Source organism: Ictalurus furcatus, chromosome 15, assembly GCF_023375685.1.
Source record: "Ictalurus furcatus strain D&B chromosome 15, Billie_1.0, whole genome shotgun sequence".
Lineage (NCBI taxonomy): Eukaryota > Metazoa > Chordata > Actinopteri > Siluriformes > Ictaluridae > Ictalurus > Ictalurus furcatus.
The window spans coordinates 18,181,537-18,253,309 of record NC_071269.1 but is presented as its reverse complement, the minus strand read 5'-3'; the positions used below and the strand labels follow the sequence as shown (position 1 = coordinate 18,253,309).

The following is a 71,773-nucleotide window of genomic DNA, read 5'->3' as shown; positions in this document are numbered from 1 at the left end:
AACTTCACCAGAGCAACATTTATACATTTTTCTTTGGTAAATATCAACACTTAAAAATCTGTTTATTGTTTAGATCTATTGTCAGTTATTGTCTCTGTGAATCAGTTACTATAGAGACAATATCATATAATGGATAACACTATAATATATAACTGTGATTTGCCTTGTAGCCGAAAGTACTTCATTGCTGTGTGGTTACAGAAATAAGCAAATCGTTCTGACTAATCAGATTCAGTAATTCAACAGTGTTGTGGTATAACTGTTATGACGATAGTTGCTGTAATACCAAGGTAATAAAACAGCCTTGTTTAATCAGCTACTTATTTGAGATTCATGTTGAAATGAGGGCAGTTTCACATCCTCAAGGTTAATTATGTCTAATACTGGTCTGAGAAGGACTTTCCTAGTGCCTGTGCTGGGTTTATCAGCTGCTCTTGAACGATCTTGGCGACAATGTCACTAATGCATTCTTCAGATAAAGTGGGAAATTCAAACGGGGGGAAAAGGTATGTAAATATTTGCATTCATGAATAAGATGGAAACTCTAGAAACTACTGCAAGGAAGTTAATCAGGTAGATGAAGGAACATGGGAACAAGACGCGTACTAGCCATTTCTCAGCCCATTATGTCTGCACGAGCATCTGTGGCTCTGTGACTGCTTTATCCATGTGCCCAATCTCAGGTCCCTAAAATGACTTGTCCTTTGAGTAGGAGACCCAAAACCAGAGCTATGTTGAGATTTTCCATCATCTGTTTTTCCATACTGTGTGTCTCATGTGGTTTGATGTGTTTCTGTTTGCCTATGGTTAGGAGGGGGAGAAAAGGGGGAGCTAGAAAAGCAGCCAGGAGCCTGATTTCCATGTATTAACCAATGAAAGCAATCAATGCATGTGTAACTACATGTAAACTAAAGTCTATGCCCTTGGCTAGAGTTTTATTGTTTGTGGGTTTAATGCTGCGTACTTTTCTATGACTGTGTGGGTGTGTGCTTGCGACTCCTCCAAGCTCAAACTGCTAGCCACAATAGCATGTGTGCCGACTGTGTCGAAGCCTGGGCTTGGGTGTCTCGAGTGTTGGACATATGGTTGTGCTTTCACTGTGGACTGGCTTGTGTGGGGCCTGCGGCTTTCATTTTTTTGGCTTTCCTTTCTTTCTTGTCATTTAGAAAATGGGCCTGCTATTGAACCTTGTTCCACTTTAAAATGTCTTCATGCTACTGTACAGAACTTTGTTTAGGTATGGTTTTGCCCTTTTACCTATTTTGCTCGGTTCTGTAGTACTCTTTTCTCACATAAGTATCCAAAGCCAGCGGGATTGTGGAATTTACATCCCAGCTAATTTTAGAGATGGCTTTCTGACCAAATACACATCCTCCAATTTGGGCCTATATTGGTCTTTCTTCTCCAAGCTCCCTCCATTTCTCACTCACTCTCTCCTTACAATTCTCTTTACCCTCCATTAATCTCCAGTTTTTACTCATTCTCTGTATGGAATCTCTGAAAAAACAGTGTAACTTATTTTAGTTAACTGACTTGTTAATTTAGTTTTATTTGTAAACAGACATATTTTCAAACACATATAAAACAGATTAAAACAGTCTAGCAATCAAAAAAGACTTTTCATATGTCAAAGTCATATGTTCATATGTATATAGGTATTATTTCAAAGAAACATAAAAAGAGTAAATATATCACCAGGTTTTAGTTAATAATCAATGTTATGTCTGTACAATAAAAGTAGGGCACTGATTATTTGTATATGGTGTATATGGTTACTTAGTACTGAAGAATAATAAGCATTATTACACCACACAATAGTTAGGTTGTTTTATGTGTGTATGTGTGTGGGTGTTTTAGTTCCTATGGAGATGTGCTCTTTTATTACACTGCTATTTCCATGTTAATGTGCTCTGCAGTCTGGTGAATGTGCCTTCGATAAGTTTATCTATTAACATGGCATATCTTATCTGCTCATTTTGCAACAGGGACGTTGGTTGGTACATTTCAGGTCTAGTCCTTTATTAAGTTTTTTTTTTACTAGCATGTAATTAGGAATATGTCAACATTTGCTCATACCCGAATTATATAGATGTATGGTTATGCTTAAAGTACCATCCTAAGAAAAATAAATCAGTTAATTAGCTCGATAGATACTGTATGTGTCATATTTTACTTGTCAGTTTCTGATCACACAATGTAAGCTGTGGATCTAGAAGGATTCAAAAAGAGAAAACATTCCAGAATGGTACTTGAGTGAGAAGGCTAACCAATTTTATCATTTAGACATAGTATGGCTCACTAGGCAGTGGAAACAACAGCAAAATGTAGGATCATGGTTAATTTACCAAACTTTACCACAAGCTATGCCTCAAGGGAAGAATAAAGCAATGTTGATCCAAGAGCACATTCGACTTGAAGAAATCAGGTTCACTGAAATGTTAATGGAGGATTTTCGATCTAATTTGTCTGAAAAGCAGCAGTGTACGGTTTGAGTAGAACATTCTGTTCATTTTATTTACAAATTAAAGGACCTGAGCCCAGGTGGGTGGTAGAATGAACTTCTTGTGGCTGACCAAAAACTTTGGCATTTTAAAACATTTTAAACATTTACTTAACATTAACTGAAGACCATGCACTAAGCACAGATAATTCATTCATCTTCAGTTACTGCTTTATCCTGATAAGGGTTGCGGTAGATCTGGAGCCTATCATGGTGATACTGGGCATGAGGTAGAGAAATTCACCCCAGATGGGACGCCTGTCCATCGCAAGGCACCATGTGCACACTCATTCACAACTTAGGGGCAAGCTAGCACAGCCAGTTGGACAGTGGGTGGAAACCCAAGAACCTGGAGGAAACCCACACGAACACGGATATAGAACACATGAAACTCGACACAGACAGTACCTTGAGCTTAGGATCGAACCAGGGAGCAGTGGAGTAGTGAGACAGCAATGCTATGCACTGCACCACTGTGCCACCATACTTATCACCGCTGTATATCCACACTGCATTTGGAGTCTTACAGTTCTTAGCTTATTCATATCTTGAAACTCCAATCTGTATTAACATAATGTACAGTCTTAATGCCAGAAATGTGTCATTTTAATCAATTTAAAATGTAAAAGATATTTTTTAAAATATTAAGACACTTAAAAGTGTGGTGATGAGGATGTTAATGGTGGCAACCCTTTGAATTTAAACATGCATCCGTAGTGTCAGGCATACTTCATACAATTTTCTGAGAATATTGCCCTGCTTGTTTTTCTAAGCATCTTGGAGAACCTGCCACAGATCTTCTAGAGACTATGACTCTCATAATTGCTTCTGTTTCTGCAGGTAAGCCCTCACAACCAGCATGCATTCATTTTTTGTCTGAGTCTATTACGTAATTTGCCTTTACTGACATACAAACATTTTTCTGTAACATTGAATTTTTGTTGGAAAAGTAGTTTTTGTGAAGCTAAAATGTTGAGACCCAGTAATACATGTTTATCCATTATTAAATATATGCATATATAAAAATATGTTTAAATCATAAAATAAACATATAAGATAAAATTTGTGTAGACGTTTGACTTATTACTGTATGTGAAAAATTATACCCATTTGGTACAAAAAAACAAAAAACAAAACAACAACTCTATTGTTTGGTGAGTATGATCTAAAATATTCCACTTAGTTAACAAACTGGGGGAAACAGAGCTCAGACCCACTCTTTACTCAGAAATAATAGAATACTAAATCAATGCTCCTCTGGTTTTAACTAGTGTGCACACAGGAGCAGAAAGGGAAGTAGGAGCAAAAATATATTAGTGTTTTTTTTTGTTTGTTTTTTTTTTTAACCTTAAAAATGGTTCGGCTCTGAGAGTTTGCCAGAGCACTATGCTGTAACTCATGTTGATATACTGAGAGCATGGCCCCTTGACAAAAAAGTCCTGACTTTATTTATATTTCTCTTAATGGTTTGGTTAAACAAAGCATACGCAAAGCCTGCAAGCCATTTTGGCTTTTAAAGTCATAAATTTACTTTTTTCCCCCAACAGTATCTTTCCCCGACTCGGTCTCGATCTGGTTTTGGTTTTCTCGTCCCTCAGAGTCTGTGACAGTCTTTTCAAACTTTATCACTTCTTTACCGGCAACCTGCAGTGGTTCCCCTTCCTTTTTTTCTTTTTTGCTGTCTACATGTGTTTCGGAGGCCATTAATCGTTCCTGCCTTTGCAATGTGAACCCCAGCAGATAATTATGGTAATTAAACCAATTAGGCAGCATATGGAAAGAGGGTTTTGTCTGCCCCTGAGGCTACTGAGGTCTGCTATTCATCCTGTGTATGGGCTGCAGCTGAGGTGGTCCCATCTCTGGTACTGCTTTAAAATTGGGCCAGGGAAGGCACCCCAGCCCTGTTTCAGATTAATGCAATTTCCTTTTAGTTGAGCCTTGAATAGCTATGCATCCTGCAGGCAACAAATAGCGGTCCAAGTTGTGTGGACAGCGATAATATGAGGTGCTTATGTCATCATATGGTGCTGGATGGCCAGAGGGTGTTCACCCTAGTGAACAAATAACCAAAAATAAGAGGAAATGAAATGAATGAGGGGGAAAGGGTGTAAAACACATGCAGGAGGACATGAACCACTGCACCGGCCTTTTTACTATTGCAGACTGTAACTTTTACCTCATGATGTGTCCACAAAAGTGCAGATGACATTCAGCAGTCCCTCATTACTGTCACTTTAAAGGTTTTGAAGCACTTCAAGTCTTAAATATATTGAGAAGACTTAAAATGTACTTAAGGTAATTAACAGTAAAAAGTAAATCATTTAAACTAAACAGTTCATGAAGTTACAAGGGTTAAGGTAAGGGTCGGGTGGGATTTCATACCTATTCTTACAACTGTATTTACATGAAATTGAAAGAAATTTGCTTCATTTGCTTCTTTAAATTTGTTAGAATCTGAGATTTTCAGATTCTTTTTTAAATAGGTTAAAATCTATTTTTTTAATAGATTAAATAGATTAATAGAAAAATATACCTTTATCAAAGATAATTGGCTGTGGCATCATTGCTGATAAGTATAAACTAGATGAGATGTTTCTAAAAAGCTATTATTCAACAGTCAGAGCTTCACAGTTTTAAAAAGACAGACCAGAAAAAAAAAAAAAGTCCAAAAGGCACTTTTGAGCTAAGAGGATTATGACAATTTTTAAACCTAACAATTAGCAGTAAAATTTTGCTTAGATATTTCTTGATTATTTCTTGATATTTACATAAATGTATTACATCCTCAGGACCAGAGGTAATAAATTTCACATATTGCATTTGAAATTCTGATTAAAAAAATTAATTGGTATATAAAATAGGATAGAAGTACTGCAACAACAAAATTTAGGCCTTAAGAATATTGTGTAATTAAGTCAGTTGAAAAAAAAGCCTCACTCCCAGGAGAGTTTCCAGTTTCCAGATCAGTTTCCAGATCAGCTGCGACCCTGACCAGTATAAAATTGTTACTGAAACAAATGAATGAATTAGTTTTTTGAGCATGTATTATTTGCAAGCACATTATTCTAATTCCAAACCCAAACCACAATCTAATTAAACTCAATGTAATGTCATTTTCAAGTGATATAATTGCTTCATTTGAATGGGTGTGACTTCAAGTGAGACATACTTTATATTGAGGTGTGTACAAAATTTTTTACTGGTAAAATGGGCCAAAAAAGAGATCTAATTGATACAGAAAAGAAAAAATTGTTAAATATTTATTGAAATTGAAATAACTGAAAATGATTTACATTGACAAGTTTTGGAGATGTGATCACTCCACAGTCAAATCATTTGTTAATAGTAGTCAGAAACGGTGAAAATTAACAGCCTTGAACAGAATTAAACATGAAGCCTCGACGAACCCTTGGAGCATGTGGGTGATCTCATGGCTGAGTCACTAATGGACACAAGCCCTCACTTTGAGTGAGGGGCCTAGAAGGTGGGGGGTGGGGGGGTGGTTATGAGCTGCTATGATTAACAATAAGCTAGCTGGACCTATTCAGGTTGCGGACGGATTGAAAATCAACTCTTGAATACTCTTCAAACAGTGATACAAGAAGAGGTCAGCAACATTCAAGAGGACCATTATATTTATGCAGAACAATGCTCCATTGCTTGGCTAGCCAGGAAAGGTTTCACTGATGACTGATTAAAGAACTGGCCCTGTTCCTCACCTGATTTAAACCTGACTGAGAACTGTTATCGAGCATGAGCTTTTCAGCTTTACAATATATCTCCATGAAGGTTTCAGCTAAAATTGTTTATAGAAAAATCAAGAAAATCACAGATTCTTTCATGAAAGTTATTGAAGGGTGAATACACAGACATTATTGAACACCCTATATTTTAGCATTTTTGTTTAAAATGACCTCATTTGAAAATCTAACTACGGGATAGGTACTATAAGTGAATCAAAAATTTTATTACTAAATTATTGGGTTTTAATTAAATGTTTAATGAATTGAGAAATGTAAGAAATTACTTTCTTTTATTTAAAGCTCATGAAAGAAAATGTTTTTTTAAATTTTATTTTATTATTAAATGTAAATTGAGAAATGATTAAAAATAAAAAAAGGCCAAAATTTTTACCATTCTAATTAGGCAGTTATTATAATTAGGCAGTTTTACAGTTTTATGTTTTACAGTTAATACTAGCATTGTCTGGGTGTTTTATATACAGGCTTATGTATCTCTCCAAGTGTGTTTGGATTCATTAAAACAGACTTATTTAGAGTCCTTTTAGGATCTGAGAGAGTGAGCAGTTAATAAGTTCCACAAAGATTTCATGTTTTCTTATTTAATTGCTATTCTTTATTATTTTGTTTGGTAACAATGATTAACTGTGACAATGCAAGAAACTCTAGGTGTTCAAAAACAAATTTCCTAATATGTAGTGTATGTTTATCACAAAAAAACATTCCTAAATATTAAGAATGTATTTTTTACCTCTGACAAAATGTCACTTTCTCTGTAATAATACATTTCCCCCCTTTTTTCAATCAACAGTTTTGATTAAAAAATTAAATAAATAAAGTTGTGCACTCTATAAAACAGCATTACAGCTGCTTGACATAAAAAGTGCCTAATACTTGTGCACACAGCTGCCATACCCAACATTTATCAATAAAAGGATTGAATTTAATTAATGTTTTTGCTCATACATGCATCTGCTTGCACTGACCCAGAGGTCTAAGTGGAAACTTTTTCTATCTGTAGTTACTTTTTGTTTCCTGGATGCCCAATGAATCTTTAAATCTGCCTCTACCAAAAAAAAGTGGCTTGTCTGAGGAGGTATGAAGGTGAAGTGAAGTAACCATTCTGGGGAATTATTGAGTTCAGTTCTGGGACCATGAATTTGTGGTGTGTCTGCGGTGTGTGAGTAAGCCAGAACAATAAAGGCACATCTCACATTGCTCATCAGTAAACCAGATCAGGCAGCACTGAAAGGAAATACAGTTACCAATTGAATAAATGAAGTCATGACAGATAAGGAAGCCGCAACGAAAGAAAAATGTGCTGTGAATCAATTATTATGAGTAATCTTTTTTTTTTTTTTTTTAGGGGGGGAGTGTATTAGCAGCCAGTTTGCAGGTTGAAAAATACCCTGAAGTTTCTCTTCAGAGTTGGAGATGGATTGGGTGTGATGTAAGAGACATGTTGGAACATGCTCATGAAGTGTATAAAATGGAGCTGACATAAAAGTGATTTTTCAGTTGGTTAGTATAGCCCACATCCACAACCCCCTTTTTTGGCACGACCTCAAACCACAATTTTCTTTTTCTGAATCACAAAAACAGAAGTGAACTAAACATATCACAATGCACAAAACCTGCAGTTATTAATTCGTCACCTGTTTCCCATTTTACAAGCTTATGGCTTCGGTTTTCTTTTCCCACCACTTCTAATTTGTCCCAGCTAGGTTAACTAATTTCACCAGACCCTTTGAAGTTTGATCCATTCTTCATGCATTCCTTCAGAAATATACATTGCGCCATCACCTCTAATCTTCTGAGACAGAAATGCAGCCATGAAACAGTAAGAGACTTTTCCAATGCTTAATGACAAAGAATTATTTTGACAGGGAACCATTACTTATACAAAAAGTTCTCTGTACAGATTTCATCTTATTCTGTGAGGGAGTTAACCTTCTGCTCTTTGGCTGCCGAGTTGTGTATATAACAGCCTCTCCGGTGTAATAACCACTGACACGGCCTTTAAAATGGATTATTGCTTCAGTTGTGTTATTTTTGGTGTCAGAGGTATGTAAACCAAGTGGAGACACAGACGAAAGGGACTCTCCAACCCAGAGGCGTCCAACGTGACTACAGAGCATATCCTAAAACGCAATCCCATTTTAGCTGTGTGGAAATGTTGATTAGGTATTGTGGGTTTAAAAGAGCTGGAAACCCAGCTGTGAAGCTTGATGGCTTCATGTCAGAGGGAAAAGTTATTTCTATAGAGCTATTTATTTGTTCTAATGATCCACAAACCAGGGAAAATGGCGGAACATGTGCTTGTAGGAACATGTGTGGAAGAGTTGTTTCTGTATAGTTGCCTGTAATAACAATCATGACTGGTCAGATTCTCCTATTCCGTCAGAAGAGAAGTGTTTCTCAGTCCCAGAACTGAACACATACAGAGTTGTGTGATTGAAATGTTTATCTAAATTAGATAGAACCCTAAACTATGGATTGCACGTGTAGTGAACATGTTCAGTCTAATGCCTGTGCACAGTCACAATCTCAGCAATATTTACTACACCTTAGATTTAGTTACATATCCCCCAATTATGTAAAGTCATCTACAGGAAACAGAAAATCTGCTTTATCCTCCAAATGAATACCTCGGTGGGTTTTGAGCGGCGCTCATTTGTAAGCCGAACCCTCATGGTTACCCACTAATTTTTTTTGAATGGCTCCCAAAAGACCAGCTATGTATATAATGTGGTTTTCTCATTTTCAGACCTCTGGAACAGAATTAACCACTTAATAAGCTGCTACTAAAGTTAAACAATAAAGAATGTACTATGTATTAATCATTCTGCTCATGGTATACTACTGTATCCTAACATAGGAAAACATAGGATTAATCACTATATACAACTGTAAGTCCATTGTAAAAATAAAAAAAAGAAAAAGAAAAAAAAGAAAAGAATAAAAAAAGAAAATGACGGTTTCTTTTATTATTTGAGTGTCAAAGATCTTTGATAATTGTGATCACTCATGTCAGCACAGATTATGTCAAAGCATTCATGCAAAAGTTACATTACAAAACTGCATCTGGTTATGAACTATGGTCTCTAGTTACCACACTGTTGCATCAAGTTACAGATTGAGTGAGATAAAGGTAGCAAATTCTCTACCTCCTTCCAAGCCTTTGTCCAATCATGCAAACAGCATTTCCCTTTTATCTCTATTTATCTGTATTTTATGCCAAGATGCCATGTGTAGGAGGTTTTAATTTAATTTTTTATTTTTTTTATGGTAGCAGATTACATGTATTCCGTGCCTGCTTGTGAGTTCTTGCATCGCCCTGGGGATTACTACTCATATTGATACTTGCTTTCAAAGTCAGAAATTCTTGTGGTGTTACTGTATCTGTTGAGGTGGATTACTTTTAATTTCTGTTTTGGCTCTGCCTTTTTAATGTTAGGTCTTTTCTGGGTGGAAAGATCCGATGTGTCATCCTGACAGATTCAGAAGAGTTAACTACAACGTTTAAATAGGTTCCTGATGTTCCAGATGCCTTTCTAAACTGTATTCCATCAGTATTTTATCTTCACTATATCATGCTATCAGGAGGATTCATGTTTTATTAGAAAACTGTAACATATAAATTCAAATTAAATTATGTGGGATGGACACAATAAAAGCATGCACAGGGACTGAAGACATCAGCAGAATCATAGACAAAAATACAAACAAACAAAAAAAAGATGAATTAATTATCTATGGTGCCGCAGTATTTGAGAAACCAACATTTCAGATTGCCCCTACAGAGCTGAATTGATTTCAGAGAACTCAATTTTTATTTTTTATTATTATTATTTTTTTTAATATTCAGCATTTGGACATAAGAATCAGGAGAAAGTTGTTAATACTGTTTAATACTGTTTAGCTTCTCTTTAACTGTACCACAGTTCTTTGTTAACATTCTTTTTTTTTTTTAATTAATTACTTGATTTCTGAGTGTGTATTATTGACTTGGTTTGTCATGTAGGCTGTATTTAACTTGATGTTATTACAGTTAAACTACAGCAGCTTCAAGCATCATTTACATTAGATTTAGATTGTGGTGATGTTTTTTCCCCATATTTTGTTTATTAATTGTCCCTGTTACATGAATAAAAATAACACTTGGAATAGGCAGCCTGATTTGATACTATTAGCTACTTATTATAATAGATTTAAAGTATCAATAGCAGCAATAGTTTCTCATAAATCAAGGTTAGAGCTTGAGTCTACTTGCATGCTTTCACTGCATTCACTGTAATAAAAAAGCTATAAATGTACAGTATTTATTTAAAAGAAAATTATTGTTTTATTATTTTACAGGATTAATTAGACCAGTTTGTTGGTTTACCTTAAAATACCAGAAAATGTAATGGATACAGGGATAACCTTTTATAGCCGAGGTGGGAATGATAAAAATTTTCTGCAAATAAGTGGATCATTTTTGTGCCCTTCGTTTTAGTGACTATATTAGGTGAATACAATCCCTATTTGAGTTTACCTTTCTAAGCTAGTAGAAAATTTGGTTATGTAAAGCACTGAAAATCATCTTTTAGTGCAATTTATCAGTGCAATTAGTGGTGGAGGTGAATTAATCAATGTATCAGTGAATTAATCAGTTAGTTACAACAGTTAGTTTAAAACAGTTGTGTTTTAAAATTCCAGCACCACCAAGCTGACATGGTTGGGTCCTTAAGAAAGACCCTTAACCTTCTGTTCAGTTGTAGCCTGCCTCAATTGTAAACTGCCTTTTTTTTTTTTTTAAAGCATCAGCCAAATAAGCAAATGTACTGGATTATGTGTTATTTTATACTATGTAAGCTATTACAGTACTTTACTGTAAATGTACTGCAGTGATTTGCTACAAATATAACATATATTGAATATAAATATAATTGTAATCTCTGCTGCCAGTAAATTACTGTAAATTAAACAGTGTTGACATAATAAGGATCTAAAATATCTAACACAATTCATAACACAAGCAGCATTATTAGCACTGTTAGTGCTGCAACAAGGGGCATTACTTACAGTGTGCTTTCATACAATGCACCTACAGTCAAACTGTGGGTTGTCTATCTAATAACTAACTGCTAAGCTAATGCCAGCTTAATGAGCTAGTTAACCACTAGCTAATCACCACCAGTGTTGCTGGGATACTCTGACCAGGATAAAGTGGTTTCTGAAGAATTAATAAAGTACAGTATACATTTTATTTTATGATATTTATGTAATCCTAATTATCAAACATTTTTTAATCAATCATCAGGACATTTCCACCCCTTCTCCATCATTCTGATCAATTTAAATTTGAATTTTTCCATTTACTCAGCTCAGTCCAAGTTTTCTCTCAGAGGACTTTCATCAACACTTCATGCTTGTATGCTAATCAGTATATTCTCTCTCACACACGTGTTCTAGGTCCTCTCTCGTCTCACGAATCAAGAAGAAGAGACATAAGGCTCAGGGTGGTTGCTATGACAATGCAGGGGAGGGGGATGATGAGCCTGTTATGCCAATAGATAGCAAATTCTTCATCTTTTTCTTATGATTGTTACTGTTGTTATATTCTGTAGAATAATATGAATAATTATTAAATATTAATTAAACCTTAGATTTAAACGCACCCATAATTGATCATATATGGTATGTAGGCGTGGCTTCAAAAGTTACCCCAAAAAGGACATATTTTCAATAGTGACAAACGCTCATGAGGAGATAACTTTTTAATCACGGAAATTTAAAGTCATCGAGCTGTGCTGTTTAATATGTTGTGTGTATGTGGAATTTCTAATGTAATATTTTAATGTTTAACAAATGCGCGTCGAAAATCAGCTGCACGTGCATGAAACGGAAACCCCGTACAATTAACATAATTCCTTTCCTGATAGAGCTTTAATTACAGCATTAGAGTAATCAGTGTCTCCTGTTTCACATGCACTGCCTGTTGCTCATCGCTGGAGGGGAACTGGATATGTTGGGCCAAGAGAAAGGTTGAAAATCTTTTCACTGATTGCCCCAGATTTCTTTCTGAGACTTGCCTGTAGGTAAAACACTATGATGAAAGGCCGGAACATACGCAGGTATTGCACAGGTATTAAATTTGTGCTTCTCGTTTCAGGGGCGCCGCTAGGGTTTCTGGGTAATTTGTACTCCAGGCCCCAAGCCCCCACCCCCGAAATATCTTTTCTTATTGCCAGGTGTAAAAACAATCATTATCAATAGGCATAACAAGTATTGCATATTCAGGAAGAGACTATAAAGAACTACATCTGAACAGTTTATTAAATTAACTGAAAGTATGCATTTAAAGCTATATACAAATAACTATATATACAGTACAAGTACCATTGTACTCTCTCTCTCTCTCTCTCTCTCTCTCTCTCTGTCTCTCTCATACACAGACACTAAAGAAACTCTGTCTGGATGCCTTTATAAACTGTCGACTTGCAATTTCTGTTTCCCCAAGTACCAAGAACACTGAACTTTATTATTATTATTATTATTATTATTATTATTCGTTGAGTGTATAATAAGTTTAACACACGAGCAGCTCCAGCAAGAAATGTGGAAATTAGCTAAAACAGTGACAGCATCATTGAATCAGTGAGTTGAACTCGAGAATCGAATCGGTTCTATTCGTGAATGAATCATTCAGACTGGTTTTATCAACGGGATTCTCCTATTCATTGAAATGAACCGACTCAAACAAACGATTCATTCACGAATCGGACATCATTACAACACTTCCCTCATAAACTTTTTATGATTACATTAAATTTCGATCGATTCCTAGTTTTATTGTCGCTTGGTGCTTTTCCGTACTCTTTGAAGCTCAATGCTGCATTATTGTTGCTCGATTGCGTGGAAAAACATGCATTCTTGGAAATATTGTGCTCCAACTTCCAAGGATAAACATCTGGGTGAGTAACTGATAGAATTTCTATTTTATATTAATTATAACAGCTTCATACGGGCTAGCTTCAGAATCATAGCACAAAACAGGGAACATAATTCACCTTAAAAAATAAATAAATAAATAAATAAATAAATGGGTGACTTGCTGTCTTCCCCGTCTTGCTCCCTCTTCTTTTTTCAGGGTTTTCTTTCCGTTTTTGGTATCCCGATGTTGTCTGCACCATCTCTTGCCATCTACCTGATGCACAACTGTGAAGTGCTGCATTTCTGAATAATCCGCTTAAGGGGACATACACATGCACTTGGCACAGTCTGAGGGCATTCATTATAGCCTGCTTCTTAATAGATTATTGTGCAAAGAGGCTATTTAAATACCAAAATCATACAGGAAAGTATGGGGTTCTGCTGGGCCCCCTGTCTGAGCAGGGCCCTTAGAATCATCCTAATCTTCCCTGACTCGTTTCCTTCTCCAACACGGAACCTTTTTTTAGACCAACCAAAGAGCCGTGCAGACACTAGAGGGCAGTAGAGAGCTGTAGATAATCTCGCCATCGTTCACTATTCTTAATGTTTTCCCACATAAAGATTTTTACTGAAGTGTCTTTATTTTGTTTATTCTATACTTTTATTTGTATTGTTAATATTATAATGTTATTGCTCCAAGTCAGGTTTTAAGAGTATGCTCTGTCTGACAGTACCTAAGATGTTTCATTTTCCAAGAGAATTTGCACTGAATTCATCTTTTTTTTTTCTTGCTTCAGTAAATGTGTGAGGGTTGTAATTTTCAGCATGTAAAGGGTGGAGGTGAGAGTGAGAGCACAGAGAGTGGGGAGGAGAAGGGGTTGAAGGGAGGGACACTGAACAAGCAGGCAGCGTGCACTCAGGTTTTCCCTGTTTCTCTCTCTCTCTGTTTCTCTCTCTCTCTCTCTCGCTCTCTCTCTCTTCCCCTGCTTTTTCAGCTCCACAGATGGCAGGAAGTGCTTTCCTCTATCGGACAGGCATCAAGTTCTTTTTTCCCCTTTGATATCTCCATCTGTGTAGCTTTGTGTCTTGGCCCTAATCTTCTCCTAGTCATCCTTCCTTCATTCAGCATGGTGAACAGATAATTACCTGACTGAGGGTCACCATGGGCGCCTGCCTTTGCAAAGGTCATCAAGGTCAGTTTCAGTCAATATGTATGTCTGTCTGTTTGCTGTCAATGTTTACTTTTTGCTTTATCTCAAAGGTATAAATTATATCCAGGATGTGTCTACTTATTGTTTTGATGAGTTAGTCTAACAGTCCTGTGCGTATCCCGAGAACTACAGACTATCACCATGGACACTTTTATACTACATTAGGATTAGAATTCATTATCAAAAATCTTTGAAAATCAGTATATATCATGTAAGATATATACATGTAACCACCACTGCAGCCAGCATCATTTACATCATCCTGTGTGAAAGTGAATGAAAAAGAGAGACAGCAGAAGTGAGAATATTGTCTCATGTTAGTGAGGAGTGTTGCAGCACTTTATTCTCTGACACTACAGTGTACCACCAGTGTGTGTATGTGTTTGTCTGATGAAGGATTATTGCTGGTAATTAAACTTGCAGTGCTGAGTACCTTGTTTTGTATGGGTAACAGCAGTGTGTGTTGTGACAGCAGAGCTCCCGGAGCAGCTACTCACTGGCTGAGATAAAGGTGAAGTCTCTTAGGGCTTCAGACTCTATCAGGATCATCAGAGGATGGAAGCCCTCTGTTCGACTCTGTTCATCAGTCTCTGTGCACTAGATGGAAATCCTTTGGAAAAAAAGAGGAGAGGATCAAAATGGCTATGCATCTCATCAGATGCAATATGACAGGGTCAGATGTCCTGATATTAAGTGTCTTCAAATTAAATTATACAGAACTAGCTTTTGTTCATTCGACTTGCAAAAGGTCTGCCTGCTTTTGTGTGTCTGCTTGTGCAATGGTTGAAGCAGAGTGCAGCATGCTAAATACCAGGGTCACCAGCGATGCATAATGCATGAAAAAGGTGGTCACGCTGACTGTGTACCACTGCACAGGCCACACGTTGTGTCTATCAAGGCATTTAACATATGAGTCCTCGGGTAGCTTCAGGAGCCATGGGAGACTCTCAGGAGTGAAATGAGATGTCCTCGATAAGGTCGTGAATGAATGAAGTAGGGCCAGAGATGAGAATCAACCCTACACACCAGGGGATCCCCGGGGATGGATTGTCAAGACACTTGCTTGTTGCCATGGCAACATGGAGGCAACAGGAATGATTCCCATCCATCCGCTTCAGTTTGAATTTCAACAGGCGAGGAGTTGGAAACAGATTAGAGGAAACTAACAACAACATGTTTGCTCTTCTGCAGAGATTCAAAATATCCAGCAGCATCCCATGGGAGAGCTTCAGTCTTGGACAGAAGGACAACCCATTGTCAAGGTCCGTCCATGTTTCAGCCTCAAAACCAGTCCCCATTGGTTAGGACATACATTTCTGAGAATTACCTAATATATATTATACAGTTATATATTTAATGTACAGCTTGGCTCATCTTATTAAAAAATCCTCCTTAAGATTTTATATAATTTCCTTGCATGCAAATACTTTCATTTGCACTCTAGAAAGAGTGTCTCATTAACACCTGTGATATGCTGCTTGCGTAGGTGTGTTGTTTTGTGTACTTTTGGCTTGATACCACTTTAGCATTTGTGCTTATGGCTGTGTGATTTAGAAAGACATGTACCCTCAGCTCCAGAATTATTGACACACTTCAAAAGAATGTCCAAAATTAATATAAAATAAAATTTATATTTTTAAAAATTAATATAAGTATTTAAAAAAAATCATGCATAATACATTTCCTCTAACAAATATTTTGTTTTTAAAAACCTTTCTTAAATAACAGTGTTCTCTTTTAAAACATCTGACAAAAATTATTGACACCCCTAAAAAATTCAATGTAAATGTAATGTTAGCAGCAATTTTATTTTTTTTATTACTCTTAATATCCAGGAACTTTTGCTGCCCTTGACCAAATGCAATGTTCTTCCATCTCAATATCTGGATTTAATAATTAACCTTGTTGAAACCCTGTGGTCTGAATTGAAGAGGGCACAAACCTAAGAATATAAAGGTGCTTTATATCTTCTGCATGAAGGTGTGCATAAGATCTCTCTACAAGGCACTGTTACAAACATAGGCTTCTTATGTTTGAAGAAACACGGTGTTAAAATAAAAAGTTATACATCGTCCTGATGTGTTAGTTATTACATATTGTACGTGTTATTGATCTTCTTTCTATAATACATCTTGTATGATGTATAATAAACAATATACATTCATCTGCTCTTTTTTTTTTTATTGATTTAGGGGAATCATCAGCCATACAATGGCTCAGTGACGGATAAGAAGAATGGCAATGGCTATAACATCGGGGAGCTGGCTACATCTTCCTTGATGGGTGAGAAAAACATGATGCATGGAGATTGAATGTGCTTGTGTCACTGCATCCCTGTTATTTTTGTTCATCGTACATTCATTTCATTCATATAAATTGGAAAACCAGTCAGTCTCGACCAAAGGCTGCTAACATAATCTTCCCACCAATTGCACATCTTATTCATGAGCATAGCTTTTCTTTTTGTTTTTTCTGTATCTTTCTCTTTGACTGCTGTTTTGCTTGATTTTTCTATATTGGAAGTTAATTACAGGAGCTAATAAATGTCTTGTGGGTATTTAAATGTTTTAAACTCTTAAAGGCTCTTTGACTGTTTAATTATGGAGTTAATCTGAAGCCAATCAATATTTCAGAGTAAAGCGCAGTAACTGAGAAAAGTGCTATCTGAATAATGGTAGAATAAATTACTATCATAAGAAATAATTGCTTACAAGAATTCTATTTAGAAATTACACATAAATAAAGGGAATCTCTTTCACTTGAATTGACAGTGAATTGAAAGGGATAATGACTCATTTTCTCTGCATTTATCCTATTTTCCACTTTCAATCTTCAATATTTCATTTTCCACATGACCTCTTCACATTTCATTTCACAATTCTCAATTTCTTTTCTTTGTTCTTTGTTTCCATTCCATTTCCTTATACTCTGCTCAGGTCTAGTTGCTACTATAAAGGAGCACATAACCAAGCCAACAGCGATGGCACAGGGACGGGTGGCCCACCTGATCGAGTGGAAAGGTTGGGGTGGGGAGACAGCGACTGGAGTGGGCTGGTGTGGCTGGAGCAGGGATGGAGGAGGCTGGGGAGGAGCAGGGTCCACACTGCAGGAGGACGAGCAGTTCTACTCCCATTTGACCGACGAGATCAAGGAGGCACGCTTTGCTGCAGGTTAACAAATCATACATCATATAGCTCTATTTATTTTGGAGAGCTCATCTTGTCTACCTTATTATCACCGTTATTATCTTAGCATATAGGTAAAGCACTTGTACTGCAGACCTCTATTTTTATTTGATATACTTATTTTCATTTTCTTTAACAATATTTATTGTATTTTTTGATGTTCATTGATACTTGTACTGCATTTTGTGTTTTTTGCTTTTACTGCCAGTTTTCCTTATGCCATCTATCAAAGTTATCCAGTGGCATAGGTTTGACTTTGGGAGGACACACTGTACATGGCACCTCACCCATCATACTTATTTATTTTTTAAAATATTGTTATTAAGTTTATTTTGCTTAACTTGTATTAAACAGAAACACTTTACTTAAGGTTCCTTTAATTAACATTATTTACTGTATTAGTTAAAATGAACAAACCATGAACTTCAAAGTAACAAAGTAAGGTAACACGTATTAAATGATGTTTGTTTAAATGTTATATGTTATGTGAAATACACCTGCATAAACTAATGTCTATCTATTAAAAAGTAAACATAAAATAGCAAAAATTTAATTACAGCTCGCTCCTGAATGTTGATAACTTCTGGACTCCAGTCTCCAGGTGTAAAAATTTTACCTTATCATAAAAAAATTTAATTCAGCCAAACGTAACAACCAAAATTCATTAAAACAATTTATTATTATAAGGGGTTATTAGGGGTATAACAAGGTGCCACTATCTATCTATCTATCTATCTATCTATCTATCTATCTATCTATCTATCTATCTATCTGTCTGTCTGTCTGTCTGTCTGTCTGACTGTCTGTCTGTCTATTCTGAATTTAGTACACATCTTAAGGCCATGTGTTCTTGTCTGCTATACTTGAAACAAAAATGGAGTTGAGGTCGATGTAATGTTCTAACCTGGTATTTGCACCTGGTTTTGGTCTATTTCCTTCTCGTAGGGGTAGCTGAGCAGTTTGCCCTGGCTGAAGCAACAATGAATGCATGGCCTTCACCTGAAGTCACAGATCGAGCCACAACTGGCACAGTCCAATTACAAGGTATGAATATACAACCCCAATTCCAAAAAAGTTGGGACGCTGTGTAAAATGTAAATAAAAACAGAATGCAATGATTTGCAAATCTCATAAACCCATATGTTATTCACAACAGAACATATTAAATGTTTAAACTGAGTAATTGTACAATTTTAAGAAAAAAATAAGGTCATTTTGAACATCTCAAAAAAAGTTGGGACAGGGGCAACAAAAGGCTGTTAAAGTAAGTGTTGCTAAAAACCAACAGCTGGAGGAACATTTTACAACTAAACATGCATTTTGCAAATCATGTTACTGACCTGTTGCTAATTAATCTCCAGCTGTTTCTTTTTAGTAATACTGTTTTTATTTACATTTATTTACATTTTACACAGTGTCCAAACTTTTTGGGAATCGGGGTTGTACTCCATAACACCATGTCATTGTTCTGTACTACAGACTGCATAGAGTACATCTTCAGAGCAGGGCAATACTGAAAAGCTGTCAGCACAATAATTAGCCTGCACTCAGCTCTTAGCATAAACATGTGTGCCATTTTTGTAATTAAACATTCACAGCAATTGAATGTTAAAGTTTGCAATTAAAATGCATAGAAACTGCTTTCTCTATGTAGATCTCAACTTCTTATGGCTGTGTGATGGATTTGTATTCTGTTCCTGTCTGAGACTGTAATACAATCATCCCATGATTATAATGATGGTCTGTGTGAGGTATTTCGATGGGTAATGATGAAATATGGCTTGTTGAAGCAGATAGGAACAGGTACATCATAACATCCTTTCCTGTTACTCATTAATCGGCTGCCTGAATGAAAGGAAGTATAGATGAGTAAAATCTCCCTGAAAAACTCATGCAAAAAGAAAATTCTAGAAGGGAGATGATTCACAGATGTAGCAGACTAATGACTTTGAGTGCAATTAGTGTCTTTATTCATACTTCCGCTTTTCCTTCTTCATGAAAAGAAGTGCTTTCGATGTGCATTATTTGCCATATTTTCAATTATCCAATTTGTAGTGTGCTATTTCTAATCTACTGCATTAAAATGCCACATATGTGGAAGGGTGAAGGCTTTTAAAACAACATTTGGTAAATGTGATTAGAGTGACTTACATGCTTTCTGGTCTACTTTTAAAATTTGCCCTTATGTGAATGCAGATTAGCCCAGGTCTGATAACATCAACAAGGGCAATGCCAGAAACAATTAGTGCTCGAAGGTGTTGATTAATATTTTCTATATTAACACAGCTCTGGCAGGAGTTTATATTAAAGCACTTGTTCTATTATGTTATTGTTTCTATGGTAACACCTTACACAGGGACTTACTACATATGGCAGATGCTCCACATAAACTGATTGATAAAATGTGTAATAAGTAACCAAGTAGATTTTCTGTGAGGAGACATTTATTAAGCATTATAAAAGGAGTCTGCAGTGTCAGAGGCTTTCTGGTTTCTTGGTAACATGACAAGTTGTGCTTTCTTGTCTTTTTAACTTAAAGGCGGTGAAAAACTGAGATGCTGGTGAAAGAATGACTGTTTGTAGCTGTTAATATCCTAAGAAACGTGTTTTGCGGATGTTCCACTGCATTAAATGGAACTATAAATAGATTTCTAAAGTACCTCAGTCTTTCACTGTTGGAACATTTTTGTGGTATAAGATGAATAAAACACTTTGGACTTTAGCTTGCTTCTTTTTGGACAGTCAGGGGAAGCTCTGTCTATCATATAGGCACCAGTACATAAAAGAGTCCTGATGATTGTTTTCTTTGTGTCTTGATAATCTGTTGTTTTTCCTTTCATGTCCATTTGCTTCTCTAAACTAAGGCCTATTTAAATGCTTGGTTCCATTCTGTTCATGCATTTCATTTCTTTGTTAAAAGTGACTTGGACATTGCTATAACCCTCTGGAAAAAAAACCCAAAACCTTTGAATTACATTTGACCCATCACTGACTTTCAAAGCGCTCATCAAATCTGTCAGCAAATCTGCCTTTTTTCACCTCAGACAAATTGCCAGATTGTGTCCCATTCCTAGCATGAAGGATGCTGAGTCACTGGTTCATGCATTCATAACATCACGACTTGATTACTGCAATTGTCTGTTTTTTGGCCTCCCATCTAAGTTGATTACTAAATTACAATACATTCAGAACTCTGCAGTACATGTTATTACCCATATAAAACCTTCGAACATATTACTCCCACTTTGACTGGTTGGCACTGGATGCCTGTCTCCTGTCACATTAAATTCAAACTTCTGCTCCTCACCTTCAAAGCCTTAAATGGTTTAGCACCCCAGTACCTTTGTGAGTTATTGCACATTTACACACCAACACGCTCCCTTCGCTCATCAAACCTAGGACTTCTCTGTGTCCCTAAATTCCGTCTCTCCATTGCTGGTGGCCGATCCTTCAGCGTAGCTGCCCCTAAGTTATGGAACTCACTCCCCCAAAATCTCCTGAACATATCCTCCATTTCCTTGTTTAAATCACAGTTAAAATCCTTTCTCTTTTTCCCAACACTACCTCTCTACTTCTGATGCCTGACTTTTTTGTTGTTGTCTATATGTTCAATTGTTCTTTGTTCCTGATTGTAAAGTGTCCTTGAGCTATGGAAAGGTGCTATATAAATAAAACTTCCCACTTAATTTTTTTCTCTTACTATTCATTGCAAAATCATATTGGGAGCTAAGCCAGTTTCCTTTAACTGTCACTCATAATACATAAAGGTCATACATTGTTAAATCTTTAGTTTGAAATTTTATCCTGCACTTATGATGATCTTTCCATAGGCCACGAGGGCATGTATCTCTCTCAGTTCGTCATGGATGGAGGAAGCTTGGGCGTTCCGCACCATCTGTACAGCATACACATGGAGGCCAATGCTGAAACCAGCTCTCTGAATACTACACAGCCACCTCAACCCTTCTTCTGTAGCTCTGTATCTCAGCCAGAAGCACAGTACTTCCTTCAGGAGCAGAGGACTTCACCGGCTGACGGTCCTGTACGACACGCAGACAGCAGCTCTGAGGATGAGGTCTTTTTTGACTGAAAATCTGAATGCCAACAGACATAGGATATGTGACTCTGAAAGCTGGAACAAAGTGGACATTTGTTTTACCTCATATGACCGAGTCACGGTTTATATATGGTGGTATGAGTTTATATATGGTGGTATGTGTTTGTCTGTGTGGCAGCACCAGTATTGATCTACCTCTAAAGAGGTAATTGCCTTACCCAGTAGATGTACACAGATCATATAAGTCTCCTTGCCATATCTTGAAGTGATATTTTTGATGCAAGCATCAGTTCATAAAGCTATAACATGGTGTCCTTTACCAAGACAAAATGTTATTAACAGTATGTACAGACAGATGTTTTAAAGGAACTGAATCACCTCAATGCCAGAAAAAAACACACATCCTCAAAACCAACTAATGTGTTTCAAAATTGCAGTGATTGAGATGGAAATGCCCGTGATATGCTTTCGGTTCGAAGGCAGCACCTGTAAATACCTGCTTATAAACCCCTTTCAGATGCTTCTCCATCTCATCTAAAAGCAGAAATCTGCCAGGGCTTTGCAGCTGGATATAATGTGGACATAAAAAGACATGTTCTCTTTAAGCCAGGCTTCATTCAGACTCAGAGAAACCCAGTAAAGAATGGCTCACAGAGAGTATGGCACAAAAAGGCTTTTTGTGAGTGTGGTGGCTGAAGGATGAATACGGTTTATGGCTTGTTGCAGAGATGAAACCCAGGACTTTAAAGCTTTTTGAGAACTCTAAGACCTGTGTCTATTATTCCTTCAAGAAAGCTTACCTGTGGAAAGCCTTGTTCACATATAGTCATTTCTATATTGTGATGTATACAAAGATTTCTGTATGTAAGAGAAAAGAGAGATAAACTTTTCTCAGACATCTTAAAAAAGAGATGTATTTTCTGTTCTGTCAAAGCAAAGAAAGAGAGAGAGAACTGGAATAACAATGACCTGCTTCCCCTTGTTGCCTAGTCGTTATTCACTCAACCGATAAAAGAGGTAGGGGAAGTAAGCAAGGGAAGGGAGGGGTGTAGAATGAGGGTGAGAGAAAAGTGAGAGATATACACAGAGAGAGCGAAAGAGAGAGGAAACAGGTGGGAGTGAGAAAGGGAGGTGTGTGCATGTAAGAAAACAGATAGCAAGAGAGAGTGAGAGAGAGTGATAACTGGAAAGATAAGTAGAGAGAGAGGTGATAGAATAACAGCGTTTTAGTCTTATCTGGTTCCACCGTCTTTTAATAGAAGTTTATGTAGCGTAAACCAATGCGTTGTGTTGTGGCAGCTTCTTTTGTGCTACAGGCAGGCTTCTGAATAGGATTTAATCGAGCTGCAGACTTCAAGGTATTGAGCTTAATTGAAATTGTGATAGCAAAAGGACTCTCATTTCATCCACCAACACATTTTAGAGACCAGAGCCCAGAGACATAATGAATCAGTAATAAAGGCACTAGACATTTGAACTATAAGAAATTATAGGCAAGAAAGAAGGTGTAAGGTCAGACAGGAAAGATAGCAGTGTTACATTGTTATATGTCACATTCAGGTTGCACAATTTTAACCGTGTTTATGAAGGAAAAAAGTTCCACAATATTATTGTGGTATCCACCACCTTTGATAGCTACAAGCTCACAAGTTGTGACACAATGCTAACAGTTATTAATATGGCAGAAAGCACATGAAAGTTCACAGTGCATTCCATGCTAAGTGTTGCTAATAGTAGCTGTATGTTGCTAATAATAGCTGTATGATGCCTCTTTTAGTAACTTACCAACAAATCTGAGGGAAATGGTGCTATTTAAATAGTTTCTGGTTTGGTCTGTCCATTTAAAAAATCAAACAGCTATGTGTTAGCTAGCTATATATAGCTTTATAGCTTATAGTTATATAGCTTTACTTAGCTCATGCTCAGCATGCATATTTCCTAGCTGCCCAGTAAATGACTTCACACTGGATATTGACACATCTGAGCAATACACTTAAGGAAAATTCCTGATAGTTTTGTCTTGTGTCCATTCTACAAAGTCCGTACATAAACCTTAACGGTTTTGTGATAGCTAGCAAAATCCATAGCCCCGGTTACTAACTAGCTGAATTTTGTTCATATTTCCCAGGTGTCTAGCAAGAATTGTTATATATAAATCGAGTTGTGTCCACTGTGAGAAGATTCTGGTATACTGATGGCCTAATCTTGTGTTTTTGACTTTCACAAATTGTGACACAGTGTTGATGTTTCCCAATATGATGAAACCTATGAAAGATTGGTTTGAATATGCCGTTAATTCTAATGCTATTTCTAAGGAATCTCTTCTTAGTGATTGAGGCACTTTGAGGTAAATAGTGATATTCCTGACAGATTCCTGACATTCTTGTCCTCATAAAAACTTAAGTGTTAGTTAAAGACCTTAGTCGTTACCTACATAGCTTATGGTTCATGTCCATGTTTCATATATACATCAGCACTGCATGAGCAATTTACATCCTCCTGTCATTAATGAATATAAACTGGGTGCGGCATTAAGCTGGGGAGTGACTGAATAAATATTTCAGCTTGTCTAATGTTATAAAAAGGCAAATATTAAGAACACCCATTAACTATTACCCAAAACATGTGTCATCCCAATTAGTAAACAAGCACCATGTGACACCACTGATACGTAATTTGCGCATGTCGTGCCGCCGTTGGCTAGATGCGTGCTATCTGGGAGTGATCTCACAACTTTCACCAGTGAGCATATAATGCTTTCTCTATCCAATGTTGAAAGCACAAGTTCTTGAATTTCATTTAAATGTATCAGAAGCTGACATGCTTTATTTCCTTTTGGTGTAGATTGAGCTATGATCTATCTGGGTTGTGTTCTTTGTAAATGTGTTTCCTACATTCTGTCTTCATTTTAGCATGAGCTGAAGGGCATACTCATTCAGCCATAAACAGAATCAGTGTTATCATTTGGTTTGTTAGGTTAGCCAGGAGTGCTCGTCCTATAAGAGCGATAGGTCGAATGGTGCTCAGCGGCTGCTTCATTTAATTACACCTCCCTCATCTCCTCCATTTGAACTGGGTACACATGGCTGATTTTAATAAATGTTTATCACTTGGCCTGCCCTCAGGCCTATAAACAGAACACAGGAGTGAGACTCCTTAGTCATGGCACCGAATAAAGAGCTCCTACTGTCTCAGTTCCAGGAAGCAGCCTGCTGGCCAACAGCAATCTCCACAGATAAGATTATTTGCATATGAGTAATTAGAGCTGTACATGAACATGATCGTCACAGCAAATCACCGCTTGATGAAATATTTTGAGGTTGTGATTAGCAAAAAATGATCCATTGAGTTATGAAGTGTGAGTGTATGATGACTAATAGTGCTCGTTTATCCAACTGGTTCATCAGATTTCCTCGGCCAGTTTTTCAATCATGTTCTTCATCTAAAAGAAATACGTAACAAACATTACTCAAAGACTTGTTTTCTCAATGAGCTGTGTTTTTGTTTGTGTTGTCAAGTATGGTCAGTGTAATTAGGTACTGTTTGTTCATGATGTAGCCTATTTGTACTGCTTGTCCATAATGTAGCCTGTTTGTGTGTATGTGTGTGCGCATGTGGTTATCAGGCTGAACTCGTCACCTCTTTCCATGTAATGACACCACACAGCTTTCCCTTCTCTGTGACAAACACACACTGCTCTCTCAAAACACTCATGATGCAGTGGGCCTGGCAAAACACATTCACAAATGTGCTTGATTATTGAATAAGAAACAGAAGGTCATGATTACATCATCGTACACACTGTGTAGGCTATATAAAATAATTACACCTAAAAAAATAAAAAAATAAATACCTGCTTTACAGTAGCATCAGTAGAAAGCTGCAGCTTTACAGGTTGAATAGAGCACTCATCCTCCAGGCTTTTGCACAAATCCTGTAGCATTAGAAATGTGAGAATTTCTTAGTAATTTATGGCTATTTCAGCACTTTACTGTATTTAAGCTTTTTGAGAGTTTTTTTCAGTTGACCACTAATCCCATGCCAATTTATAAGCCTCTGACTATGTGCAGCTTCCGTGGTGAATTTACAATCAACGGGGGAAAAAAGAGAACAATAATTTATTCATAAATAGATCGTAAGAGCGTTAGCTTGGACAAACATTTGTATTTTCCCGTTTGTGTAAATATATGCATAACAAGATTCACTAATGTGAACCTGGATTTATAGGTTTCAAATCATACAGTATAATAATCGTAGGTTACTGCAACTATACACTAGGTTAGCTATTCAATTAGGAAAAAAGTAATGTTGCTCTAGAAAAGAAGAAAGAGTGAGTCTGTTGTTTTAGGTTGTTGTTTTATGCTCTCTGTGAGCTTTGCCTTTTATGGAGTTTTGTAGGAATCATTAATGTAAATCAGGTGTGCCGTGAACACGCTTGCTAATTTACAGATGATTGGCATTTATCAACATACATGTGTGTACTATGAAAATCACTGAAACTTTTTTAGTTCTGTTTGCCCTACAAAAACCTTTACACTCAACTTTATTAAAAGATAAATACATTAGGCCCATAAATAAACATTTTCCCCTGATTAGTTTCATATTTTCCTATAAATTTTTCCAATCATCATGTAATTTGGATCACAGCATCAAGAGACCAACCGATAAGTTGCCAAACAGGAAGTGAGGCAGTTTCTCCGCATTGCTTTTATGTATTGACACCAAACTTGGCACACATGTTTCCCAGCATGACATGCTGCTAAAAACAAGCTTTGAAGCTGATGGTTCTAATAGCTTTATCACTAATGGGTGAGGCCGGAAGTGCTTGGCCCCTTAATTGCTGCTAACAGCTATATTACTTGAAATTGATGTCATAAGGTAATCTCATGTACAATGCATAATTAGGTATACATTTTTGCTGGGTACCTGCTTTACCCCATCTACAAAAACCTCTTTTGCTCTGACGTCAAACATTTGTAACATGTCCACACATTTTTTGTGCAATCCTGCAGAGTATTTATTTCTATTATATTTATTAAAGCCGCAAAAGCAAAAACAATTAGCAAAACGCCTAGCAGCATAACTATGATGATACAATAGCAATTCTCAGCATTCGCCCTAGATGTCTGCACCTATTGCTGTAAAAGGTCAGCTTTTGCCTTATTATACTGTTGCTGTCGCAATGCTGTCAGCATATCAGAAGGTAATTAAATATGAGGACACTGAAGCTCATTTTGTGCCAGAAGTGCTAAATGCTCTGCTTTTGCATCATTGCTCTGCCGCTTGCATATACATTCTGCTAGTAATCAGTGCAGCTTTTTAAACAAGCTGGATATGCAAAGCAGCAATCAAGAATGCAAAAGGAGCAATCTAACCCCACTTTTGTGAATATTTCTAGCACCATGCCTCTAAAAATATATATGTATGAATTATAAATTCCCAGGACCTTCTTGACTTGTGTATTCTATCGACATCCCTCTATTTCATGCCCCTTGGATTTCATTATATGATATCACTTATTGATAATCCTTAAAATGGGTTCTAAGGGTAAGGGTTGATAATTATGGGGATATTTATAATATATAATTATATAGCTATATCACATTAGATATATATATATATTTCATTGGTACCCTGCCAGGATAAAATAAACTTGAACTTTCCAGGGAATGTTTTCTTTACTTATTTGCTTGTATTAAGATTGATTAAACTTCAATATTTGGTAATACTTCAGTGAACATTATTCTTTTGGATTAATCTTGAAGAGAAGAAGAAAAAACCTTGAGATACAGCAGCCATCTCCATTTCATTATATTATATCACTGTGCCGAAGAAACTGTCAGGATAAAAATGAACTCTTAGGACAGTTTAAAGAAAATTTGGGAATATCTTCTTAGCTAAACTAGCAAGGTATTTTCCACTGCCAAAAATATATTTATAATAGTAGCAAAATGCAGCTTCCTATGAAATTTGAACCCATCATGCCCTCTGAATTTGAGCATTGTGGTTGAAATGTGTTACCAATGGGACATTATTGCCAATTATGATACAACACACTAACAGTTCTGATCAAGCAGCACTGTATTTTAGTGCTTATTGGGTTAATTAATGCTTATGTATATGAAAGAACTCTGATGATAGTCTTTGATTGCAGAGGTGTTACTGTTACCTCACTTTGGTTTGAGAGCAGGAAAGTCTGCAGCTGTGCTCTCGTGATGGTTCCTAGAAGTGTGAGAGAGTCTGGAAGACAGATGAGAGCAAGTGACTACCACAGACAGACTATTTGCCTGTTAGAGAGAACTCAGTTCTCTCTGAGCAAAATATAACTTTAATTGTGCTTCGAATGTGACATTATCTTGAGAGTGCTGTCTTGATTCTTGCTGTTTTCTGTCTCATCTGGCTTATTGGCCTTTCTACTTCTGCCCTGTATTGTGCTGTGACTGTCATTTCAAATTTGTATTAATCTTGATGAAAAAGGGATTTGTCCGACTCACCATGTGTGTCAACTACGGGGAACTCATTTTCTTTGCTGGAGTTCAGGATATGCTGTACTCCCGTCACTCCCTCGGCTCGCTGGAGTACAGCCCCTACTGGCACCACAAACTGCCTAATCTGGACTGAGGACAGTCTTCAAAGTAATGAAGCATCAAAAAAATTAGACTCTCTTTATTTCATCAGTATTTAATTTCTATAGGACTTTGTCCTTAACTTCTGATTAAACAAACAAAACAAAGAGAAGCAAAATTGCCCTTTGCGGGATGTGTGACTCACTTTGGACAGGCCCTGATAAGAGAGGGCAGGTGTGGCAGTTTCTTAATGAGCGATATACCATCATAGAAGGATGGCTGATGCCTAGAGCGTGCCAGAGCATTGGATATCAGTGTGGCTGTCAGAATAGGGACAACATGAGTGGACTGCCCAGTTAGCTCCAGAGCACAAAGAGCAGGTGACAACGTGTGTGTCACAGCCCCTGCAAACGCTGCTGCTCCTACAAACACACACACACACCTTCACACACAAGCACTACCTTCAGGCCACCCAATGCACCCCAGTACTGAGTCACGATCATCACACATTGGCACTCTGTCTCCAGGAAGATGGCAGGATAAAATGTTTGTTTACCCACTAAAGCGTAGCCCCCTGGGTTTATCACACTCAGCCTCTCCCCTGATGAGATTCCATCTGGGAAGAGATAGGCCAATCCCTCACCCAGCAAACGGCCTAAAGCAGCACCTTCAACAGACATGAACTTTTACAACAAATCTGAGCAAGACTTTGATATATCTGTTTACACACTGCCTTGGTTATAAACTGCATTCGTGATAAAAACGTTTTTGATTCAAGCAGAATGCTTATTTGACTCACCGTAAATGAAGACAGGCATGAAGTAGCCAGCAGGCAGTGGTAAGGTGCAGGCCAAGACCAACAGCCAAAGCTTAAGATAACAAAAAAAAAAGGAGAGAGTCTTGATGCAATTATGTGAATATTACATTTGGTACGCTCTGATTATAATCAGCATTGGGGTGAATTGCAAATGATCAAATAACAAAGGCCCTTCATCTGATGAATGCAGTGAAGTGATTGCTTATGGAAATTGACGTATAGGCTCTGCAACTTTATAGCCTAGTTATTTAATTAATAGCAATAATGAAATAAGCCTATATTTTGTTCATCAGTAACTGCTTTATTCTGGATAGGGTCATGGTGATCTGGAGCCTATCCCAGGAACACTGAGGGAACACAAGGCAGGAATATAAGCTGGATGGGATGCCAGTCACGGGGTACCATCACAAACTCTTTCACACCTTTGGTAGCCTATTCAGTGGCATGTTTTTGAGAGCTTTTGAGAGGTGGGAGGAAACCTTGTGTGCCAGATGCTCCACTTTGACTGTTTGAGTGACTGGTTATAGCTGTTGTGACATATGTGATAACAGGAACTAACTTGTCTCGCGGATGTTCCACAACATGAAGCTTAACTACAAATGGTTAAAAAGCATGGCTTGTCATTTCAGTAAATAAATAAATACAATCATTGGAAAGTTGCTGTGGTATAAGAGGAATGAAACATTTTGGGATGTGCTGTTATAGGAAAATAAATCACTTCAGACTGTTAACAGTAACCCTGCTTCCCCGGCATGGATTATTTTGATATAATAGCATGCCCCGTCATGTTTTATTCCTTACTTATTCCAGAACCTTGTGTAGGTAATTTCACCTTAATGAGAATGAAGCATCCAAGTGTGTGATAAACACTGTATCCAGGTGGACTCCACTCTTGCCAAAAGGAATGAAGGGATTCCCGCGCTAATGTGGTATTGTGGGAAATTAAGTTCCACTGAGTGCTATCTAGTAAGGAGGAGAGTAGCTGTTTCATCGAGAGCTGTAACAGGAAAAAGAGATAAAAGGAAAAAAAGATCTTATTGAGGTTATGAAATATACATTCATTCAATTGCAAGTTAGCCATCTTCAACTTAAAAGACTGTATCATCGCCATTGCATATTATTCCCTTCTAGCGCTCAGATAGTTACATGGTAATAAGCATACGGTTAAAAAGATTATAACTGATACCTATTAATAAGGCAATCACATGAAATTTCTTTTGGTAACACTTCACTTAAGGTAGTGGTCATAGGGTTACATATCACCCACATGACCATGTCACCCTTCATGACAACAGACATAAACTTATGTAAATATTAAAAGCTGTGTTACTTTTGATGTGAGGTTGACAAAACACCTGACATTACTCAAGCTGATATGTGATAGATATGTTAAAAGCACACTGAGCTAGAAATGTGGTTGTGGCATGATATTGTAAGCCAACTAGACATAAAAAAATACAATCTTATGTCAGCAGAAAGCAGTCACCTGACCCAGGTGTTATCAATATTGACAAGAGTATTCCTAATGCCAGCTGAAGCTTGTTGGGAATATGTCTTTATAAGTGTATACATAGGTTCATGTCAGCTGGCATGAAGCATATTTAGGTGTCATGTAGCGCTATAAAACTGCCTGTGAGGAAAATGTTGCATTTCTTTTAAATGAACAAGCTTTGTGATGAGTTCCAGCACTCCTGAGTACAAGGACTTGCTCAAACACTAAAGACGAGTGTTTTCTTTAGTCTCATTTAGCTAATCCTGCATGCATTTTGCACTTATTTCAGTACAAATTAAGAAAATGTTGACGATGTTAGTATCAAAGCATGTGTAGAATACTCACCCGGGAAGCTATGAAAGATCCTCCCGTGTGAGGGAAGGTCACTGATGCCAGAAGGAATGCTACGGTTGCTGAATATAATGTCTTTCTAAATAGAAAAAAAGTAATCACAAATCCTGCAGTTAGTGAGGGCATGCAAATTAAGATCATATCTCATCCAACATCCTTAGCACTCTGGTTATTATTATTATTATTATTTTCAGGAGCATTGCAACTATCAGCACTCAGTGCCAAAGGTTATGAACAAGACTAGCCTACGGTATGGCATGTTTTATTGAAATCCTATCTAATTAATGGAGCTGTTTTTTTCAGGACCGTGATGGAATCATCCACTGAAATAGAGAAAATGTTTGCTCACTCTGTTGCCATGAACCTGCTGATGAATTTGTTTGTTCTGACAAAACGGAGAATCCACCGATGGCTGTAGAGGTAAACACAGCTTATAGCTCCACACAGCAGTCTGAACAGAGTGAGAGAAAGAGACAGACAGCAGGAGATTAGCTCACACAAATGAATAAATGTTAGCACTTGTAATGAAACCCAGGGGCATGGGTTATGAGCCAGATAATAACACAATTAGAGAAAATTATATCGCATTCATATGTCTGCATGTTTAATTCATGACGACTATTAAAACCTGACAATTACACAGGGTAGCAGAGAGCAGACTGTATGGTACATCATCATTAAGATCTGTAACAGCAAAATAAATTGCTCATAGGATTACATGGGAGCTACAGAAGCCCTCGATGGCAACTGAAAGAAACATACATGACTTTTAATAAAGGATCATTAATATGGTAAATGTTACTCCTTTTGCTAACACTTAATAGTAAAGGTGTACATGTATCAGCTTGTCATAAAGACTCATTTCATCATGCTGACATAACACCTGACATAAGTGATACAATAAGTTGGCATGTGACTGACATACAAAAACATACTAAGCTAGAAATGTAATGTGTCAATTTGCATGACTCAAGCTGTAATAACAGATACAAGGGTAATGTTATGGTTAGGGGTTTGGTTAGCATTCGTACCTTCTCTTATGACTGCATTTATATTAAATCCTTTGTTGGAAGTTATACAAAATTTCTCATCAAGTGGGTGTATGTATATTCACTGGCCACTTAATAGGAACACCTGTATTGTTGGTCATTCATACAAACACTGGATGTTTTTTTATTTTTGGCACCATTTTGTGTAAACTCTAGTGATTGTTGTATGTGAAAATCTCAGGAGATTAGCAGTTTTGTGATGTGAACATGAAATGAAGTTCTTGACCCGTGTCTGCATTGTTTTATCCACTGTGCTACTGCTACATAATTGGCTGCTGAAGAATTGCATGTATGAGTATAGATGTTTCTATTAAAGTGGTTGGTGAGTTTATTTTATTCATAGTTTGCTTTAACCCATCAAAATCTTGGCTTAATATTTAAGAGGGCTTTCACATTGGCACTTTCGCCTGAAACAGAGCACAGTTTGCATGAAAAATTGGTCATGTGAAAGATGTCATGTGGAATGGGAAAAGCACCACGGTACCGAACCCAAGACTACCTGTAGGATGTGGTCTGAGTTCGATTACACTGGAACTGTGCCGTGATTCCGGTGAACATGAACGAAACTCTTTCTCAGGTTCGCACTTGTTCAGGAAGTAATGTAACCTGCTCATGTGGTTTAGCTGATGATTACATCATTAGTTTCCACAACACATGTGTACTATGAGCGGCAGGGGAACGCTGTGGGGCACATAAGAGGTGAGGTGCCTTATACAGATATAGGGAGAGAAAGACATACAGGAGCAATTAAACGGCAGTTAAATCAACTGCCTCCTCATAAAACACTTTTGCAAGCAGAAGAAAGCCGCCTTCTCCTGGACATTTCATGCATTACACCATGTGACACACATAGACGCAAGTGGCGTTCACTATACTGCGCATAATAGCACCAAAATAATAATAATAAAAAATGTTTAAATATGGTGAATCACGTTGTGTTCTCCATGCACGTTTTGAGGACATAAGATGAACACAAATGTATTGGGGTTCGACAATATCAAGTGAGCCTGAAACTAGACCAACGCTGCGGAGTGGGGGATGAGGGGTGGTGGTGGTGGTGGGGTTGAGGGGTTTAGAAACAATCAAGCCCAGTGTAAAAACTAAATTATATTATTCAGTACTCACAGTGAAACTAATAGGAACATTTGAAAGCCGCAGAAATCTATGGTGTCAGGTAAGCTACAGATTTACAAACCTAAACTGAAAACTTACCCCAGGAAAGCAAAAATCAATATTTCAGGTGGCTGGTATGGGATCTCGCTTGGGAACGTGGTCTTAAACACAGCTTGCACTGTTTCTACAGGCAGAGAAGGCAGACATGTTTTCTCTACACACCATATTCTCCTTTCCATTGCAAATTGTAATAAGGTTCAAATTATATGACAATGTCAGTTCACTGGAGAATAAATTCAATCTGACCCGAACTCATAGTATTTAATTAGGCCCTAGGAGAAGATGGAGGACTTAAAGTGTCATTCGTAAATGAGATCATATTAAGGACTGAGCTCTGCCATATTTCCGGGGGTGTCATGAGCAGCATGTGCTTGGGTTCTTGCCTTGTTCTCTGCTGCACACAGAGAGAAGACGGTAAGTGAGGGATCCGCAGACTGCAGCAAAGAAACATGGACAGTAATCTCGCACGGAATAGTGACTGCCCATGACTTCAATACTGAAAAGCACTCCTGAAAGCAAGAGACATATAGAGAGACATAGTGAGACGTAGAGAGAGAGAGAGAGAGAGAGAGAGAGAGAGAGAGAGAGAGAGGATTAGTATGGAATGGAATGGACCGAGGAGATCAATTTTAGAACAGGCATAAAAGCTGATGTTCTAGTGAGATACATAAAAATGAGATTTTGTAGGATTTACAGCTTGATGGATGCCATGGAGAGATGATTAGCATCAGCTCACCGCTGATTGGAGCCCCAAAACAGCTGGCTATGCCCACCGCTGACGCCACAACCAACATCTCTCCTTGAGTTCTCCTCTAAACCGTGAACAGAAACAGAAATTCTCATAATAACCATATGCCTATAGTCTTACTGTATTTACTCAGGAAATATGACAAACTGCTATATATATTACGTTATACTACTTATATAACATTACTAAAATGCTACATTAAATTCAATTTGCCAATTGAGCACCTGCTTTTCACCACAAGCAGAGGCATACAGACGGTACAGGTATGCTCCCACCATATTTGACAGATGGACAAATGGACCCTGTAGAGGTTATTGGGTGGACAAAATATGCAAGATAATAAAGCTTCAAGGATGTGCCCTTAATTATTACCAGTCATTATTGCTTATTAATCAATATGTCTTACCACTTTTCCAAGGAACACAGTGCTACCTGCAGACAGTGTGCTGATAAGACCAATGAGTTTAGCAAAGAGATTTGAGAGAGAGAGATAGTCTGCCAACTGCACACCTGAGAGGATGGTCCTAATCTCAGGCAGTCCTGAGCCTGAGTCAGAGAAAGACAGAAGCATTGAGGGAAAGCAAAACAGAAACAGCTTTATATATACATGTATAAATTTATGAATTGAACAACCATACTTAGAATTACAACCCCAATTCCAAAAAAGTTGGGACACTGTGTAAAATGTAAATAAAAACAGAATGCAATGATTCGCAAATCTCATAAACCCATATGCTATTCACAGTAGAACATGGAAAACATATCAAATGTTGAAACTGAGGAAATTTAACATTTTAAGGTAATTTTGAATTTGATGGCCGCAACACATCTCAGAAAAGTTGGGCCGGGCAACAAAAGGCTGGATTCATTTATCCCTCTTCATTAACTGATTTATCCTGCATCATGGTGGATCCAGAGTCTATCCCAAGAACACGACATGAAAGGGACACACACACACACACACACACACACACACACACACACACACACACACTCACACACGCACCCTGTATATATACATGTATGTATATATATATATATATATATATATATATATATATATATATATATATATATATATATATATATATATATACACCTTTTCAGATAGCCTTTAAGAATGCCTTTGACAAAAGAAGAATGTATTGAAATCATTCTCATGGCTGGATCGGGAAGCTGTCACAAGGTTGAAATGACGAGGTTGATATGACTTTAACACTAAACATGGCAAGCACATCGCACACGACACTGATGTCAAACTTATTAACAAATTCAAAGAGGCTGGAAGTGTTTCGGACCAACCAAGAAGTGGACGTTCATGAATATCCACTGACGAAGGGACAACCGACATAGTGCTGGCAAACATTGTCCCCTACATATGGAGACTTTTGGGACACCCTGTATATTATCAAAATGACATGGAAATTGGACATTTATTTGGTCTACTTTCATGTCAGGTAAGCCACCTTAACAAAACCTACTACCTAAAAGACATCTAAAACCTTGCCAGCTAAGAGTGCTTTCTCATGCAGTGAATATCACAATTTCATGTTTATATCATTACCTAATTTGTGCCAGAAACATGAGATAGAACCACTTTTTCAGGCAGGTAACATGAGTAAGAATAAAGATGGCATGATACCTGCAGACTGGGGGCAGATGCTGTGAGAGAAGCTGGTTGAGAGAGCACAGAGGCAGGTAGGGTACAGTGTCCAGCACAGGAATTGCAGCAGGATATTACCCTCCAGACAGTCATATAGCCACTGGTGGGCTAGCAGCAGCAGCAACAACAACAACACATGCAAAGTTTTAGATTACAAATTTATTATTGTCAGATTTCTCCATCCTTCACTGGGTGATTTAAAATTTCCATTATACAGTTTTTTTTTTTTTTTTTAATATCTCAGCTACAAACATATTCAAATCATTAAACTAATGATAGTATCATTCATTATTTATCTGTAATCCAAAACTGATTATCAAAATGTAATAGAAATAGAAACAGTGAATTCAGGTATATTGGGACAACAGGTAAATGTATTTTCAAGCCTGATAAGTCAAAATGTATGTTAATAAGCCATTGATAGAAGAAATATGATTTAATTCATGTGACATCATATAATGGGATATGGTCAGCATCAAACAGGAAGTTGAGCCCAAAAAGCTTGAGGTAGAAAATGACAATGTATGATGGGTTGTAAAATTTGAATGACTAATGTATTACATATTACTCATGCATATATTTCTAAGACATAGTACTGGTACAAAAAATAAGCATAAAATGAGTTCATATGTACATATCTTTATATCATTATAGTTTAATCATGTTTATATTACTGGAATTTATATTTACTCATGCACTATGTGAAATTCTGTTTCTGATTTGAATGTAAAATGCAACATGGCTCTAAGTGTGTCTGCACTGTTATGTGTGAACAGGCTTACCTCGCAGGAGCTTGCCTATTGTCAGGTCCATACAGAAGCTCATAAAAGCAGTGAGGACTCCCAAGGCAGCATAACAGTACCACTCCAACCCGGCCAAAGAGAGCAAAGCGGTCTGAACACGCCTCACACACCCTGTATGACATGAAATTTGTATGAAAAAATTTCATATAATTTTGGACATAACATTAATTATAGCTATCATCATTATAGCTATCTACAGGTAGGAGTGTGTTTGTGATGAAGAACATCTGGAGCATGATCAAAGGCAAGAACAAAATTACAACGGCAATTAATTTTATTTAAAAATAAAACAATCTTTACCTGTGATCTGTGATCGGGCAGGCTGCCACGGTTTCCAGGGGCGTTCATTAGAGATAATTATCTTCTCCTGTGTGTTTTTTTCACCGGCGTGCTGTATGCCATGTTGTTCATTGTCACCAAGGCTTGTGTAGCTTACATAAACATGCTGCATTGTCTATGAAGTGATTAAGACATTATTACAGCTCTATTAAACTTTTACCACTAACAGACAAAAAGCTTTTGTGTCAAGGTACACAGTGTACACTTCATACAAGGCATAAATAAATCTTACCTTTTCAAGAAGAAGGTGCAGTCCAGTATTCCGCTCTTTCACAATTCACAAGCATAAATTCTCAGATCTGGAATGAACTGAGGAGGAAAAAGAGAAAGCAAGTTCAACTCTAACTCATTAATGGTGCATTTGTCCTTTGTTGTTATTGCCTTAGGGTATGCGCTGAACTGGAACAATGTGAGACTCAACTTTCTTTTATTTTTCTATTACATTCATTCTAAATCTCTAAATGCCATGCCAAGACATGGCCTTTTAGATGTTTAATGAAAGTCTTTACTGTGAAGTGATGGAAGTCTTTATCATTAAGAGGTGAATTCAGCTCACGGGAAGTGAAGAAAACCCGCCGACCTTCAGAAAAGGTCTTTTGTATTGTGTCTGCACATTTGAGTACTATTCAAAATTCATGCATGGTGCAAGTTTTTGGACGGCTATCTGCTGACCCTAAAGGTGAATGCAATCTTTTCTCAGACACATATTTTTCTGGACTCTGTTAAGCTATCCATATTGTTGTCTGCCAATAAGATGAAGCTAGCTTCAAAATGTAAATGTTTAAATCTGGTGGATACATTTTTTTTTTAATCATATATTGTATAATATGAATAATATTCTTTCATGTATTATGTGAGAGCATGTTGCAAAGATTCAAATGAGTCACGGCTCCAGGACGCCATTATTTTTTTCATCTTTTGTGTCTTGATTTGTCTGCAAATGCTTGGATAACAGCACAGTTTACCTGTAGTAGTCATTCTATCATTGTTTGAAACCCACAGAGAGCATAACAAGTGAAAAACCCAGACAGCTGAATGACTGAACAAGAGCGCAGAGGTGAAATTGTAGTTGATTTAAACTAAATCAATAGTGAAAATCTCTGTCCCCATGGCAGAATCAACCTGCGCTATGCTGATGGGTAGACGGAGAAAGTGTGCATGGAATTAAATATACTCTCTCCACTGCATGACTGATGAGCTGCTGCTCTTTGTCATTTCTCATTTTCTTTTCTTTAGACCTATTTTAATAGCACTTCAGCAAAAGCAGTAACACTTTATATAACAATGTAGGAAATCTTAGTACTGTATACTATTTTGTTTCTTAATACAATGATTTGATGTACAATACCTGAGCTCAGGTTACTCTCTCTGCATGTTCTCCCCATGTCCATGTGGGTTTCCTCTCGGTTCTCCAGTTTCCTTCCACTGTCTTAAAAAATGCAGTTATGTGAACTGGTTACTCTAAATTGCCCCTAGGTACGAATGTGTTTGTGGTGACCTGTACTGGACTGGCTATCCACCGGGGTGATTTCTGTGTTTCGGTGTTCCTGGGATAACTTCCGAATCTACAGAACCCTGATCACTGGCTACCGAAGATGAATGAATGAATGACAATACATACTAGATATTACTTGTAATATACTACATATGTACTTACCTAAGTAAATACATCTTCTAAAATAAAGTGATAGCACAGATTAAGAGTTAGTGTATTTTACACCAATTGACCTCTATTCTTAGTAGTCTGTAGGTCTGTAGATAGGACATCATTGGCATGGTTACAATACATCTATTTCGTAATTGTTATTAAATAATAAGTCTGTTAATTGTCATTGAAACAAGTCAGTGATAAAACCAGAAATGTCACATGAACATCACATTTGAATAATCAAGTCAATAAATTTTTTTTTATCGTACTTTTAACAATAGACATTGTCATAAAGCAGCTTTACAGAAATCTGTGTGTTGATTTATAATTAGATCCATAATGAGAGAGCCAGAGGCGACAGTAACAAGGAAAAATGCCCTGAAATGACATGAGGAAGAAACCTTGAGAGAATGCAGACTCGACACGGAACCCATCCTATTCTGTGTGACACCGGATAGTGGTATTATAAATCATTAATCTTCTACAACTGTATACACTAAAATCAAAACAATATGAAGTGTGTTGAAAGGATACTGTATGTGGACTTTACACATGTGGTTTTTAAACACTTTGCAGCTTATGTTTCAGACATTTTTCATGTGTGGACATTTTGCTTTTAGTGCATGTGTTTTTATATTTTTCACGTGCGATAGTTTCAAATTATTCACTTACCTGTGATTTAATTTAATATTTTTTTTTTGCTTAATTCATTAATTTGGTTTTATTTTCTATATTATTCACATAATGTCTCATATGTTTACTTAACATGGTGAAATACACCTTCACTTGTTTTCACCTGTTTTTTTCCCCCGTAAGGGAGAGGTAACAAAAAAATGGTATCAAGATAAGCTTTTTTCATAAATTGCATGTGGATTTCTTAGTTGTTACAAAATAATGTAAAGAAACTGTAGAAGTAACAAATCTCAAGTCTAAAAATCTGTTAGTCTTGTATTAGTTAACTGACCTTTTGTCATATCACAGCTAACCAGTGACTAAATTTCCCATCCTTCACTGCGGCCCATAAACATGGCCACCATGGACCGCTCACCTTCATTCTAATCACGCACACCTGCATCCAATTCACAGCACAATCACAACCACAGGTTAAAAGGACTTACAATGCATTCACTATTGGCGAAGTATACGCTCAGTTGCCTTCTGTCACTGTCGTTACCAAGCCTTGTTATTGTCTTTGCTTATCCTGGTTTTGACCTTGTCCTTGTTTAAGACCTTGTCTCTTTGTCTTGCCTAGTTTGGACTGTTTGTCTGATCGATTGACCCTTGCCTGCCTATGTACCTTGATTTCTGCCTGATCCTTTGAACTTATTGGTTTAAACGAATTAACCTACACTTGCTTCTGTCTCAGCCTCCATTACGTGACACATTCTGATGTCTTTTTCATAATCTCCATGGAAATATAAACAGGTAGTGGAAGGAGATACTGTACATAGGTTGTGTGATGTGGTTATTTCCATCACTGAACTGATTTTTTATGACTGATGATGTTACACAAAAAAAAAGGTTTAATGTTGTATTTTCCAGTCCCAATTCACCTCATCTAATCCTGGTTAATAACACTTGTCTATATCTTAACAACACAATATACAGTAACTGTACTCCACAAATAAGGGATGTTGTCATTTTAGAGACTCGCTTGATGTCAGCTGCAATGACCGAGACCCAAGTAAGAATTTAATTCCAAAACCCAGCTGACTTCATCTGACCATTTAAAAATGTGATAGCAAAGAAATGAAGCTAGAAAAAAAAAAAAAAAAAAAAAAAAAACGTATCCATATTTTTTAGTCCTTATACCACAAAATTTCTCTAGAACTACTTTATTCTGGGGTAATAACTCTAACGTTTCGAAAGGAATAAGTGTGGTGTGTCTATTAAGCAGAGATTATGCTGCCAGTCATGTGGCAGTAGTGAAAAGCACACAATAATGCAGCTACAGTTCGAGGGCTTCAGTTCATGTTCACATCAAACATTAGAACGGGGAGGAAATGTGATCTCAGTGATTTTGACTGTGGCGTGGTTGTTTTTCAGAAACTGCATTTCAGAAACTGCTCATCTCCTGGGATTTTCATGCACAACAGTCTCTAGAGTTTACACAGAATGGTGTGAATGTGCCGTGTTGATCAAAGCGGACAGAGGAGAATGGCCAAACTGATTCAAGTTGGCAGGATGGCTACAGTTACTCAAATAACCACTCTTTACAACCATGGTGAGAAAAAAATTATCTCAGAATGCATAATACACAGACTCTTAGAGCAGATGGGCAACAACAGCAGAAGAACACATCAGAATCCACTCCAGTAAGCCAAGAACAGGAATCCGAGGCTGCATTGAGTACCGGCTCATACAAACTGGACAGCTGAAGATTAGAAAAAGGGCAGGCAAGGTTTTATTTCCAATCTCTGTGTTGTTGCCACATGATCTGTTCAGGTGTGCCTTTAAAGTGGCTGGTGAGCGTACTGTATATCAAACATTCACTAAAATAACTAATGGTTTAGTGTCACTCCGTTTCTGTAATAGTTATAATCAAAATTATACGTTATTATATGGATACAGATAAAAAATTTGTATAGGTAATTACAGTATATGGGCAATTGTAATGTGTTGATATTACATATTTTTCACAGACTTCTTCCTACTGATGTGTTGTTTGTTGATAAATACCCACTTATTAATAACGTGCCACCAACAATTCATTACAAACTACAAATAACAGTTATGTTTCTTTCTTTCCTTTATTTGTTTGATAGTAAAGATCTGGGTTTGGCACTCAACACAAATCCCTCTCTTTACTATAATTTCAGTACCGTTGTATGTTACACACTGCTGTTCCTGGGTTTCTCTCAACTGACCACTAATAGCATAGACAGTGGCAGCATGGGACAAAGCTAATGATAGATTATGTAACGTGAAGCTGCTGAGAAAAACACAGGCACATGGACAGGAACATGTCTGTGCTCTTGTCTGCTTCATTTATAAAGTAAGCTTTCTTTCTGTCTACTGTAGATGATTCATTGAGAATGTGGTCTTATACCTGTATTCATGTCGAAAACAAGTGACATACAAGGTCATTCATTGTCATTTGTGGAGGTGGGAATAAGGGGAACTAGACTCACTCAGTGATCCAGCACAGCCCGTGCTGAGAGTGATTAAAATGTAAACAGCTGCAAACTCTCTCTCTCTCTCTCTCTCTCTCTCTCTCACCAGAATAGAAACACTTGTGTGTCCACAGTGCTGCTTTGGTGACGCATGCTTTAGGAGAAGTGGTGAGTTGCTGGGCTGGATTTAGCCGATTAGTGAAGGACTTTAAAGTTTATACAGACAGGGGACAAGGAGCTGAACTACACTACTAGAGTTGCATACTAGAGAAAAGTGACGTAAAATCAGGTGACTAGTGACCTAAAATCAGGTCAATACAAGGACAGAGGGCATAATTGTTATATTTCCGTTAACATTGCTGCTGTGTATTATGTTATTCTGCTGTGTGCCTTTAAATTCCAAAAAATTAGTTGCCCAATGTATACATACATCCATACAAACAAGTGTTAACTAATCCCTTTTCTTGACATCATCCATCCTTTGCAGCCTCGCGGCATTCCTTCCATGTTTCATTGGTGTCACTATTTGTATACATAGTGACGTTTGGTCCTACGTAGAGCTCTAGTAATATATCATAGACCTTGAAAATTCCTTTCCAGAGTAAAATCTTTGCATATGTCACCTGACAGGATGGTAAAGATAAGTGAATAAAACACCTAAAGAGCTAAGATAAATCGCTATTTCAGGACGCAAGAGTTTGTAATGCCAACCGTTGACCCTTTTGTCAGGGACCCTTTCTTAACCCCTAACCCTCACCAACCAAAAGTTTTCCGACCACAGACCCCCTCTCTTTTCTCTGCCTCACAAGATAAATATAGCACATAGTCATCCTGCACATCTTGTGCGTACATACACAGACAAGAGGGAGAGAAAAAAAGCCTCATAGTTCAAACCCTGAATATAAAAGCCAGTCGGACTGAGAATACCCACAGACCACCGTGGTCCACTAGTGAGAAAGAGCAGCCCAAAAGAGATAACTGTAGAGGAGAGCAAGACAGAGGCTGGCTGCAATAATTCAGACATTGTTTGGACAAGACCTGCCTAAAGCCATTTTTGATTTTCCCTTTATGACCATTCTGGTCTCAAGCCTTGCTCTGTAAAAGGATATTGATTTACTCCCACTGAAACTTGCAAACACTAATGAGCGTGAGCAGCTCTTCTGCTTCTCGATCGGAGCGCAGTTTTCACCAGACGTCCTCATCTTCATCCTCATCAACCCCATACATGGAGAAAAGCAGGGGGCTGTTTGCTGAGGACTTTGGATCTTTCATGTGCCCCAAGGATGCATTGGGTTTTCCAAGTGAGTTATCTTATTGTCTCATTCACTCTGGCTCAATGTAGATTTGATTCCCCAACACAGGATATGCTGCTTCCATGCACAGCTTCTTTTCTCTTCTTGAAATGGTTTAAAGTAGAGATTCATTTTCTAATTTACTCACAATAGAACCCAGATATACCACAGGCAAACATATACATATCAATTACTTGTATAAATCAGGTCCTGTGTGTTGGCTTAGAATATAATTAATATGGTACTGTTAAGTTATGAGTGCCTTAGGATATTTCCGTGGATGACTGTTAGGTCAGTATGTCCTTTAACATGGTCAAGTGGCATTGAAGTACAGGTTAGGCATCAGAAAATTGTGGATCACGGCCAAGGACATGATTTCACCACTGTGCCTTGGGGGAACAGTTGCTCATGTGTTGCTTAGTTACGAAGACACAAAAGGGACAGTCTGGGATTCACACAGTAAAACTCACAACAGAGGCAGATTTATGCAGAGAAATTCACATTTGCCATTCAGTTGTGCTTAAACAAACTGGAAGATTACAGTAGCATCTTTATATTGACTGCCACCAGTAAATATACAGTATAAAGTTTATTTAAATACATTGGAAAAAGAAAAGGTAAAAAAGGCCTAGATAATGGTGTCAGCATTAGAATCTGTATCGAATGTTTGTCACATGCATAATTTATTTTAGGTCTGACTGGGACACCGGGAAACATCAAAACTCTAGGTGACACCTACCAGTTCACAGTAGATGTCTGTGATTTCTCTCCGGAGGACGTGATTGTTACCACCTCCAACAACCAGATTGAAGTTCGTGCAGAAAAGGTGATACAAATTCAATTAAATTTGAATCAGTAACATTTGTACAGCATTTTAACAACAGACACTGTCACAAAGCAGCTTTACAGAAATCTGTAGATTTAGATTACAAAACTCCCTGAGATCTTAGAAGGAAGAAACATTGAGAGGATCTGGATTCAAAAAGGGAATCTTCTGGATGAGTCGACATAGTGGGTTTATAAATCATTAAGTACAAGCAGTACTGAAGTGTGTTCAGTATAAGAATAGTGTGAATAAGTGTCCTGGAATAAACACAGAACAGTATTTATGATTATAGCAGCAGTTCTTAGGTAGAAATCTGCAGTATCCAGGATAGATGATCCACTTAAGTAAGGGTGAGATTTGAGGATGTTTTTGGAAAGTGCACATCTTTGTCCATTTGGGACTATTCACAACAGCACTTGAGAGTTAAAAGTGCAGAATCTCCAGGCAGAAAACATTATATCTCAATATAAAATTCTGCTTAAAGCTTTTATATCATTCAACATGTTTGTATTTTGTTGCACAGCTTGCCACAGATGGCACAGTGATGAACACTTTTACCCATAAATGCCAACTACCGGAAGATGTGGACCCCACTTCTGTGACGTCTTCCCTGGGGCCTGAGGGGACGCTCACCATCAAAGCTCGAAGGCATCCAGCTAAACTCGAACACGCACAAACATTTCGCACGGAAATCAAAATCTAGACCTTATTTATATCCACTATTTTCTTGTGATTCCTTGTCTAAGCTATACTTATTTTCTTTATACTTATCCCAACCTTTTCATTTCCACATAGTTGTCCACAGTAGGACTATAAATAAACTACCAAAGGGATTTTCCAATTTGATCTCATGAGAAATTTGTAAGGATTTGAATGAACAAGGGCAATGTTGTTGCAGTTGGTCTGATTTCATACAAGTAAGAAAAGCAAATGGTACAAATTTTCAAGTGTTGAGATTATGTTGGGATTTTCTTTGAAATGATCAAATACATTTGAACAGTTAGGAAGACATTTCTTGTAAGTTATAGGTCACATCAAAATTGGACTTTGTAGAATGTAACTGTAAAGACTGCCTTTGTGTGAATAAATGTATATAAACATCAAACTAGTCTATACAAACTCACCACTGTTTGGAATAAAAAGTGCATCAAGGCTGTGTGTGTGTGTGTGTAGCATATTTTCATCTTATGAGCTAATGATCTGTTTTATGTCTATTGTCACAGCTACCAGCAGACAGCGACTTACTAGCCTATTAATAGCATTTGCTGTCATTAGTCAGTCTTTGTAACTAGGCCAACCTTTATGCCTACACTTTTTCATTGTTTATCAGTAATTAAGTTTTGTGCCATTCATTATTTGAGTTGCTTTTTTTAATGCACATAATACATATACAACATGATTAAAAAGTGAAATAAAAGTTTAATGATGTATTTAAAGGTCATAATACATTTTCCATTGTAGGATAAATAAATTATTTTACAGTAGTTACAATTACAGTATTAACTGCTAAATATAACATTTAGGACAAAAATAACCTATTGATAAAGAGGCCATAAAATAATATAACCAGACCTTGGGTTCATATATTATTCAGTATGAAAATTATAGTTTTTAATTCATTGTTTTTAAATAGTCCCAGTAAAATAATCAGACTATTCAATACCACTTCAGATTTTAGGCTTTTAATGTAAGAAATGCAAAAATACTAAAAAGTGGACTACATTCTAAAATGGTAATCTTAATTACAAAATAGTCATGTTCACAAAATAAAAGTGAACACATCTTTAAAGGTCAGAATACTGGTTCTTTTACTCTAGGTATTTTGTTTTTTTAGACTAAATGAATTAATTCCTATTTACAAACATACCATATGGATTCACAATGGACTACACCTTCAGATAGTTAATGGTTCTTAGCTAAACCTAATACAGAACCTAATATATAGGTTCTATATTTAACCTTTTTATCTGTCTGAACATAATTAGGGATTGGTTAAAAAAATAAAGTGCTCTCAGAGTGTTCTGAGAGTGTGCGCCATAGTCCAAATATACGGTGGTGCTTGAAAGTTTGAATTTTTTACATTTCTGCATAAATATGACCTAAAATATTATCAGCTTTTCACACGAGTCCTAAAAGTGGACCAAGAGAACCCAATTAAACAAATGAGAGAAAAATATTATACGTGGTCATTTATTTATTGAGGAAAATTATCCAATATTACATATCTATACAATATTACATATCTATACATACTATTACATAGTATCTGGTGCAGCAATAACTTCAACTAATAACTTCAAGCAATAACTTCAACTAAATGTTTCCGGTAACTGTCGATCAGTCCTGCACATCGGCCTGGAGGAATTTTAGCCCATTCTTCAGTACAGAACAACTTCAACTCTGGGATGTTGGTGGGTTTCCTCACATGAACTGCTTGCTTCAGGTCCTTCCACAACATTTCTATTGGATTATGGTCAGGACTTTGACCTCACCATTCCAAAACATTAACTTTATTCTTCTTTAACCATTCTTTGGTAGAACTACTTGTGTGCTTAGGGTTGTTGTCTTCCTGTATGCCCCACTTTCTCTTGAGATTCAGTTCATGGACAGATATCCTGACATTTTCCTTTAGAATTCACTGGTATAATTCAGAATTCATTGTTCCATCACCGATGGCAAGTCATCCTGGCCCAGATGCAGCAAAACAGACCAAAACCATGATAGTACCACCACCATGTTTCACAGATGGGATAAGGTTCTTATGCTGGAATGCACTGTTTTCCTTTCTCCAAACATAACGCTTCTCATTTAAACCAAAAAAGTCCTATTTTGGTCTCATCAAGCCACAAAACATTTTTCCAACAGCCTTCTGGTTTATTCACGTGATCTTTAGCAAACTGCAGACAGACAGCAATGTTCTTTTTGAGAGCAGTGGCTTTATCCTTGCAACCCTGCCATGCACACCACTGTTGTTCAGTGTTCTCCTGATGGTGGACTCATGAATATTAACATTAGTAAATGTGAGAGAGGCCTTTAGTTGCTTAGAAGTTACCCTGGCTTCTTTTGTGACCTCGTGGACTATTACATGTCTTGCTCTTGGAGTGATCTTTGTTGGTAGACCACTCCTGGGGAGGGTAACATTGGTCTTGAATTTCCTCCATTTGTACACAATCTGTCTGACTGTGGATTGGTGAAGTCCAAAGTGAGGTCCTCAAAAATCTCCTGTGTTTGTGTCATGATACACTTCCACAAATATGTGTTGTGAAGATCAGTCTCTGATAGATACCTGTTCTTTAAATAAAACAGAGCGCTCACTCACACCTGATTGTGATCCCACTGATTGAAAACACCCGACTCTAATTTCACCTTCAAACTAACTACTAATCCTAGAGGATCACATACTTTTGCAACTCACAGATATGTAATATTGGATCATTTTCCTCAATAAATAAATTACCAAGTATAATATTTTTGTTTCGTTTGTTTAATTGGGTTCTCTACTTTTAGGACTTGTTCGAAAATCTGATGATGTCATGTCTTAGGTCATATTTATGCAGACATAGGCCTACATAAAAAATGATAAAGGGTTCACAAACTTTCAAGCACCACTGTATGTACATATACACAGCCTATAAAAAGTAATTATTTATGTGTGGACTTAAAAATAAAAACTTCTAAAGCAAAATATTTTCAACTTTATATATATATATATATATATATATATATATATATATATATATGAGAGAGAGAGAGAAATTTAATACAGTCATAATTACAGGCATATAGGACCAGCAGCCAACTATTGATAAAAGTCAGAAGAGAACATAACCAGAGTTGGGTTTCAATAAAACATATGATTTTAAAAGAAATGTACATTATATAAAAATAAAAAAGATTTATAGGTGTGCATGTGTAGTCTGCTTAACCCCCATGTTTAGTTCATTACACTGCAATGTTATATAGACATTTATTGAGAATTTATATAAAAAAATATATAACCAACATTTAAAAATAATCCAATACATCCAAAACATTTTCCCCTAACTACACATTTGTGTGTGTGTGTGTGTGTACAGGTGAGACATATGGTAATATTACCTTTGTGGTTCACAGTTACAAACATTTATTTCACCTTACTACTCAAGGAAGAAAATTACCCAGAACATCATTGTGGCAAAAATAACTATGTAACATTTTGGCCTGAACAAAACAAGGATTTAAAGTACACATTTGTGTTGGTGCTGCTGCTAAGGTATGGCTTTACAATCATGGCTTTAGAAATTTGAAATGAAATGCAAATATGTGAATTTGAATGCTATAAAATGTTTTTTAAATATATATTTGTACCATATCACTTGAAATCAATTTCAATTTGAAATTGTGTAGAACGTTTTCAAATCGCTCTTTTTCAAATCACAATTTCATATGGTATGACAGAAATTCAAAATTATAACTTAAATGCAGAATGTTACAACTCGACAAGCTCGTAATGAAATTGACGGACAACAATCTGTTGGTAAACAGTACCCTCATGTGGTCACCCAGTAGAACTGCAAACCCGCGCATGCGCAAAGGCAGCCCCACGCACCTCACTCGGCCACTATCAATCGATCAGAGAGCGGAAGATGGCGGATCATCGAGTCTGAGCAACGACATCGATTGCCGGATAACTCGATCGGACGCAATCGCTGTGCCGAAATTGATCAGATCCAGTTGATCCAGTTGTTTGGGTAAAACCAATGGCGATAATATGAACATTTACACGGACTCACGATGAGCCGATTACGGGTGTTACAGTGCGTCGTTCCTGCAGCAAAACAGAGCAGAAGCTGAGATCACTTTCAGACCGTCTCCTGTTACCTCCATCTTGTTTCACAGCTCCTGCCGCGGCTAGGCACGCTGAATTAATCCCGGAACAGAGGAACAGAGGACTCCTAATCAATCCGCAACATCGTCAACCTGGTAGCAGAGGGATAAAGTAGGCCCGTGTGGCTGAAGTGTATGTAGGTTTAATTTCATGTTTACATGCCATACCGTCATTAAAACAACAAACACATGATGTATTTCCGTGTTTTATTAGATTATGCGCTACATATATTCGACCAAATGAGGGTGTGTAGGCTGACTGGGCAAAATTCTGTTCAAATACGACTGAAAAACATTGTTTGGCAGCTGAACTATTTAACTAGCAGGAGTGGACGATGCAGCAAATACTGTGTGTGCGTCATACTGTAGCACAACACCTGAAGACAGGATGTGTCCCAGGATACTTTCTTTAGGGATGCTAACAGAGTCACAACGAAAAGTTGTGTGTGTGTATGTATGTGTGTGTATATATATATATATATATATATATATATATATATATATATATATATATATAATGTGTATGTATGTATGTATGTGTGTGTATATGTACAGTGTGGGGAAATAAGTATTGGATGTGTCAACATTTTGTTTCAGTAAATATATTTCCAATGAGACTATTCACATGAAATTTTCACCAGTTCGTTCCATTATCTTGCCTTGGAGAACTGCTTTTTTTAGCCTGTTCAATATTTTTTTCCTGTGGCATTCCACTTTATTACACATAACTTTATTTATTGACTTTAATGTTGTGAGTTCTTTATATTTCTGGATTTCTTGAGTTAATACTGATGTCTGGTGAAATTTTCATGTGGATAACCTCAGTGGAAATATATTTACTGAGAAAAATGTTGATGCGTCCAATACTTATTTCCCCCTGTGTATATATATGTATATAAACATTGTTATTTTTTTTCAACTTTTACAAAAAAAAGAGTCTTATAACATAGAGGGGAAAACAAATGGCCATTAAAAAACATTTTACATTTGATAAAGTTACTAAATACGGGCATTTTAACAATTAAACACGAAGTACTTAAATATCAATATAAATCTGTGTTTTATATTGATATAAGGAAAAACTAAATACACACATTTTATCATTATTTTATGCATACAGCCTTAAATACAGTGTTTATGTACGATGTAAATGTAACTGTTTCAGTCAGACCTGGACGATGATCCTGTCTCTAAGACCACCAAACATAATGACCAAATACAAACTTGATTGTATCTTTAATGAATCAGCCATAACATTAAAACCACAGACAGGTGACATGAATAACATTTGATTATCTTGTTACAATGGCATATATCTCGTTACAATGCGATATATTTTAGCAGCAAGGGAATAGTTAGTTCTCGGAATCGATGTGCTGGAAGCAGGAAAAATGGGCAAGGATCTGAGCCACTTTGACAAGAGCCATATTTTGATGGCTGGACGACTGGGTCAGGGCATGACGTCTTGGTGCCAGATCTCACAGCACATCTTCAGAGGTGTTGTGGAGTCCATGCCTCGACAGGTCTAAGCTGTATTAGCAGCACAATGGGGACCTACACAATATTAGGCAGGTGGTGTTCATGTTGTGGCTGGTCGATGTATAAACATGTTATAAACAATTTAAAAAATAGCAAAAAGTAGCCTCAGGTTTTACAAAACATTGCTAAACCTATACGTGTGGTCCTATTAATGTAATAATACATTGTCAAGTCAAACCTCAACTAGTTTTGCTTTATTTTTTTTTATCATTCCTCCTTATAACTAATGTTCACTAGAACAGAATGTTTTCTCATGACTATGTTGTGACACACAATATAATAGCATGGTACACAGCACTATATAAAGTGCAAATACATGACAGTGTGTGAGTGAGTGAGCATGAAATATACAATAAATTGTCAGGACAGTTAATACTCAGGACCGTGCATGTGAGATAGACAGGACAGTAGAACAGTGTTGGATGGAAGAAACAAATTGTTAATGTAAATATAGGTTCACTTTTAGGTTCACATTTGTTTAGACTTGAGACCAATAATAACCAAAAGTCTCCACTGGCTCAAACACAGCTGGTCTGATAGTGTCAGTTAATACAGAAGTGTTGCCCATGACTGTGATTTTAATTAAAAAAAAAATTGAGAAATTTTTTATTGTGATAAAAGTCTGGGTCATACAGCGAGGTTATATGAGCTCACTCCTGGTCTTTGCATTAATACAGTACATACAGAGAGCACACATCTGCCCTGTTGACCCACTTGTGTTCTTAATAGCACTACAAAAATCATATATTTAAAAAAACATAAAGGATATAAAACATTACAGTATATTGAAAATTTAAATGATCTAACATAAAATAGCTTAAAATGATAACACTTCGATGCACAATTTACCAGGCTAACAGAGTGACATTTATTATTATTTGTGACATTTATTATTATTTGCATGTATGTCATCATATAAAGAAAACAACTGGGGGTATTTTGGGGAAAGTTTATCCAAAAATGGAGTGTCCTTTTTGGCCATTTTCAGTACGTTTGTTTGTTTATTTATGTATTTATTTAATTTCTTTTGCTTTTTTTTGGGGGGGGGGGGGGGGTATGAAGAGTAAAAATATTGACCTTTTTGTTGTTGTTTAGTTTTTTTTTCTACAAGGACTGTTCTACTACATGTTTAATTCACCACCTGCAATCATGACATAACTCAAAATGCAGGCAACAGATTTATATTTTGTTATGTGCAGAGTAATTTTGTGGAATAAGGACTTGTTGACAATTACATGTTTGTTTGTTTTTATTACTTTGTAGGGTTTAAATTAAGCAGCAATTATTGCCTTATTTTAATTTGTCAAACGTACAAAAGGCAACATACAGTAAATTACTACAATTTATTTAAAAATTTTGTCTTATTAACTTAAAGAGAGTGAAAAAAACTACTGAGGGAACTATTGTTTATAGCTATGCCCTTAATTTTGGTTTCTTCCAGCAATTTTAATTTTGCTGCATCGCTGTAAATAATTTTATTTTATTTTTTTAAAGAGTAGGTCATACTAATATCAGCTACCTGTTGTTTGTTGTTTCATGACAGGATTATCCAAAGCAAGAGCCTGATCTATCCCAGGTGGCAGTGATGGACTTCCCATGGCACAGTGGGAAAGTTTTAGAGCAGCTGAACCATCAGCGTCAGCAGGATCTCCTGTGTGACTGCACATTTGTAGTGGATGGAGTGGACTTCAAAGCCCACAAGGCCGTCCTGGCAGCATGCAGCACATACTTCCACGCTCTCTTTCTGGACCAGAAGGATGTTGTGCATTTGGATATCAGTAATGCTGCAGGTATACAGAATCTAATCTAATCTAAAATTTTCCACGTACATATTGTGACCAATAACCATTTATATATTTATCGCCATTTTAATTGAGTGCAAAAGTTTATACCCCCAATGTATTGGTGTATTTGACTATCTATCTACAGCATCCTGCATGAAGTTACAGTTTCAACAGAAAAAAATTTAAAGTATGAAACCTAACACACTAAATGGCTTGTCAGTGTAAACTACATTTCTTTGTCTTCTTGTCCTGAAGGTGTGCACACTGTTGCAGTCAGCCATATATTTTCTTGACGTGCTACAATTTCTATTTCTGTTTCTCATAACAGCCAACTTTTATGATCTTTGCAGGCCTTGGACAAATCCTTGAATTTATGTACACAGCTAAGCTGACACTGAACCCTCAGAACGTCGAGGACGTGCTGGCCGTCGCCACTTTTCTTCAGATGCAAGAAATTGTCAACGCTTGCTGTGCTTATAAGTCGCTCACAGGACCACCAGTGTTAAACAATGGTCAGTAGTGTCCAAGTTTATTGTGTGTATGTTAATACCACAGTTTTGTTGAATTCTCAAATCTGATTGGTCAGAAGGTGCTGTCTGTAAGGTAAATGCGCTCGTTCTAATACATTAACTTTTCTGTAGTAACACCCCACCCCACTATCCTTACTTGTATAATTTCATGTCTTTCTGTGTTTTGCTTCATATAGCCGTATCAGGTCCAACTGAGCAGCATCAGAAGCTGGTTAAGAAAGACAGTGATGCTTCTGTGGAGCAACAGGACAGCCAAGTCTCGGCTCAGGGTGGCGTTCTTGAGGCGGATGAATCTCCCTCATCATCAGAGACCTCTGTTGAGCAGCAGGCGAGGTGTAGCACTACTGAAAGACAAAGCACAGGAGCACCAAGTGCAGGAGTTTGGGTAGGAAGATCACACAAGGTCAGCCAGTACGCCAAGCTAAAGGAGCAGGAGGAGAGCACAACAAAGGATCTCATGGAGTATCAGGATGACCTGTCTGATGCTGATTACAAGCCCAGTCAGTCTGTCTTTATCTCATGCTTTGCTTGACTAGGATGACCTTCTTTAGTACCCACTGTATATGAAATATGTTCTGTTCTTTTTTTCAGAATTGTCACAGAGAGCTGCGACTAGGAGGTCTTGCGTGAGCACACGAAGAAGCAAATTAAAATCCATCACTCACTGCGTGCCCGCACCAGGTAAACACCCACTTCTGTCATGCTATAACTGCAACCATGTATAGTTTCTCTTCTGGTGATTGCCTTGTTCTTTTGTCCCTTGGTGATAGATGATGGTACCGAAGGAAGTTTGACAAAACCCGCTACTGAAGAAAATACAAGAGAAGAACCGGAAGAGGAAGAGGAGGCTGATGAAGAGGAGGAGAATACGGAGGATGATGATGAAGGGGAGATGGATGGGGATGATGCATCAGCAGGAGCAACAGATGAAGGAGAGGGAAAATGTTTAAGGTCTGGGGTCATTGCTGAACGCAGTGAGTCCAGGTCGTATGGCTCCGTTACTCACAAATGTGAGGTAAGAGAGGCTTGGCATGTGTATGCAATGCTTTATAGAGTAAATATTTAAAGGACTACTTTTGTTTTTCTTAAATCTTCTCTCTCTCCACTGCATCCGTAGACGATATGTGACATCGTAAACATTTTCCTGTACAGAGAACGGAAGGCAAATCTTGTTTACTCAAATCTGGTTTACATTACATACTTGTAATGAAGATCTAAGAGTAGTAGATGAATTCCAACAATAAGTAAGGAAAAAGGAAAAGAATTAACAATGGTGTGATGTAATACATCCTTAAATGTTTTATTCCTCTTTTGCCACAGGAGTTTGCCAATCCTTGCAATATTTATTTATTAATGAATGAAATATTTGTGTCCATTTATAGTCCATGAAAAATATTCTAGTTCCTGTTACCACTTAAGTTATAATAGCCATAAACAGTCATTCCTTCATCACACTCTCTCTCTCTCTCTCTCTCTCTCTCTCTCTCTCTCTCTCTCGAAGTTAACAAGTCCTCTATCCTGAAGACTTGGTTGTAAAACAAAAGTTTTCTGAACATAAAGTTACGGTTTTGTCTCTGACTCTTAAAAGGCTGTGACACTGGAGACTCCTTTCATAAATGTTAAAAACCTCACCATTTCAACAATTAGAAAAGGGTTTTTAATCCATTTATGTGGAGCGTCACCATCATATAAGTCCTCGTGTAAGTTAATAAAGAGAATTCATATAAACGTGATTTTTCTCATAGCCGGAACTATTTTCAGAGCTGCTGTTATTGAAAACTAATCAACACCTGAGCAATCAGAATCGAGAATTCAGCAGCACTGTGGTATAATTGTTTTCTAATACATGCCTATACTATATAGTTCAATTCATCATTGCATTCTAAAATAGGCGTCTTAGGATGAAACAGACATTAGAGAATGCCTTACCAGATCTGATCTTATGTAGTTCTATCTCCAGTATTTCCAAAACTGGAGCAATAGAGTAAAATATTTTCAGTTACTCACACTGTCCTGAAGTTTCTGTGGTAGGCATGCGCCCTCAGACACATCCAACTATGCCGATAACTGTAAATTCTTCCCTCTGAAAAACTAGTCCTATCTCTGAAATGATAAATTGATAAATACCTTTGACTAAGGAATTTAAGAAAAAATGGATGGAAAAATATAGCGAATTGGCCCTTCTCTCTCATGGCCCCCTAATAATCCCCATCTCTGAATTGGCTACATCACTCTCTCTCCTCTCCACTAATAGCTGGTGTGGGGTGGACGTTCTGGCGCATTATGGCTGCCGTCACATCATCCAGGTGGATGCTACACACTAGTGGTGGCTGAGGAGATACCTCCCCACATCCCAACCCCCAATACTATGTTAAGCGCTTTGAGTGTCTAGAAAAGCTCTATATAAATGTAACTGTAAAAGAAAAAAAAATCATGTTTAACATAAACGTTTATTGACTTCCCCAACGGCTGCCCTTAGACTTTTTCTAAAAGTGATTTTGGGAATAAACAGGCTTTTTGTTCTTTACATGGTACAGAGAAATGTGTTGAAATGAATCACACCTGCGCTACAGAACAGTCCAGTACAGCTGTAGATTTAAAAAATCCAGCTGAAAACTGAGTATGGAGTATTCCTTTACCACTCATAACTCATTTTCAGTATGCTCAATGTGTTTTTTTTTTTTTTTCCCCTCAAAACATACAAAACTTTGGCAGTAGTTTGCATTACTTTGCATTCTTTGCCTTGGTTTATTTTATGTTCAAACCACTTCCATCCTCCTCATTTCTCCATGGTCTTGATGGCTTTTGCAGGATTGTGGAAAGAAGTTTACGCACACTGGGAATTTTAAACGCCACATGCGCATCCACACAGGCGAGAAGCCCTTCAGCTGCAGGGACTGCAACAAGGCCTTCTCTGACCCAGCCGCCTGCAAAGCTCATGAAAAAACCCACAGGTAAGTTAGCACCAACAGTTAGTACCAACAGTGTATTTTCATTTATTTATTTTTTGGATGGAAAGAATGTAGAGGATGGTGAATGATGATATAGGTGCATTAGTGAGTCACTGATAGAAGACCATCTGTACTGAAAGCTATAAACAATATCTCTGTGTGCATGTTAAACCCACTTGAGCATGTCATGTATACTGATGTTGCACAGAGGCTGAAGCAAATGCACCTACCACACTAATGTAAATAAAATCTGATTGAAAAGGACCACAGTTGACATATGTGTGCTTCTTTTAACCTCTAGCCCCGTAAAGCCATACTGCTGTTCCACATGCGGGAAGAGCTACCGGCAGATCAGCCTTCTGAACCTGCACAGGAAGCGGCACACAGGCGAGGCGCGCTACAGCTGCGACGAGTGCGGCAAACTCTTCACCACTTCAGGTAACCTGAAGCGCCACCAGCTGGTGCACAGCGGCAAGAAGCCGTACCACTGTGAGTACTGCGAGCGCACTTTCTCCGACCCCACCGCCAAAATGCGACACCTGGAGATCCACGATACAGACAAGGGCCACAAATGCCCACAATGCGACAAGAAATTCAATCAGGTTAGAGAAAGGGAGAGAGGATGCGAAAATAAAATAAAAGGTTTCTATGAAACCCAGTGGTAACTGTTTAACAAAATCCTTTTCAGTTAGGAAACTTGAAAGCTCACTTGAAGATCCATATCGCAGACGGACCTCTGAAGTGTAAAGAGTGTGGGAAGCAGTTCACCACATCAGGTGAGATGTCTGCAGAAAGAGGTGGCGTGTGTGGGTGCGGGAGGGTGGATGAGTGTCTGTGAATATCTGTGAGCGAGAGCTTGTGTGAGAGAGAGTGAATATATATGAGTGTCTGCGTGTGTGTGAGTGTAAGCATCTGTGTGACCATGTGTGAGACTGTGTGTGTGTGTGTATGTGTGTGTTAGAGTGTTTGACAGGGCTCTCTTTGTGCAGGGAACCTGAAAAGGCACCTGCGAGTTCACAGTGGAGAGAAGCCCTTTGTGTGTATGCATTGCCAGAGAGCGTTCGCTGACCCGGGTGCACTGCAGAGACACGTGCGCATTCACACAGGTACTTCACTCACTTTATTCCCACCTCTCGCAGGCCGCTATCTGTGTGCATTAGGTTGTGTAGAACAGACTGTCTGTGTGTGTGATTGTTGCAGGGGAAAAGCCATGTCTGTGTTTGATCTGTGGAAAAGGCTTCACACAGGCCAGTTCACTGATCGCTCATGTCCGACAGCACACTGGAGAGAAGCCATACGTATGTGACCGCTGTGGCAAAAGGTAACCGAAATCTAATATACACTTCAAGTCAGAAGTGTAGACACACTCATTCTTTATTTTTATTTTTTTTCTCCCACATTTTAGAATAATAAAAAGTCATCAAAATTCAGGAGTAACACAAATGGAACTATGGGAATTATGCTGTGATAAAAAAAATCCAAAATAAATCAAAATAATTGAATCTTTTAGCATCTTCAGAGTAGACACCCTTTTTGCCTAGAATTTCCAGAAATGTATTATTGGCATTTTCTCAACCAGTTTCTTGAGGAATCCCCCTGAGATGTTTTTTTAAACAGTATTAAAGGAGTTCTCACCTACGCTGGACTCTTATTGGTTGCTTTTCGGAATATTTCGCTCCGAGTCGTCCGTTTAAAAAAAAAAAATAATTCTTTGTAAATAAAATGTTAGTTTTCCAATGAAAGGAATTAATATTTTGGCACAATTATATTTTTGTCTACAACACCGATTTCACACATTTAATCATACAGCTTCAGATCAAAAGGTTTTTAAGATCATGAGAAACATTTCAGTCAAGTGTCTGCAAACTTTTGACCGGTAGTGTATTTAAATGTATTTTATATATATATTTATGGATTATTAAAAAAATGTGTTATTAAACATACTATGTGATAAAATGCTAGTTATGGATCCTGTGTAATTGTGATGTTATAACATGCAGGTTTGTGCAGTCCAGCCAACTGGCCAATCACATCCGCCATCATGACAACATACGACCCCACAAATGCCAAACCTGCAACAAAGCGTTTGTCAATGTCGGAGACCTCTCGAAACACATCATCATTCATACAGGTACACAAACAACAGAATTATTTTTTGAAGCTTTAGTCGTTCATTTTTCAAAAATTCAGAAAGGGGCAAAGTGATATCAAACCCACAGGTCACGCAAGATTAGGAGTGCTTACTTTGTATTTAAAAAAAGGGGGGGGTATTCATTTCCCCCCTGAATGCTTATTCATCTCTGTAACTCCAATCACAGGTGAGAAACCCTATCTTTGTGACAAGTGTGGACGCGGGTTTAACCGTGTGGACAACCTCCGCTCCCACGTTAAAACTGTTCACCAGGGCAAAGCAGGCATGAAGAGAATGATAGTGACTGAAGAAGACGAGGAGGACAAGCTGCTTCCTGCAACTGCCTCTGTGTCTGAGCTCGACGAGAATGAAGTCAATATTGTTACAGTCACCACAGATGACATTGTGACTTTGGCTACAGAAGCGTTGGCAGCCAACACTGTTGCACAGCTGACTGGTAAGAGACAGCAACGAGTGCACAAGATATAACGTGTAAGAGATATTTATTAGCATAAAGAGGACGATTGAAATTTGTGAAGAAAAGAAGGCAGTTATTTTTTTCATTTTGTTTGAATGCAAAGATCATTTGTTGCAGTTAGTGGTGATGAGAATGATTTCTAACGTTGTTGTATTTACCCCGGTGCAGTGGTGCCTGTTGCAACATCTGTATCTGCCGATGAAACAGAAGCTCTGAAAGCTGAGATCACAAAGGCAGTGGAGAAAGTGCAGGAAGCTGGTAAGACGAAACATTTACACGTATATATCGATGTCCATGTGGCAAAATATTCCATGCAAACGTACAGTTGAGTCCAAAAAGTCTGTACACCCTTAGAACAAAACATCAAGTTATACCCACAAAACATTTAGTGTGTTGGGTTTCACAGACTTTTCATCATTATCACAAGAGAAGGGCCAAGTAATGTATGTTATAATAAGTTATAATGGATGTCATATAGTACTTTCTTCACATCAGTTCTTGAGATCAAGAGGGTCATGACAAAACGCTGAAATGATATTTAAGCTTTGAAAAAGTCTTTTTATGTTGATTTGCCTTTTATTTAAAATGATGTTTTTGCAAGATGCATTCATGTAACTTTTTGGAATTAATTTTTTTTTGTCGATAAATTGTTAAATAAATCAGATGTGCATGTTCATTTTACTCATGATTTTTCTGCAGCACTTTGTCTTAAAGCAGCAATTTGTAATGTTTAGAACCTTCTGTTTCCTGTGAGATGTTTCGCAATAGCAGCGAAAAGACTGACAATCCCTCACATTCCACCTAACTGACCACATTCCCCCCAGTGAAACCTTGTGAACTTCTCTGACATTAAGCTCATTTCTGGGCCAGAAAATGTTTACATAGAACCTGGGAAGTAAAGAAACTAGGCAGCTATCATATAACCATCTGCATGCGGATATTAGGAGTTATAGTTTTTACAAAGTATCCTTAAAATTTGATGATTATTATTATAGTTGTACAAACACTTTTAAACATCACAAACTTCACCTTTAATCCTAAACGGGTAGACAATGCAGAATACTATTAGACCCTACTACAAATTAAGAACGAAATCCATTGCTGTCCCGCCAGTCTTTACTTTTACTTGAGCTTTTGTGGTGAGAAGTTGCAGGATAGGTTATTACCTAATCCTCAGTTATCCTCCTCCTGCAGTGTTTTGTCTCCGTACCAACAGCACAGAATGACAGTATATTCCTTACACCATTTATAAATATCGAAGCAGTTTACATGATCTTTAAAGCCTGTTTTCCTTCTCCACCTCTGTAGATCCCAACACGCAGATCTTATATGCATGTGACTCCTGTGGAGAGAAGTTCCTGGACGCCAGTTCTCTAGCTCAGCATGTGCGTATCCACACGGCCCAGGCTCTCGTCATGTTCCAGGCTGACTCAGACTTCTACCAGCAGTACGAGGCAACGGACGGTACTTGGCAGACCACCGAGCAGGTCATTCAGGGAGAAGAGCTCCTCTTCAGGAGGGAGGGGGAGGAAGAGGCTAACGATGACACCCAGGGTGAGGACACACATAATGAACCTGAGGAGGAGGAAGAGGAGGCGGAGTCTCCAACTGAAACTGTAGGAGAGGACGTACAGATTTGTGAAAGTCAGACACAGTGATGCTATACTGAGCAAATCAAAGAATTTTTAAAATCCCAGAGACATCAACATAGTCAAGGGATATATTAGATATTACTTGAAATGTAACTATGTTACTATTTCAAGTCAAATGCTATAGCTTGTTTTTACAAATTGATTGTATAGCACAAGTACATAATCTCATGCTTAGGCTGTAATGAATTCTTTTAAAAGTAGTCATTTGTTTTCAGATATAACTGCTTATTCTAGTTCAGTGCACATTTCTTTCTTATGCTGTATTTTTCTGATACCGAAGCGTTGATCATGTACACCTCTGACTTTATATGGTTCCTTTGCCAGCATCTACATTCTCAATCATGCACTAACATTGAGTATTAAATGTTATATACACTGTGCGTAACTTTGTAAACTATGTTCTGTCACGATCTTATATGTTTCATAAAAAAAAACTTCTCATCAGTTATCAAAACTGAACACACTTTGATTCATTCTTCGAATTTCTTTTTTTAAAATACTATCTTAATTACTCAGGATTACTTTCCTTTAGCACATCTTGTACTATTTAAACAATAAAAAAAAAATATGCACAAAGAATATGATTAGAAACTGTATAAAAGATTTGAATGATGATGCTAGTAGCTACTGGGTAAAGAAGCAGGTGCATACTAAGTAATGCAGGGCTCATGAACTTATTTAGGCAATATCTAATAAACAGATAATGTGATCACCACGATGGAGTAATCATTAATAACTTAATTTCTTCATTAGATTTCTATTTTACTTGACCCTTTTAGATTTCCTACTGTTTGATTTGGATTTTTGAGAATCACACTTGTTATTTTGCTTCTACTTGTTGGTCATGTCTTTGTGTCTGAATCTTTCATTTCTTATTTAGTTCTTACCTCACCATTGATTATGTACATTATACTCTTCTCCAGCTCTGTGAATGTCCAGTATTTTCTGTTTTAGTAAAAATATGTTTTACTCCCATTGACTCCACTGCTGAAAAAAAAATTCTAATTGAAATTCTAATGGTTTCCACTACAAATCCCATTTTAAACTATCAGCTAACCATTAAACCCATTATCATTACCATTATTGGTCCTTAATGGTATCCACTAGGGGGAGGCACAGAGACTTAGTGGTTAGCAAGTTTGCCTAGCACCTTCAGGGTTGGGGGTTCGATTCCCGCCTCTGCCTTGTGTGCATGGACTTTGCATGTTCTCCGTGTGCTTTGGGGGTTTCCTCCAGGTTCTCAGGTTTCCTCCCCGAGTCCAAGACGTGTTGTAGGCTGATTGGCAACTCTAAATTATCCGTAGTGTGTGAATGGGCATGTGTGTGCGTGCGATTGTGCCTTGCGATGGGTTGGCAACCTGTCCAGACTGTTCCCTGCCTTGTCCGAGTCTGGGATAGGCTCCAGGCTCTCCCGCGACCCTGTGTAGGATACAGAAAATGTTAATAAACTGTAACAACAACAATAAACTGTAATAATAATAATAATAATAATACATCTTGATTAACTGCTTTACCCTGGTCAGGGTCACAGTGGATCCTGGGAACATGGTGCCCATCATGGGGCAGCATTCATATCTAGGGACAGTATAGCCAGTCCAATACTACTACTACTACTACTACTACTACTAATAATAATAATAATAATGTAGCCTCATAACAGGGCTTCTCCAAATAAGATATTTCCCCTAAACTTATTATATGAATTAAACAGCACTGGCTTCAAATAAAAGAAACACTGCTGGAAATTAGTTTTTGAAAGGGACAATTATGAAAATAAATATTGCTATAATCAAAATAATAATAATAATAATAATAATAATAATAATAATAATAATAATAATCTTCGTTAATGGAAAAATAAAATGATCGATTTGTATTGTATTAATCAGTGATTTGATAATCTTTTTTTTTATATATATAGATTCAATTTTGGCACATAAGTAAGCCATTTTGCAGTCATGTGTAGTTCTGTAGTTTGTGTGTAATTGTGTGTCATTAGTATGATGGGTTTACTGTGTAGTATATTTTAGCCGCACTTCCGGGTCTTTGTTAGATAATCTCGCTATTTTCGGACTTCCGGGATGTTAGATCGTTCATCGCGTTTGTGCTTGGATAAATCTCTTTTAATGTTTATCTGTCAAATAAATGTAAACGCACGTTATATTACAGTACACCTCCGTTCCACTTCCTTAGCTCCATTGGTCCATGAGGCGCCACATGATTGGCTGACAGTGTGGGTCAAAGTTCACGTTCCTGTTAGCGCTGACGTTGTCCAAAGGAGGAAAATGGCGGCGGGTGGATCAGCAATGAGGGATATAGGCTGCACTGTAACATCTAGACGCGGAAGACGGGGTGTCAACATGTCTTCATTACAGTCAGGGGGACTCGTAAGAAATATTGTGTTGGTTTTATCCGCCGCTTTGCTGCTGCAGGTCGTTTCTGGAGATGGAAAGACTCTGGTCCTGCTGGACAGCCCGAACATCAGAGACACCCATTCAATCTTCTTCCGCAGCCTAGCAGGTGAAGAGATCAACTCTGTTTCTTAGACAGATATTAAAGGTAGCAGATTGTTATGCATATTAGAATTTGTTTTGTTAGATTTTAATCCAAACTGCCTGAGTGTTTGCATATTTTAGCGCGTGCACAAGCATGCATGTGAACGCCGCTTCCTGGTTTGTGTTCAGGAATAACAGCAGCTGAGTGCATTATATACTCCAGTGCACAATACAGCCCAGTACAGCACAGCTAACAATTACTGCTTCCCCAGAACATTTTGGGAACGTTTATTTTTGGTTCTCCATAACGTTCTGATAATTTTTTTTTATAAAGAAAATGCAAGAACAGTGCAATATGGCTGATCAGGAAGCCATTTGGTATGCAGATTGGGATTCTGTGAATGGGTCTTGGCTGTACATACCTTTTGTAGGTGCAGTTGTGCAACTTTACTCAGTTTCTGAATTGGCACGAAAGTGATACTTTTGGTTTGTTTACTGTTTGGTTTGACTTCTTACTGCACACAATTTAAAAAAAAACAAACAAACAAACCCAAAATGTACTTGTAAATCTCTTTTTTTTTAATTGTTCGTTGGAAATAACGCAACTGAAAAAGTAAACAAAGGTTTGTCAAGGGAATGCATCACCCCAGCATAGAGAACATGGAGTCAGCACTAAATAAATTGTTATTCATTCATCCATCCATCCATTTCCCATATGTCTTATCCTACACAGGGTTGTGGGGGAGCCTGGAGCTTATCTCAGGGAACTCTGGGCGCAAGGCCGGTGACATTCCATGACAGGGCATAACCATACACCAATTCACACACTATGGGCAATCTGCCTACAACACGTGTCTTTGGACTTGTGGAGGAAACTGGAGTACCCAGAGGAAACCCCCAAGCATGGGGAGAACATGCAAGCTCTGCGCACACAGGGCACAGGCAGTATTTGGACCCCCAACCCTGGCACTGCAAGGCAAATGTGCAAAACTCTAAGCCACTGTTCCCCCTCCCATAAATTATTATAAATTAGATAATTATATAAATAACTACTTTTAGATGTTTTGTGCATCACTTACAGGGTTCTTCTTTTTATGTTCGTTGATCCAAATATCTTATTTCTGCAGCACTGGAGTTCTATCCTTTGACTCGGTTTGCACCTTGTGCTTCAGTTTAGCAGCTCACGTCTACAAAAAAAAAAAAAAAAATACTGCCTGCAACCCAAAACACAGCATGTTTGATTGATTTCCTGCAGCTGGGTCAATTCAGAGTCAGATCATTTTCTCACTGCAGTCAAACCACTTTAGAGTTCACTTGGAACTGGATCAAGACCCCCTCGCTCAGATGGTGTTGGACTGGTACTTTGGTTCACACTTGAGTGTGATTTCTGTTTTTACCTGCTTAAACAAACTGCACTGAGTGGGAAAGTGCACCAGGGTTTGAGTCAAACATATTAAACACTGTATATTTTGCTAGTAAAATTTATCTACTCTTTTTCTTCAGATCGTGGTTTCGATCTCACATTTAAGACTGCTGATGACCCCGGTCTCTCCCTGATTAAGTATGGACAGTTCCTGTATGACCATCTCATCATTTTCGCCCCATCTGTGGAAGGTAAAGATCACTTTAATGGTTCTTCGGTAATTCCACATCGTAACTGTGTTCAGTCTGACTATACCATAATGTCTGTGTTTAAGATTTTGGAGGAAACATCAATCTGGAGACCATCACAGCCTTCATTGATGGTGGGGGAAATGTTCTGGTTGCAGCCAGCTCAGATATTGGTGAGTCTCTCAAAATATTGGATGGAAATGGTCCTGTGTTTTATTGTTGTTATGATTTTAAGAGCTTTATTATACCTTTATGTTTTTCTCTCCCTACAGGTGACCCAATACGTGAGCTGGGCAGTGAATGTGGTGTTGAGTTTGATGAGGAGAAAACTGCTGTCATTGACCATCATAATTATGATGTCTCTGATCCTGGCGAGGTGAGTGGATGAAGGTTTTGCGCGTGATGTAAAAGTGCAAAATGCGCTCACCATGACTCTCAAATACAGCATTAATTTATTTATTGATCCCCAAGGGGAAATAAATATCTCTAAAAGCCCCAAAATAACTATATAATTCAATATCAAATTAATAATAACCTCTGCCATTGAGGGTGTGGTCTTTTTTTTCCTGCTCAATGATCTACAACAATTTTTCAACATTTCTGGAACTTGAAAGTTGTTGGTATTTAGCACAATGGAACAAAATGCAAATGTGATGATTGCACGGACTCTGACACCTAGAGGTAATCCAGTAAACTAACATGTCTACTGTTTTCTGTTACACGGCTTTTCCTTTTTAAAACAAGGTTCAGAGCAATACAGATAGTGTGTGTGTGTGTGTGTGTGTGTGTGTGTGTGTGTGTGTGTGTATAATGCCGAATTTACAGACTGTTTGTACTGGCTAGCAGTGTGTGTGAGTTTTAATACCAAGAGTCTTTGCAGCAGGAATCTAGATTGGATGAAGTCTGTATATCTGGGTCTGGGTGTATTTCAAATTGTTTTATTAGTTTTTCTTAAATTTGTTTTGTAGCTTAAACTTGACCTGTAATTATAGCACCCGCTACTTGTTCCGAATCCCACCGCCTGTTGCGCTACACACATCCGCTGAGCCAATCTGGCTGGTGGTAGAATGGTTTTTACTGTCTGGATCAGATGCCGACCAGACTCAATTAATTTACATGGGGAAAACCGCATGGCATCTCGTGGATGAAAATGTGGCCAGTGACTTTGTCTGGGGTTCTGCATTATTAGCTACTTAACTAGCCTACTCACCATATGTTATTAAATTGCTTTAGCTATCATGTTGGTTTCTGTGTCGCATCATTTGGGTTTCTGGGCAACCGAAACATAGGACACGTGCAGTACACTGTACCATTTACATTCACAGTAGAATAGCTAACCAGTGTATTATTAGTTGTTCACCCCTGCTGTTTGCATTTTCTAAATGTTTGTTTCCACTTGTTTTTGCAGCACACTCTGATTGTTGCAGATCCAGATAACCTCCTTAAGGCCCCCACTATTGTTGGCAAGCCAACTGAGAACCCCATCCTCTTCAAAGGTGTCGGGTGGGTGATCTGTCATATTTGACTGTTAATCATAAGATAAGACAATAAAGATAATATAATATAAAATATAACAAGAGCTGTGCAAATATATACAGAGAAACACATCTGTCCAAATATCCAATACATGTGTATCTGTGTTCAGTAGGACCCTAGTGACTGTTATTCAGATTAATGGCAATTATGCAGATGATTAATGCAAAATACTTTTAGATAAAAATATTCAGATAGATGACATGAGGATGGTGTTGTATTGTCCGATAGCTGTAGCTTGCTGCTCGGTGTGCTTTGCAGTGTATGGTGTGTTTTTATGGAGTGAGTGTGTATGGTTCCTCATGACTGAGAGCTTGCTGCTGTTTCCCTCTCCAAGAAAAAACAGACAACGTCCAAGAACTGAGCTTCGTTAATGATCTTGTTGAGTCTGTTCGTGTCCTTCGCAGTGATGCTGTAGCCCAAGACACTACAGACTTGTAGAACATGTGCAGCAGTTTCCCCACATACACCAAAGCACCTCAGCCTCCTTACAAAATAGTATGATAGCTATGTCCCTTCTTGTACACACTGTCCATGTTCACTCCTTATCCCAACTTGACACTCAAGTGAACACCCAGGTATTTGTAGATATGTACCATCTCAAAGTTCTCACCCTGGATTCTGACTAGTGATGACTGAGACTATACTTATGTCAAATAGTATTTCATGTGCATGCAGGTGATTTTGTGAATTTATTGTAGATCACTTTTTATTTCCAGAATGGTGGCTGATCCTGATAACCCTCTTGTCCTGGACATCCTCACAGGCTCCTCCACTTCTTATTCCTACTTTCCTGACCGTCCTATTACACAAGTGAGTTTGCAGTATGATTTGGTGATGCCGTGTTTCCCACAGATCTGAAAGACAATTGGGAGTGCTTAGGATATTGATATTGAGTAGATGTTATGAAAGACTGACCAAGACTGCTGATAAGAAAAAATGAAGAGGATGTCGAAGATCTCAAAGAAGAATAACTTTATTACAGCAGGGCAGTGACACAGTACATTAAGCACTTTGGGTGAACCCCGAGCAATATCAGCACAGACATTTTATACTGTGTTTCAAACCAGGTTTTCTGTATGTAATGTAAATTAAGTTTCATTCTAAATGTAAATTAAGGATAGCACTTGATGCGATCACTTTCCGTTCTAACAGTACTGATGTTGTTACAGGTGTGACCCCAAATGGTAAGGTGATAGGATTATCAAGACAGATGTCTTTATGGTCACATAGCCCTTTGTTCAGGGATGGTTCTTGATGTCCCACTGCCGCTCCCATGCTATAACTGTGTGAATGTCACTTTAGGTGGTATTATACACATTGCTAAGACCCAGATAAATTGTCCCTTTGATAATTCTTCCTTTTTGGGGAACAAGCTTATCCTAACACAGTTCGGGGTGGAATCTGCTGAGAGGCAGTCTGTAATTTCTTACACTGCCTTAAATGACATTTCTCATCTAGCATTTCAGCTTAATTGTATGGCTGCGTGTTACCTCACCAACACATTCTCCGCTCTTTCATATACCTGTCAGTCCACCAGTCTCACTGACTCCTGGACATTTATTTGCATTTCATCTCATAGTTGACTACAGTTAAAAAAAATAATTAAACCCTGACATAATGATGTCAGGTTTATTATTTCTACATTTACTTTATCAAGACATCAAGCTTTTGTTCTTAGAATGTTTTTCTGTGTTAAATCAGTGTCCCAGGTTCATTAATGTCTAAACTAAACCTACATTGTTCCATATCTTGACATACCCCTGACCATCACGCCCATATGTGGGTCTACCCCAAACTGAGTTGGAACCACAGAATTGTATAGGATGTCTTTGTATGCTGTTTTGCCTGTTTTGTAATTTGCCTTTACTGGAGCTAAATGGTAAATGGCACACTTATATAGCGCTTTTATCCAAAGCGCTTTACACTGTGTCTCATTCATCCATTCACATACACACACTCAAATGCCATGCAAGGCGTTATAACTTGTCATCGGGAGCAACTTGGGGAACTTGGGGTTCAGTGTCTTGCCCAAGGACACTTCGGCATGTGGAGTCATGCAGGCCGGGAATCGAACCGCCAACCCTACGATTAGTGGACAACCCGTTCTACCAACTGAGCCACAGCCGCTCAGCCGGGCAGACCTAAGGGGCACAAACCTATTCCAGCATGACAATGCCCCTGCGCACATAATTAGGACCATGAAGACATGATTTGATAAGGTTGGAATGGCCTGCACAAAGCCCTGACTTCAACCCCATTGAACACCTTGATGAACTGAAGCATCAAGTCCCAACTGGACTGCACCAGAGGCTTTCTTGCCTGGCCTCACATCCATTCTCCTCTGACCTCTCTCATCAACAAGGAATTTCTTCCTGTGACTGCCCACTGGATGTGTTTTTTTTGTTTATTTGTTTTTTGGTCGTCTTTTTTCCCTGCCCCATTATGTGTAAACTCTAGAGACTGTTGCATGTTAAAATCACACGAGACATGCCCTTTCTGAAATACTCCAACAAGCTCATCTGGCACTAACCACCATGCCATGGTCAATGTCACCGAGATCAAAGCGCCCCCCCCCCCCCCCCTCATAACTGCATGAAAGGACAGGGGTATGGGTGTTCCTATTAAAGTGGCCATAGAGTGTATACCTGATTGAACTGATTACTTCAAATAACCCTTCTCTCTGTTGTATTTCAAGAAGATTAAGCAGGAATACTCCCTGGATGGGATGCCTGGCCTTATTATTTTATGGTTATTCTCTCTCCCATATTCCACTCTCGTATCACAGTACCCTCACGCAGTTGGAAAGAACACCCTCCTGATTGCTGGCTTGCAGGCGAGAAACAATGCTCGTGTGGTCTTCAGTGGATCCTTGCATTTCTTCAGCGATGCCTTCTTCAACTCCCCAGTGCAGAAAGCCACCCCAGGATCCCAGAGGTTTGAGATGTTTTTTTACATTTCTTCCTCTGTCCTTTCATCCGTTTCTGATCAGTCAGATTGTAATTGTGCCAATGAACTTTACCTGTATAATTTATTTTTTTGTTTGACTAAATCTATTAAACAATCATGATTTCAATATTGAACAATCTAATTGTGGCTGTCGTGCATACCAAGTATTCAAAATAAGGACTGAACACAGAAGAGGGGAGAATTCGGGAATTTCTGATACCCTATCATGTAAAGTTGTCCTGAATCTGTAGGTTTGTTGTGGTTAAAGTGATTTCTGTTGCTTTAGATACTCACAGACGGGTAATCGGGAGCTGGCCGAGGCTCTCTCCCGCTGGGTGTTTAAGGAGGCAGGTGTCCTCAGGGTTGGAGCCGTAAGTCATCATGAAGTGGGCGAAAGTGTGCCGCCTGCAGCTTATACCATCACTGACCTGGTGGTGAGTTTTATTACTGCTACAGTTTTACACCCTCGTTTCTAACTTCCTGGATTTCAGCAACATTTTGTAAAGTGCTGTTATTGACCCCTAGCCTCTAAATTATTAGGAATACAGCATTGTGATCGAGATGCTGTCCGAGGGCCGCTGGGTGCCATTTGATGGAGACGATATTCAGCTGGAGTTTGTCCGGATCGACCCCTTCGTCAGGACCTACCTCAAGAAAAATGGTATCCACAAGATTTGGTTTGCTTTCTAAATCGTAGATGCAAGACTTGAAAATGAAGATGGTAGGAAATTACACACATGCTTTGTCTGCACAGGTGGTAAATACAGTGTCCAGTTTAAGCTGCCAGATGTGTACGGAGTGTTTCAATTCAAAGTCGATTACAACAGACTTGGCTACACACACCTTTACTCCTCCACACAGGTAAGTGCGTTTGTTTTTAATGCTGCTGTTTCTGTTTATACAGTGAAGAGAAACTTTGTTTCATTTTCACCCTGTGTCGTAGGTGTCTGTGCGCCCGCTGGAGCACACCCAGTATGAGCGCTACATTCCCTCTGCTTACCCATACTACGCCAGCGTGTTCTCCATGATGGCTGGCTTGTTCGTCTTCAGCATCGTCTTCCTACACATGAAAGAGAAGGAGAAGTCAGATTAAGTAGGATTGGAGTTATAGTTTAAAAATGAAATCAGATTGGGTTGAGCCAGTCCTATTGCGCAGGTCAGTGGTTGAGAACTGAACTGTGCTGGTGTAGGGTTTTTCCATGAGTCCGACGTGCCACTACAACTTTACACAACGATCGTCAACCTGAGTTTATATGCTCTTTTGTACACGTTGAGTTTCTTTTATTTTCTGTAAGAAATCTTGTCATTTTATTTAAATACAGTGGAAAAAGGTCCCAGAATGTACACCTAACTGCAGTTTCGATGACTAAATGCACTGATCTTTTTGTTCACGAAGCTTAAATTTGTAATGAAAGATGTTAAAATTCTGTAAAAGTACCAATGTTTATTAAAACGGTCTACCATCCCCACACTTTTTAAAATTCTTGTCTATTTTATTTGGTGGTTTGTAAGTACCTTTCTAGAAGGTGTGTGGATGTGCCTTTTTTCATGTTACCTATATTTGAGCTTTTATGGTCCAATACTAACACTCAAACTGAGCTCATCTGAAAGATCAAAGGCATGATGCCTGCATGTGTTAAGACAATGTGTCCTGTGTTCATGTCAGTCAACATCAAGATATCAGTGAATTGGGTAAAAAAAAAAATAGGGTGGTGATGGCAAAATGGATAATCATAATGATTTAATGTATACCCAGTTTAATAGGAACACTGGCACCCTGCCTATTCATGCAACTGTCTAATCAACCAATCATGTGGCAGCAGTGCCATGCATAAAATCATGCAGATACAGGCTAACAACTTCAGGAAATATTCACATCAAACAGAATGGGGACAAAATGTGATCTCTGTGATTATGACCATGGCATAGTTGTTGGTGCCATATGGATTTTCAGTATTTCAGAAACTGATGATATCCTGGGATTTAGAGTCAGTCACTCCAGGATTTAGAGACTGCAGAAATTAGGCAAACTGAAATATTTGGAGGAGCTTGCTATTTTTCAAAATGACAGCAGATTTTCCACAGATTTGGGCCTAGACAGGTCATGTGAAATCATCACAAGGCTTATTCGGCCAACGCGCTCTCTTCGGTTCACGTGTGTCAAATATGAGTACAGCTAAAAGATCTAATTCACCAACAAATTCGACGTTTTCTGCAAAAAAGCACAGAAACCCCACAAATTGTGAAAAAAGCTGCAGCGAAATCAAGCGTTTTTGTTCACATGTTAACATGTTCACGTAGTGCTGCAGTAAATGTTAGTATTTTCTCCGCTAGTCAGGAAGCAGTCAACCAGACCATTAATGATTCATTATAATCTATGAAGAAGCCTAAAAAGAATGAAAGATAATACACGTAGCTGCAAGCAGCAAGAATTATCATTCAGCACTGAAGAAAACAATACAGCAAAACACACCAATGGGAGGAAAAAAAGATGATGTATGAAAATGTTTTATTTAAAATCTTTAACATAATTCACTATTTGTATGTAGCACTCATTGTTATGATAAACTCAAAAGATTCTTCAAACATTACAGCGTAGAATTTTGAACTGGTTCATGATGACATACTGTAGGAAGAACACACTCATTTATTAAGCTTAAATGAGTAACAATGTAGTGTAAATAGAAGAAGAGGACAAGGGCTAGATGATAAGGTGAAATGGTTCAGACATATCTTCTTTCAACCAGAAATGACTGTAAGTCTTATCTTAATTCGTCGTCTTATGTTAACAAACTTGCTCTCGCTGATGGGTATATCATTCTGAGTTGTGTAGTTGTATACTGTCAGCAAACTTTACCCACTGTTGACTGAGGGTTTCATAGAAAATGGTTGTTAGCTTAATCACCTTATCTTGATTAGCTTAAGTGAGGAGCATTTAAATATAACACATTGGTATTTCTCTGACTGTTGTGGAAACCTGTTGATAATTTAGTTTTTTTTTTTTGTAAAACAATACATTGTGCCATTATATCCAAAACCATAATTTAGCTATGTAGTGATGCAGTAAACATGTATAGTATATAAGGTTTCAATTTTACCATCCAGATCAGATTATTTGCTGTTAAAAATATCAATTGTTTCAGATGGTCCACTGGTTGTAAGATAAATACACAGAACTGTTGTGAAGAAGCAATGCTGGGGCTGATTTTTATTTCTAGCCCAGACTGTAGATTCATGCAGCCATATCAGATGATTAGACATGTCCTGAGAACTGAGCTCCATTTGGTTTGATAGTTTTTCAGCCTGTCACTGACACATCCATAAGTCATCAGCAGTGAATGAGTGAGATGGGGCCTGTGAAATATAGTTGTGGGAGTAATATGAATAAGGTGGAGTAAATATTGCTAGACTAAACATACATGGTCCAATCAAAGCACACATTTCACAAAAGATTATTTAAAAAAAAAATAAAATTGTTACAGCTTTTCTGTTTACCGTGTTTGGTATTCGAAGGAAACAGCATAAACTCAGGAGGGCATTACAGACTGCAAACACTTAAAATATACATATCTAAATCACAAATACTGGATGCTAAGGTTATGGATTTTAAAATGAGGTGTAAACATAGTGTAATTTAGCTGCATTAATGATATGACGTCAATTTCCACCTAATTAGATTTTTCGCCATCTTAGATTTTGACAAAAACTGTTTTTTTTAACTTCGCCTCCTACAAATCTTGACCAATAATCACCAGATTTGGAC

General features: G+C 37.8%; 5 protein-coding genes across 6 annotated transcripts; 4 read left to right on the top strand and 1 right to left on the bottom strand.

The window, feature by feature from the left end:
- The first annotated feature begins 13,980 nt into the window (after positions 1-13,980).
- Positions 13,981-23,550, top strand: fam131c (family with sequence similarity 131 member C). The gene is made up of 6 exons (XM_053644389.1): positions 13,981-14,351; positions 15,561-15,631; positions 16,562-16,652; positions 17,306-17,539; positions 18,500-18,598; positions 21,385-23,550. Exons 1-6 carry the CDS (start codon positions 14,321-14,323, stop codon positions 21,642-21,644), a joined length of 786 nt encoding a protein of 261 aa, XP_053500364.1. The 5' UTR covers positions 13,981-14,320; the 3' UTR covers positions 21,645-23,550.
- An 866-nt stretch (positions 23,551-24,416) lies between these two features.
- On the bottom strand, positions 24,417-37,992 carry clcnk (chloride channel K). The gene is made up of 20 exons (XM_053644270.1): positions 36,845-37,992; positions 36,574-36,727; positions 36,253-36,384; positions 35,450-35,578; positions 34,214-34,353; positions 34,032-34,109; positions 33,796-33,871; positions 33,443-33,568; positions 33,099-33,183; positions 31,187-31,288; positions 30,832-30,916; positions 29,827-29,991; positions 28,977-29,046; positions 28,734-28,844; positions 28,383-28,599; positions 28,106-28,239; positions 27,781-27,851; positions 25,465-25,545; positions 25,251-25,337; positions 24,417-25,053 (listed from the first exon to the last, which is right to left on the bottom strand). The coding sequence occupies exons 2-20, from the start codon at positions 36,722-36,724 to the stop codon at positions 25,015-25,017; spliced, it is 2,079 nt and encodes a 692-aa protein (XP_053500245.1). The 5' UTR covers positions 36,725-36,727; positions 36,845-37,992; the 3' UTR covers positions 24,417-25,014.
- A 4,022-nt stretch (positions 37,993-42,014) lies between these two features.
- hspb7 (heat shock protein family, member 7 (cardiovascular)) lies at positions 42,015-44,647 on the top strand. The gene is made up of 3 exons (XM_053644221.1): positions 42,015-42,674; positions 43,358-43,491; positions 44,015-44,647. Exons 1-3 carry the CDS (start codon positions 42,515-42,517, stop codon positions 44,192-44,194), a joined length of 474 nt encoding a protein of 157 aa, XP_053500196.1. The 5' UTR covers positions 42,015-42,514; the 3' UTR covers positions 44,195-44,647.
- Positions 44,648-48,161: 3,514 nt separating this feature from the next.
- Positions 48,162-60,380, top strand: zbtb17 (zinc finger and BTB domain containing 17). 2 transcript variants are annotated; one of them, XM_053644045.1, is made up of 16 exons: positions 48,162-48,221; positions 48,370-48,494; positions 51,440-51,686; positions 52,031-52,192; positions 52,387-52,710; positions 52,802-52,891; positions 52,981-53,225; positions 55,022-55,164; positions 55,463-55,763; positions 55,850-55,937; positions 56,151-56,267; positions 56,362-56,482; positions 57,162-57,292; positions 57,480-57,749; positions 57,939-58,028; positions 59,079-60,380. In XM_053644045.1, the coding sequence occupies exons 3-16, from the start codon at positions 51,482-51,484 to the stop codon at positions 59,426-59,428; spliced, it is 2,637 nt and encodes an 878-aa protein (XP_053500020.1). In that variant the 5' UTR covers positions 48,162-48,221; positions 48,370-48,494; positions 51,440-51,481; the 3' UTR covers positions 59,429-60,380. The 2 variants fall into 2 exon arrangements, with proteins under 2 accessions (XP_053500020.1, XP_053500019.1); XM_053644044.1 differs by lacking the exon at positions 48,162-48,221 and having other exon boundaries at positions 48,237-48,490.
- A 1,299-nt stretch (positions 60,381-61,679) lies between these two features.
- Positions 61,680-69,481, top strand: ddost (dolichyl-diphosphooligosaccharide--protein glycosyltransferase subunit (non-catalytic)). The gene is made up of 11 exons (XM_053644033.1): positions 61,680-61,942; positions 63,421-63,531; positions 63,615-63,701; positions 63,801-63,904; positions 64,937-65,031; positions 65,781-65,874; positions 67,850-67,998; positions 68,297-68,444; positions 68,551-68,671; positions 68,765-68,871; positions 68,954-69,481. Exons 1-11 carry the CDS (start codon positions 61,708-61,710, stop codon positions 69,101-69,103), a joined length of 1,401 nt encoding a protein of 466 aa, XP_053500008.1. The 5' UTR covers positions 61,680-61,707; the 3' UTR covers positions 69,104-69,481.
- Positions 69,482-71,773: the final 2,292 nt, after the last annotated feature.

Bases quoted from the DNA above. Each gene is read 5' to 3' on its own strand.
- zbtb17 (XM_053644045.1), top strand. From the start codon at position 51,482: ATGGACTTCCCATGGCACAGTGGGAAAGTTTTAGAGCAGCTGAACCAT. The intron at 55,938-56,150 runs GTGAGATGTCTG...CTCTTTGTGCAG, and splicing joins GAAGCAGTTCACCACATCAG to GGAACCTGAAAAGGCACCTG. The intron at 56,483-57,161 runs GTAACCGAAATC...TATAACATGCAG, and splicing joins TGTGACCGCTGTGGCAAAAG to GTTTGTGCAGTCCAGCCAAC.
- hspb7 (XM_053644221.1), top strand. From the start codon at position 42,515: ATGAGCGTGAGCAGCTCTTCTGCTTCTCGATCGGAGCGCAGTTTTCAC. The intron at 42,675-43,357 runs GTGAGTTATCTT...AATTTATTTTAG, and splicing joins GGATGCATTGGGTTTTCCAA to GTCTGACTGGGACACCGGGA. The intron at 43,492-44,014 runs GTGATACAAATT...TTTGTTGCACAG, and splicing joins TTGAAGTTCGTGCAGAAAAG to CTTGCCACAGATGGCACAGT.
- ddost (XM_053644033.1), top strand. From the start codon at position 61,708: ATGGCGGCGGGTGGATCAGCAATGAGGGATATAGGCTGCACTGTAACA. The intron at 63,905-64,936 runs GTGAGTGGATGA...TTGTTTTTGCAG, and splicing joins ATGTCTCTGATCCTGGCGAG to CACACTCTGATTGTTGCAGA. The intron at 67,999-68,296 runs GTTTGAGATGTT...CTGTTGCTTTAG, and splicing joins GCCACCCCAGGATCCCAGAG to ATACTCACAGACGGGTAATC.
- fam131c (XM_053644389.1), top strand. From the start codon at position 14,321: ATGGGCGCCTGCCTTTGCAAAGGTCATCAAG. The intron at 16,653-17,305 runs GTGAGAAAAACA...TACTCTGCTCAG, and splicing joins GGCTACATCTTCCTTGATGG to GTCTAGTTGCTACTATAAAG. The intron at 17,540-18,499 runs GTTAACAAATCA...TCCTTCTCGTAG, and splicing joins GGAGGCACGCTTTGCTGCAG to GGGTAGCTGAGCAGTTTGCC.
- clcnk (XM_053644270.1), bottom strand. From the start codon at position 36,724: ATGCAGCATGTTTATGTAAGCTACACAAGCCTTGGTGACAATGAACAA. The intron at 34,354-35,449 runs GTATCATGCCAT...TCTCTGACTCAG, and splicing joins CATCTGCCCCCAGTCTGCAG to GCTCAGGACTGCCTGAGATT. The intron at 33,184-33,442 runs GCAAGAACCCAA...CTCTGCCTGTAG, and splicing joins TGTGTGCAGCAGAGAACAAG to AAACAGTGCAAGCTGTGTTT.